The 72,089-nt window shown below is 36.7% G+C and overlaps 2 protein-coding genes across 6 annotated transcripts; one reads left to right on the forward strand and one right to left on the reverse strand.

Annotated features, from left to right (window-relative positions):
- Positions 1 to 24,736: 24,736 nt before the first annotated feature.
- LOC112790824 (uncharacterized) lies at positions 24,737 to 31,267 on the forward strand. 5 transcript variants are annotated; one of them, XR_011880065.1, is made up of 9 exons: positions 24,737 to 25,333; positions 25,429 to 25,598; positions 25,701 to 25,803; positions 25,980 to 26,096; positions 26,183 to 26,353; positions 26,502 to 26,625; positions 26,708 to 26,830; positions 27,117 to 27,473; positions 30,612 to 31,267. XR_011880065.1 is itself a non-coding variant. In XM_072233239.1 (8 exons), exons 1-8 carry the CDS (start codon positions 25,055 to 25,057, stop codon positions 27,155 to 27,157), a joined length of 1,110 nt encoding a protein of 369 aa, XP_072089340.1. In that variant the 5' UTR covers positions 24,737 to 25,054; the 3' UTR covers positions 27,158 to 27,747. The 5 variants fall into 5 exon arrangements, 1 of the variants encoding a protein (XP_072089340.1); XR_011880067.1 differs by having other exon boundaries at positions 27,135 to 27,473; XR_011880064.1 differs by lacking the exon at positions 30,612 to 31,267 and adding an exon at positions 29,107 to 29,427.
- Positions 26,398 to 27,440, reverse strand: LOC112790825 (uncharacterized). Its single transcript, XM_025833405.3, has 3 exons — positions 27,274 to 27,440; positions 27,046 to 27,205; positions 26,398 to 26,955 (listed from the first exon to the last, which is right to left on the reverse strand). The coding sequence occupies exons 1-3, from the start codon at positions 27,438 to 27,440 to the stop codon at positions 26,899 to 26,901; spliced, it is 384 nt and encodes a 127-aa protein (XP_025689190.1). The 3' UTR covers positions 26,398 to 26,898.
- Positions 31,268 to 72,089: the final 40,822 nt, after the last annotated feature.

Consider the following 72,089-nt stretch of genomic DNA (forward strand, 5'->3'; position numbering starts at 1 on the left):
TTGGACATGTGACCATAATGAACCTAGAATGATGCTTCCAACCACTAACCATCTCCTTTTTACTCTTAAAGCCACTAATTTTTCTAAGTTGACCATCCGTCTCAAGCAAACCATATTCAAGGGGAATAACAAAGCTTAAGTATAAGGAATTTACCCACTTGAATGAGAAAATGGATGGTGGTGGCTTGGGGAGAGGTATCTCCAATGTGCTTGCAAGCTCTACTCCCTTGTTTGCTTCTTTGTCAATCTCCACCTCTTCATAAACTTCTTCATTCTCAATCCTTTGTTCATCAACTTCATCTAACTCTTCTCCATCACTCAAGTCATAAATGGGAGGTTGAGAGAAATCTACCTCCACATCACTTTTAAATTCACTGGGAGAAGGTTCTTCAAATTCAAAGGATTCTTTACCAAGAAGATTGGATGCATGATCTTCATCACCAAGGGAACTCAATTCTTGCTTCACTCCTTCCAAGTCTTCATTCAAAAGTTGCCTTGGAGGTTGTGCACTCTCCTCCTCAACATCAAATTCACTCTTCTCGGAAGGATTTTTTATGATTTTAGCTTCCCAAGGAGGTTCCGCATCTCCTAAGTCTTCAACCACTTCTTCCTTTTCTTCAATAATCATAGGCTTCTCCAATTGTTCTAATACAAAGTGGCATTCCTCATTTTCCACCGGAGTTTCCAATCTCTCCTTCATGTTATGCTCTTTAATTGATTCTCCACATGTGACCATGGGAGTGCTTTGAGTGCTCAAGCATTGGGAGGTTAAAATGCTTACTACCTTGGTCAAGGTAGCCATAAATTCTAGTGTCTCCCTTTGCATTTCTCCTTGCCCTTGAAGTATAAGGCTAAGGATTTCATCCATTAAGGATTGGGGTGGATAAGAGGGTTCATTGTCTTGGAGAAAGGGTTCATTATAAGAAGGTGGTTCTTCTTGGTAAGGTGGTGGTGTGTATTGAGGTGGTTCTTGGGAGTAGTAATCTTAGAATTGTGGTTCCATGTATGGCTCATATGGTTCAAAAGGAGGTTGGCATGGTGGGTAAGGATCATGGTCATATGGAGGTGTTTGTTGAAAATAGGCTTGTGAGTGTGGTTGAGGTTCATGTTGAGGATATGACTCATAGGCATATGGTGGTGGTTCTTGAAAATCACAAGGAGATTCACCATAGCCATTGGATTGATATGCATCAAAAAATGGCTCTTCTTCATAGTGCATTGGTGGGGGTTGTTGCCATGAAGATTGATCATATGCACATTGCTCCTCCCACCTTTGATTGTCCCATCCTTGATACATATCCTCATTGAAGCTCTCATCACCTACAACATAATTGTAATCACACTCGTAGCCAAAATGAGAATTCATGGTAGCAAGAGAAAATAAGAAACAAAAACTAATAAGAAATAATGAAACAAAATACTAAGACTAGCAAAAACTAACAAGCAATCTAAAAAGCAAGCTATTCACAATATTCACATATATACAATAACCAATAACATAACACCATTGCAACTCCCCGGCAACGGCGCCATTTTGATGATTGGATTTTTGATGGTATAGAATTTCACAAATGAATTCTCGTTGCAAGTATAGTTTCCAAACCAATCAAAAATCCTTTCATACAAAAGATTGTTTGTCACAAGTAACAAACCCCTAATTTTATAAACCGAAGTATTCAAACCTCGGGTCGTTCTCCCTAGGAATTACAATAAAGTGTCTTGTTATTGGTTGTGATGTGTTTTGGGGTTTTGGATAAGAAGCATGAAAAGTAAATGGCAATGAAAATAAACTAACAACTATAAAAGGCTCTTGGCAAGGTATGAAAATTAGAAGTCCTATCCTAGTTATCCTTCTCAATTGTGATGAGAATTGTTCATTGCTACCACTTAGTTGACCCTTACTAAATAAAGGAAAGTCAAGTGGATGAATTGACTTGAGCCACAAGTCCTAGCCAACTCCCAAGGAAGGACTAGCTTTAGTGCACTCCAAACCAATTAGCAATCTCTCCAATTACCAATCAACAAAGGAATTAGATAACTCAAGTGTCACTAATTACTCTACCTAGGCCAAGAGGAACAAATTCTATACTATATCTAGAAGAGGCATTTCAACAAACACATAAAAGGCAATAAAAGTAAACAACATAAATTGCAAGAATTAAAGAGAGATCTAACTACAAAGGCAAGAGATCAACAATAGAAAAGCAAATAAGAACAATTATTATGAATTACCTCTTATTGAATTGAAAGAAAATGGAAGGAACAATAGTAGATCTACAACAAAATATAAGAACAACATAAAGGAAATTGCAATAAAAGAATGGAAGAAGAATGAATGTAACTACAATGAATTGAAAGGTAGAAGTAGAAGAAGATGAATTAAAATCTAGATCTAAGAACTAAACCTAATCCTAATCCTAATCCTAGAGAGAAGTGAGAGCTTCTCTCTCTAGAAACTACTTCTAGAACTAAACTATGACTAATGGTCAAAAAGTATGAAAAGTATATTGATTCCCCTTCAATACTTGATTTAAATAGCATCAGAAATGTCTTGGATTGGGCCCACAAGGCTCCTAAAACCGCTGGGGACGATTTCATTAAAATGGGCCACGGACAGAATCGGTGCACGCGCAAAGTGCGCGTGCGCGCCCCTGAACGCGAAGCAACATATGGCAAAATTTATATCATTTCGAAGCCCCGGATGTTAGCTTTCCAACCCAACTGAAACCGCATCATTTGGACCTCTGTAGCTCAGGTTATGGTCAATTAAGTGCGAAGAGGTCAGGGTTGGCAGCTTTCCGGTTCTTTCATTTCTTCATGAGTTCTCCAACTTTTCATGCTTTCTTTCTTCATTCCCTTGATCCAATCTTTGCCTCCTAAACCTTAAATCACTTGACAAATATATCAAGGCATCTAATGGAATCAAGGTGAATTAAATTTATTTATTTTAAGATCTAAAAAGCATGTTTTCACTCTTAAGCACAATTAAAGGAGAATATACAAAACCATGCTATTTCATTGAGTAAATGTGGGTAAAAGGTGATAAAATCCCCTAAAATCAATACAAGATAAACCCTACAAATGGGGTTTATCAGAGGGGCTATGATGGGTGTAGAGACAAGCTTTGCTTTTAGAGTTTCAAAGGCATGCAAGCAATCATTGTCAAAAACAAAAGGAGTGTTAGCAACCAAAAGGTTGCTCATAGGTTTAGCAATCTTAGAAAAATCCCTTATAAACCTTCTGTAAAACCATGCATGTCCTAAGAAACTCCTTATTACCTTAACATTATTAGGTGGTGGTAATTTTTCAATCACCTCCACTTTAACTTTATCAACCTCTATTCCTTTGTTTGAAATCTAGTGACCAAGAACAATACCTTCAGTTACCATAAAGTGGCATTTTCCTAGTTTAAAACAAGGTTTGTTTCTTGACACTATTTCAAAACTAAGGCTAGATGCTTAAGGCACAAATTAAAAGAATTACCAAAAACAGAAAAGTCATCCATAAATACCTCAATGAACTTTTCAACCATATCTGAGAAAATAGAGAGCATACACCTCTAAAAAGTTATTGGGGCATTACAGAGTCCAAACGGTATCTTCCGATAAGCAAATACTCCAAAAGGACATGTGACTATTGTCTTTTCCTAATCTTGAGGGTCTACAACGATCTGATTATAGCTAGAGTATCCGTCTAGAAAATAGTAGAAGGCATGGCTGGCTAACCTCTCAAGCATATGATCAATGAAAGGTAGGAGGGAAGTGATCCTTCCTTGTAGCAGTATTGAGCCTCCTATAGTTAATACACATGCGGCACCCTGTAACAGTTCTTGTGGGAATAAGCTCATTTTTTCATTCTGTATCATTGTCATCCCTTCTTTCTTGGGAACTACATGTACAAGACTTACCCATGGACTATCAAAGATAAGGTAAATGATCCCGGTTTCCTAGAGCTTTATCACTTCTTTCTGGACCACCTCTTTCATGGTTAGATTCAGTTGCCTCTGTGGTTGCACAATTGGTTTATCGTCATCCTCAATTAAGATCTTGTGCATACACTTGGTTGGACTAATCCCTTTTAAATTACTAATGGTCCATCCAAGAGCCGTTTTATGACTCTTGAGTACTTGAAGTAACGCCTCCTCTTCCTCCTATCTCAGAGAGGAACTTATGATCACCGGATAGGTGTCTTTGTCTCCCAAGAATGCACACTCCAAGGACGGAGGTAAGGGCTTCAACTCAAGCTTCGGGGGCCCTTCCTCAGTGTGAGGCGTGTGAGACTTCTCCCTCTGAGGTGGTGACTCATCAATCTCAAGCAAATTATCTTCAAAGGGGGGTTCCAGGACATCTTCAAGCTTTTCAGCTTCAAATATCTCTTCAATTAGAGGTTCAATTATAATAATTCTCATAAACCCCTCAAAATCAATAGGGTGTCACAAGACTTCTAACACATTGAGAATAATTTCCTCTTCATTGACCCTTAGAGTCAATTCACCCTTTTGAACATTATTAAGGGCTCTTCATGTGGCTAAAAGGGTCTCCCAAGAATAATATAGGCATTTTTGTCCTCTTCCATTTCCAATATCACAAAATCAACAGGAAAGGTAAAGGGTCCTACTTTCACAAGAAGATTCTCAACAACTCTAAGAGGATACTTATCAGAACGGTCGGCAGGTTGAAGAGTAATATGGGTAGGTTTTACCTCATCAATTTGGAGCATTTTCATAAATGAAATAGGCATGAGGTTGATGCTAGCTCCGCGATCACACAGGGCTTTCTGAATAGTGGTGTCTCCATTGGTACAGGGAATTAGAATGCTCCCAGGATCTTGCAGCTTTTCTGGGAGATTTTTCTGGATGATTGCACTGCATTCCTTAGTCAATACCACTGTCTCAATCTCTTTCCAATCCCTCTTGTTACTCAACAACTCCTTGATAAACTTGGCATAAAGAGGTATTTGCTCAAGGGCCTCTGCAAAGGAAATGTTGATCTCAAACTTCCTAAAGACTTCCAAAAATTTGGAGAATTGCTTATTCTTGGATGCCTTCTGAAGTCTCTGGGGGTATGGCATTTTGGCCTTGTACTCTGGAGCCTTGGGTAGAGCAGAATGTGTATCAAGAGTGATTAAAAAAGGGTTATCTGGATCCTTAGGGGGTGTTCTTTAAGTTTCCATAAGCGTTTAGCCCCTTCCCTAGCTCCACTACTAGGCATTCACCGCCCTTCCTGGCACACTCTGTCTTTGCAATTTTCTTCTCCGATGTCTCTTTTTCAACCTGCTTCTCACCACTCTTGGTTCCTGACCCCGCGATCTTACCACTTCTCAATTGAACGGCCTGGCATTCTTCTCTGGAGTTGGAAACCGTGTCACGATGATGGTTGTCAGAAGGTCTCTTAGGTGTTCGAATGCTCAACTAATCCATTTGTATCTCCAAATTCCTAAGTGAGGCTCTGGTTTCCTGTATAAAACTTTGTTGGCTTTTGGAGAGTTTTGCAACAACAGATGCCAAATCAAAGACGCTTTGAGGTTGAGAGGGTTGCAAAGGAAGATTGTTGAATTGATTCTTCTTGAAACTACCCTGAAAATTGTTGGTATAATTTGGTTGTTGTCTCTAAGGTTACTCTTTCCACCCAAGGTTTGAGTGGTTCCTCCATCTTTGATTAAAAGTATGAGAATACGTGGCATCATTGGGGTTTCTGAAGGAATTTCCCATGTAATTGACTTGCTCAGGCGTATACTGGCCATGGTTGCATGTCTCACCTAGAGGGGAGCTGCCGCTTATATCATAAGGAGCATCTAGAGGAGCACTATAAATATTGGCAATTGGACACTGCATGCCACTCAATTGCTGAGTGATGAGACTTATTTGTTGAGATAAGAGCTTATTTTGAGCAAGAAGTGCATCTACAACATCCACCTCCATGACTCCTTTCTTCACTTAAGTCCTCTTAGAAGAGTATAAGTACTAGTTATTGGCAACCATCTCAATCAGCTCGTTAGCCTCTTTAGGCATTTTTTTCATGTGCAAAGAACCACCTGCAAAATTGTCTAGAGATATTTTGACCATGTCAGAGAGTCCTTCATAGAAAATATGCACCCTGATCCAATTTGAGAACATGTCAGGAAAATACTTCCTGAACATTAACTTGTACCTCTCCCAGGTTTCATAGAGGGGCTCACTATCTCCCTGCATAAAGGTTTGAACATCTGTCCTCAGCTTAGTCAGCCTCTGAGAAGGGAAGAACTTGTTCAAAAACTTGTTGACCACCTTGTCCCAAGTGTCTAGGCTCTCCTTGGGCTGAGCATCAAGCCACTACTTTGCTTTATCCCTCACTACAAATGGAATGAGCATTAGCTTATAAACTTCAAGATTCACTCCATTAGTTCTCACAGTCTCACAGATCTGCAGGAAGTTGGCGATGAACAGATTTGGATCCTCCTGCGGGAGTCCACGAAACTGACAATTTTGTTGCACCAAAGTAATCAGTTGTGGCTTTAGCTCAAAATTGTTTGCTCCAATTAGAGGTACAACAATGCTGTTCCCATAGAAATCAGGAGTGGGGGTAGTGTATAAACCCAGGGTTCTTCTAGGTTGCTCATTTCCATTTGGATCCATGGTGAGCTCTTTCTTGTTTTTGCACACACAAACAAAAAATAAAGAAAAGTGGGAATCTCTATGTCAGAGTGCAGAGAATTCCCAGTGAGGTATCCTATGTAAAATGAAATAAAATAAAATAAGGTAGTCAACTAAACTAAAAATTTCGAAAACTAATAAGAAAGAAACAAACCAAAGAATTCGAAAAATTAAACAAGAAAAAAATACTAATACTTTCGAAATTTTCAAAAAAAAAAAAGAAAAGAAGAAAAATCACTAATGGGACACTAAACTTAATTTCAAAAACTAAGAAAATTTTTTTAACTAAAATAAAACTCAAATTTTTCGAAATTAAAAGGTAAAACAAAAATAAAAAGAAATAAAAAACTAAAAACGCCTAATCTAAGCAATCAAACAATGGTTAGCTGTCAATCACAGTCAATCCCCGTCAACGGCGCCAAAAGCTTGATGCAAGATTTTGAATACCCACAAACTAACCAGCAAGTGCACCGGGTCATATCAAATAATACCTCAGGTGAGTGAGGGTCGATCCCACGAGAATTGATGGACTAAGAAATAATGGTCGAATGATTGGTTTAGTTCGACAGGCAGAAAAGTTGGTTTGGTGATTTGAAATCGCATTAAACAGTAATTCAAGAGTAAAGAAAGCAATAAGAGAACTGGTGAGAAATCAATAAGAGAAAGCAGTTAAGGTATCAGAGATGTTTACTTTTTTGGATTACGTTTTCTTACCAACTATTTTAATCATGCAAGATTCATTTCATGGCAAACTATAATTGACTAAACCCTAATGTCTTAGTGATTTAGTCTCTTCTAATCTTCATCAACCGCCAATATCTTGGTCACTTTATTCCGATTAGAGGGTTAAGTTCATATCTAGTTTATGGTCACAAAAACCCTAATTATCTAAAGCTAAAAGGATTATATGTCACGTATCTCGATTAGTTCAAGTAACTAGCAATTTAGGAGGAATTTACTTTCAAGCTGTTGTTCATGTGAGAGACCTCTTCCAAGGATCACAAGAACGCATATAGAATAAGGGTCATACTTTCGTTCCACCCAGATTCATAAAATGAAGAATGAAAGTAATCCTTGAAACTGAATCAGTACATTAATTAATATAAAAAAGCAATAGTCTTAATTTATAGAAATAAACAGAGCTTCTAACCTTAACTAAAGAGGTTTAGTGGCTCATGACTTACAAAAAGAACAAGGGTTCTGAAAAGTGAAATGTGCGGAAGTGAGAAGCTTCCCCTGAAGGGTGAATCTTTTACCTTTTATACTAACCTAATTTGATTTGAAACTAAAATAAAATATTAAATCCTAAAGTTAAAAGTTATTGTTTGTAAATAAAAATTACAAAAATAAAAGATAGGATAACTAATAAAAGCTAAATCCACTTAAAGATGCTTCCTTGATGGGCTTCTAATTTGGATTGCCTGGCGCTAAATGCCCAACGCCCAAAGAGGCAAAAATGTTCCTGGGCTTGCTGTGTTGCCGGCGTTAAATGCCAGTTGGGCGGTTAGCGCCCAAGGGGGATAGCTCCAAATTTTTTTCTTTTTGCACAAAACTCTGTCCAATTGCTCCGAATTTTATCTAAAATAAATAAAAATACTAAAACACTCAAAGTAGCATCCAAAGTGGATTTTAACACAAAAATGTAATAAAAATTAACGAATTCTAACTTAAAATGACTAGAAAATAAGGGAAAAATAGGGTCAAAATGCTCACGCATCAACATCGTAACCACATAATTAAAAATTTTGTCCCCAAAAATCCATTCAGTTACCTAAAAATAGGTGCAGGTAGTCTTTTCTCATTTCTGATTCAAGTTCCTAGGTGTGTTCCTCAATTCCAGCTCGACTCCAAGCAACCTTTACTAATGAAACTTCTTTTCCGCGTAGTCGTTTAACACTGTATCGTCAATTCTAATAGGAGTTACTTAAAGCGTCAGATCCTCTCTCAATGGGCATAGTTATTGAGCACTTAAATGAGCTGAGGGATGAAATCAGGTAGCGGACTGAAGTGGATTGGCAGAGCCGTAGGGCCATGGCAATCCTGTTCCCATGACCATGTGAACTAGAACCACCAAGAGGCTTTCCTTCAAAGTTAACCAACTTAAATAATTTCACTGTAACTTACGTTTTATTTACAGTTTAGGGTAGATATCCCCTATGTGCCCTTTGTTTTGAACACCTTGGGCTTTTTATACCCCCTTTTGTCAAAGCTAGGGTCAGTAATCACTTTGAAGTGGTATCGAATCGTCCTTGAATAAGACTCCACTTTGATGTTGAGGCTACCTGACCATGCTTTTTTAAACACTATGTACTAACATTGAACCTAAGTATTTTGTGTTACATGCAAGGAAATACTATGTACTAACATTGAACCTAATGTTAACATACGTGTACAATTTAGTAGTGCTTCCCTTTTATTCTATAAGTGTGACAACTAATTCTGATGTCAAATGTGTAACCCCAAATACATCTCCTTCTGAATTTAAACAAGTAATTCACGCATGCAAGGAGACTTTATAGCCCTAGATGCTATGTTTATACTAACGTGGGGGAACAGAATTATTTGGTTTCAGTAATATTAATGGTAACACAAAGTTACTCCACCTTCTAACACAAAGAAAGGGGTCACAAATTTCTAGGCTAAACCCCTACAATTGACACACACACCAATTGTTGCATCATAGTTTCACCTCGTCTAAGAAGACCCTCGGTGTGTTTTATCTAAGCTATACCTTCCCTAAACCCCCAACAATGTCATACTTTTGAAACCAAACTACCAAGCACGAAACAAAACAAATATAAAGAATATGTAAACCTTACTTTCAACTGAATCTCTAACCACACATGAGAAAAACACAAACCAAAGACTTCCGCACAAGCAACGCTAACTCCATTTCTCAACGGCTTGTCCTAGCCTAGTATGCACGCCATTTGGGGTATATTGGACAATAAAATTGTTATACAACATATCGTTACGTAATTTATATTGTTGGAAAAAGTATTGGATTTTCAAATAGCGTTACATCGTTATAGAACATCATGAAATAATTGAACGGCATCACACAGGCCACAACGTCCAACATTGCATCACCATTTAACTCATTTTTCATCTACATCAAGTTTTTCAATATTCTACAACAACTCATACTATTCTACAGTAACTCGTCTTAGACCCTAAACCCACACACATCAGACATATACAACACAAGTTGACCCCCCACCACAAGTTAACATAGTACTTGCATTACCCATACAGTTACCGTTACCATTCAACTGAATTAAAAGGGTCTTTATAGATCATAACTTATGAATATCTCCAGTCGAATGTCATTACCACATCTGGATTACCTAAAAACCTAAATAATTATCCCTAACGATGAATTACCTCTGCGAAGATTAGTTCAAGCAACTCCCTCTACATAAAAGTAGTCATCACCTTCCTCTCCTCCCACCATGCTTTTGTAAGCCGCTGCTGCCTAACAACTATCGATGTTCTCCCCCAGTTGTGATTCATGACATTTTCAGGCATTGTGTCCAGCCTTTCCACAGAGTCAACACCTCTGAACACGGCATAACTCATCCCTAGCCATGACAATTCTTCGTCCGTATCCTTTATACGTTGCTTGCAACAGGTCTCGAACAGAAGTCCTACTGACTTCCTCAGCATTGCCTAGCCTTAGGCGATGTTCCCCCGTAGGGATAGGTGCTCTTTGGCCAATCTTGTTTCACGTCGAAGTAGTCTTCAAAGAACCAGCAAGACAAGTTCACCAATTCCCTGCAATCCTCCAACATTGCCGCATGCATGCTCATGTATGCTGCGTCTGGAATCTCCCCAACACATATTTTGTCGCTGGTCACACTCGACTACTTTGCCTTCTTTATCCACCGATCAAAGATGAGACTTCTGGGGATAGTAGTCATGCTCAAATACACCAGCACCCCAACCATGTGTACATAAGGCATCCCGAACGACTCCATGTGCTGACAAGAATAGCTGAATTCTTCATTTTTCTCAACCCATGCCACAGTTCATGATCTTTGCTTGCAATACATCGCAACCTCGAACAAACCACAAGCGTTCATCCTCTTGGTGGACACAACTTTGACATTGTTGGCTAGCATTAGCACCTCCCAAAATAATTTGAAAACCTCTTTTGTATAATCCGTCGCTGCGAACTGCTCACTGGCTTAGAGTTTTGCTTTTACTACGGGATCGCCATATGCAGACTTATAATCTGCCATCAATTCTCTTCTTCTCATGAACTCAAAATAGTGTTGGAAGTGCTGACGATTGGATTTTTGACGGTTTAGAATTTCTCAAATAAAATCTCGTCGAAGTATAGTTTCTAAACCAAGCAATAATCCTTTCGTACAAAAAGTTGTTTGTCACTAAAACAAACCCCTAAAATTTATAAACCGAAGTATTCAAACCTCGGGTCGTTCTCCCTAGGAATTACAATAAAGTGTCTTGTTATTGGTTTGAGTTGTTTTGGTGTTTTGGATAAGAGACATGAAAGTAAATGGCAATGAAAATAAACTAACAACTATAAAAGGCTCTTGGTAAGGTATGAGAACTAGAAGTTCTATCCTAGTTATCCTTCTCAATTGTGATGAGAATTGTTCATTGCTACCACTTAGTTAACCCTTACTAATAAAGGAAAGTCAAGTGGATGAATTGACTTGAGCCACAAGTCCTAGCCAACTCCCAAGGAAAGACTAGCTTTAGTGCACTCCAAACCAATTAGCAATCTCTCCAATTATCAATCAACAAAGGAATTAGATAACTCAAGTGTCACTAATTACTCTACCTAGGCCAAGAGGGACAAAATCTACACTAAAACTAAAAGAGACATTTCAACAAACACATAAAGTGCAATGGAAGTAAACATTATTAAATGCAAGAATTAAAGAGAGATCTAACTACAAAAGCAAGAGATCAACAATAGAAAAGCAAAGAAGAACAATTATTATGAATTACCTCTTATTGAATTGAAAGAAAATGGAAGGAACAATAGTAGATCTACAACAAAGTATAAGAACAACATAAAGGAAATTACAATAAAAGAATGGAAGAAGAATGAATCTAACAACAAGGAATTGAGAAGATAGAAGTAGAAGAAAGCAAAGATTAAAACCTAGATCTAAGAACTAATCCTAATCCTAATCCTAATTCTAGAGAGAAGTGAGAGCTTCTCTCTCTAGAAACTACTTCTAACTAATCCTAATGAGTGTGTAATGATTGGAATGTGAGACTCCCCCCTTTGGTCTTCAATCCTTGGCTTTAAATAGCATTTTTGGCGCCAAAGTTGGTTGCAATTGGGCCCCACAACCCTTCAGAATTCGTTGGTTGCGAATTCATTAAAAAATCATAAACCAGCATCGACGCGTACGCGCACAGCACGCGTACGCGTCCATGGGGTAATTCGCAGGTGCGCGCGCGCGTCCATGGGCGAGTCCAACTTCTTTGACTTTTCATGATTTCTCCACTTTGCATGCTTTCCCTCTTCACTCCTTTGATCCATTCCTAGCCTTTTCAATCTGAAATCACTAACAAACATATCAAGGCATCTAGTGGAATCAAAGGGAAATTAAAACCATCAAATTAAGGGTTGAAAAGCATGTTTTCACATCTAAGCACAAATAAGGAGACAATCACAAAACCATGCTATTTCATTGAATAAATGTGGGTAAAAGGTCATACAATCTCTTAAAATCAATACAAGATAAACCGTCAAAACGGGGTTTGTCAACCTCCCCACACTTAAACCAAGCATGTCCTCATGCTTAAACTAAGGATGAAGTAAAGGTATGGCATTTATTTAATGGAACTAACTAAATGCAATCTACCTATATGCAACTATCTACATGAATGCAATTGCTTGGTCAAAATAAATCAATTCCCAAGAAGCATATATAAGCACAAGGGCAAAAGGTATTAACAACCATGCCAAACCACAATTGAATTGAGCTATTAAATATTTTTACAAACTTGCATGAAAGGAGATGATCATTGGTGGAAACATGTAATTGAGCATCAAACCCTCACCGGATGTATTTGCACTCTATTCACTCAAGTGTTTAGGGTTGATTCACTCAATTCTCTCCTGATCATGCTTTCTAAGATTTGTTTTTCTTCTAACAATCGACATATATTTCATGCATGCATACAAGTTTCATGAGGTCTTTTCTTTAGGTTGTAATGGGGCTAGGGTTAAGGTAGGATGCATATTTGGTCAAGTGAGCTTGAAATTTGAATCTTTGATAAGCTTAAACTTCCCACCTAACCTATGACATCCTATACAATTTCAAAGCTAACCTAACTACCCATTTCTCACTTTTTCACATACTCATGCAATTTCTTTTCATTTCACAACACTTATGCATTGATCTTTATTGAGCTTCACTTTGTTTTGGGGCATTTTGTCCCCTATTTATTTCTTTCTCTTTTCTATATATTTTTTTCTTTTTCTATTTTTTTTTCTTTTCCTTTTCTTTTTCTTTTGTTTTTCTCATTTTTTTTTCTTTCTATATACAAGAGCATCAATGCATAAGGTCTATACATTTGATCAATACATGAGCATGTACCCAATTCCCAATATTTTCAATAAAAATACAAAACTACCCTTTTATTCACCCAATGTCCCAAGATTCCCACACTTGAATGATACTCACACACACTAGCCTAAGCTAATCAAAGATCCAAATAAGGACTTTTATTGTTTTCCGTGTTAGGCTTGTAATGTGCTAAAATAAGAACAAATGGGTTAATCGTAGGCTCAAATTGGCTAACAATGGAAGATCAAAGGTAAGGCTATTTGGATAAGTGAGCTAAATGAAATGATGGCCTCAATCATATAAATGCATGAACACACAAAATAATGGACATAAAGAATCAAACAAATCAAAGATTACATTCATAGAAAGAGAATAATGCACACAAGAATGGAAAATAAGTGGTTATAAGATGTAACCATACCATTAGGCTCAAATCTCACTTGCTTGTGTTCTTAGCTCAAAACATGATCCACAATATATATAATTCAAGAAAGTTTTATGAAAAGTTTTCACTCAAATCAATTGATGTGCCCTATAGATAGAAATCTTGAAAATTTTCATTATTTTGACTAAGCTTATTGTGTATATATATGTAAAAATTAAGAAAATGCAACAAAAATCCTAAAATCCTAGAATGAAATGCAAAAGTGTTGGGATTAGAATTTTGTCACCCAAAATCGCCGACCGGTCGGACGACCTCCCCACACTTAAAAGTTTGCACCGTCCTCGGTGCACTCAAAGATGAGCAAGGGGGTACGGCGACTCTCCGGATTGCTACGTGTTCTTTCTTCCGCTTCCATGTGTGCTTGTGGTGCATTCATCATAAAAAAACAAAAATATAACACCATAAGATGAGAAGATATAAAAGCAAGGAAGCATACTTTGTTGGAATGAGGTAAATCACTAGAAATGAGTGAGTGAATTAGTGTGACATGAATGACGAATAAGTGTGTGAATTCTAAATTGCGCGGTTTAGAACACACATTAGCATAAAAGGGCGATGTCACAAAAGAAGCATGCACTTTACTCATTCTAGTATGCTTGAGATGCTTTAAATGAACTTGTAAGGTAAAACAAGCATTAAAGAAGCATGAAAGCATTCAAGCCAAACACATATGGATGCATATGATCATGAAACACAATGCATTAAGGTAAATGCTCAACATCATCCATCAAGAAGTTGCCTAATCACAAAATAAGGCTCAAATCACATGGTGGCCAAATCATGTAATTCAAGAAGAGTTACAAGCTCGAAGGCAATTCTCATCACTTGGTATTTTTCAAAAGATAAGCATGAAAAACTCAAAACCAAGTAGCAAAATATAACCTCAATCATAAAATCCAACAAAGATTATCTAAAAACATTAATGCTAAATTAGCATTTAGGCAATAAGGGGGAAGCAATGCATAGTAAACAAAGTCAATAAGCCAACACTTATGATGAAAAGAGAGAAAATAAAATGAAAACTAAACTAAAACTAACTAACAAACTAACTAACTAACTAATTAACTAACTAAAATAAATGGTTATCCATGGTGTTTGGAAGTGTTGGATGAGGGGTAGGAGGAGGGATGAAGAAAGGAAAAGGAAAGAAATAGAAAGAGGAGAAGAAATGAAATGTGGTGAAGGAAGGGACTCCGCACGTACGCGCACATGGCGCGCCCGCGTCGATGGCTTATTTCGAGAGTGGCGCGTACGCGTCTTGTGCGCGTATGCGCAAGTGGGGTTGTGCCAAAGGCACAACGCGCGCATAGTGCGGGCCTAACTCTCGGGTTAATGCATGGAAGGTGGAACTTCTCAACCCACGCGTACGCGTGCATGGCGCGCTCGCATGGATGGTCGAAAATGCTCAATGTACGCGTACGCATGCAGTGCGCGTACGCGTGGATGGTGCTCTGTTTTTCAAAAAATTTTTGGTATGTTTTTACACCAATCCAAGCATTCCAAACCTCCAAACAGCTACCAAAACACCATAAAACCTTATTTAACATACTAAACTATCAGATGCTACCAAAACATGAAATTAAACTAATTCTACCCATATATACAAAAGAGAAAATGAAAAGATTTTACCATGGTGGGGTGTCTCCCACCTAGCACTTTTGTTTATTGTCCTTAAGTTGGACTTATGGGGAGCTCCTCTCAAGGTGGCTTGTGCTTGTACTCATCTTGGAACTTCCACCAATGCTTGGACTTCCAATAAGCTCCATCATTCAAGATTAATATCTCCAAGCTTTGATGGAGTTCTTCACAAACCATGGGCTCCCAATGTTGATCCTCATGTGTTCCCGGATCCCATATTTTGTCTTCACACCCATCTCCAAGTTGATTATCATTAATCCATGTGGGTGGTGAGCAAGGTGAATTCTCAACAAAGTGACCAAACATCCTTCTAGACCCATGTACTCTAGTTATACACCAACCTTTGCTATCAAGCTTGGGACATGTGACCATAATGAACCTAGGATGATGCTTCCAACCACTAACCATCTCCTTTTTACTCTTAAAGCCACAAATATATCTAAGTTGACCATCCGTTTCAAGCAAACCATATTCAAGGGGAATAATAAAGCTTGAGTATAAGGAATTTACCCACTTGAATGAGAGAGTGGATGGTGGTGGCTTGGGGAGAGGTATTTCTAATGTGCTAGTAAACTCCACTCCCTTGTTTTCTTCCTTGATTGCCTCCACCTTTTCAAAAACTTTTTCACTTTCAATCCTTTGTTCATCAACTTCATCTAACTCTTCTCCATCACTCAAGTCATAAATGGGAGGTTGAGAGAAATCTACCTCCACATCACTTTCAAATTCATTGGGAGAAGGTTCTTCAAATTCAAAGGATTCTTCACCAAGAAGATTGGATGCATGATCTTCATCACCAAGGGAACTCAATTCTTGCTTCATTCTCTCCAAGTCTTCATATAGAATATGCCTTGGAGGTTGTGCACATTCCTCCTCAACATCAAATTTACTCTTCTTGGAGGGATTTTCTTTGATTTTAGCTTCCCATGGAGGTTCCGCATCTCCTAAGTCTTCAACCACTTCTTCCTTTTCTTCAATAATCATAGGCTTCTCCAATTGTTCTAACACAAAGTAGCCTTCCTCCTTCTCCACCGGAGTCTCCAATCTCTCCTTCATGCTATGCTCTTCCTTGGATCCTTCACATGTAGCTATAGGAGTTCCTTGAATATTCAAGCATTGGGAGGCTAAATGATTTACTACCTTGGTCATGGTAGCTACAAATTGTTGCACATCCCTTTTCATTTCATCTTGCCCTTGAAGAAGAACATCAAGGGTTTCATCCATTAGAGATTGGGGTGGATAAGAGGGTTCATTGTCTTGGAAAAAGGGTTCATTATAGGAAGGTGGTTCTTCTTGGTAAGGTGGTGGTGTGTATTGAGGTGGTTCTTGGGAGTAATCTTGGAATTGTGGTTCCATGTATGGCTCATATGGTTTAAAAGGAGGTTGGTATGGTGGGTAAGGATCATGGTCATATGGAGGTGTTTGTTGAAAATAGGCTTGTGAGTGTGGTTGAGGGTCATGTTGAGGATATGGATCATAGGCATATGGTGGTGGTTCTTGAAAATCACAAGGAGATCCACCATAGCCATTTGATTGGTATGCATCATAGAATGGCTCTTCTTCATAGTGCATTGGTGGGGGTTGTTGCCATGAGGATTGATCATATGCATATGGCTCCTCCCACCTTTGGTTGTCCCATCCTTGGTATATATCTCTATTATAGTCCTCATCACCTACAACATAATTATAATCACACTCATAGCCAAAATGAGAATTCATGGTAGCAAGAGGAAATAAAAATCAAAAGCTAATAGAAAACAAGAGAAACAACTCTACAACTAGCAAATAAAGCAAAAATCAAGCTATTCACAATATTCACATATATACAATAACCAATAACATAACACCATTGCAATTCCCCGGCAACGGCGCCATTTTGACGATTGGATTTTTGACGGTTTAGAATTTCTCAAATAAAATCTCGTCGAAGTATAGTTTCTAAACCAAGCAATAATCCTTTCGTACAAAAAGTTGTTTGTCACTAAAACAAACCCCTAAAATTTATAAACCGAAGTATTCAAACCTCGGGTCGTTCTCCCTAGGAATTACAATAAAGTGTCTTGTTATTGGTTTGAGTTGTTTTGGGGTTTTGGATAAGAGACATGAAAGTAAATGGCAATGAAAATAAACTAACAACTATAAAAGGCTCTTGGTAAGGTATGAGAACTAGAAGTTCTATCCTAGTTATCCTTCTCAATTGTGATGAGAATTGTTCATTGCTACCACTTAGTTAACCCTTACTAATAAAGGAAAGTCAAGTGGATGAATTGACTTGAGCCACAAGTCCTAGCCAACTCCCAAGGAAAGACTAGCTTTAGTGCACTCCAAACCAATTAGCAATCTCTCCAATTATCAATCAACAAAGGAATTAGATAACTCAAGTGTCACTAATTACTCTACCTAGGCCAAGAGGGACAAAATCTACACTAAAACTAAAAGAGACATTTCAACAAACACATAAAGTGCAATGGAAGTAAACATTATTAAATGCAAGAATTAAAGAGAGATCTAACTACAAAAGCAAGAGATCAACAATAGAAAAGCAAAGAAGAACAATTATTATGAATTACCTCTTATTGAATTGAAAGAAAATGGAAGGAACAATAGTAGATCTACAACAAAGTATAAGAACAACATAAAGGAAATTACAATAAAAGAATGGAAGAAGAATGAATCTAACAACAAGGAATTGAGAAGATAGAAGTAGAAGAAAGCAAAGATTAAAACCTAGATCTAAGAACTAATCCTAATCCTAATCCTAATTCTAGAGAGAAGTGAGAGCTTCTCTCTCTAGAAACTACTTCTAACTAATCCTAATGAGTGTGTAATGATTGGAATGTGAGACTCCCCCCTTTGGTCTTCAATCCTTGGCTTTAAATAGCATTTTTGGCGCCAAAGTTGGTTGCAATTGGGCCCCACAACCCTTCAGAATTCGTTGGTTGCGAGTTCATTAAAAAATCATAAACCAGCATCGACGCGTACGCGCACAGCACGCGTACGCGTCCATGGGGTAATTCGCAGGTGCGCGCAAGCGCCAGGTGCGCGCGCGCGTCCATGGGCGAGTCCAACTTCTTTGACTTTTCATGATTTCTCCACTTTGCATGCTTTCCCTCTTCACTCCTTTGATCCATTCCTAGCCTTTTCAATCTGAAATCACTAACAAACATATCAAGGCATCTAGTGGAATCAAAGGAAAATTAAAACCATCAAATTAAGGGTTGAAAAGCATGTTTTCACATCTAAGCACAAATAAGGAGACAATCACAAAACCATGCTATTTCATTGAATAAATGTGGGTAAAAGGTCATACAATCTCTTAAAATCAATACAAGATAAACCGTCAAAACGGGGTTTGTCAAGTGCTCCACAAAATCTTGTAGATTGCACCCGTTATGTATAAATTCCCTTATCAGCATATTCAACGGCTCAGATCTCAATGTTATCTTCAACCCTGCAAAGAATTTTCCTGGATGTGCGCATTAGACCATGAATGCTTCCTTACACACATGTCAGCTATCCATGGATGGTTCTCTAACCAAACTCTACCACGCTATCCGTCCACATTCTCTCAAATTTGTCAACCTCTAGATCGCCCATCAAGGATAAACAAAATTTTCAAAGAAACCCAGGCCGTCCAACCTTAGCAGTGGCATTCCTTAACAAATGCCAGCTACACAACCTATGATGTGCACAACGAAAAACTATACTAACTGCACTCTTCATTGCAAGATCCCCGTCTCTCATGACGGATTTCGGCTGTTTTTCTTTCATTGCCTCAAGAAATAACCGCAACAACCATAAATAGCTTTCTTCACTCTCGTTGCTCAAAATTGTGCAACCAAACACCACCGTCCTCATATGATGGTCCACACTTGAGAATATTACCAACGGGCATTTGTATTTGTTTTGACTGTACGTTGCGTCAAATCTCAAGACATCCTCGAACACACTGTAATCATAACGACTTGTACCATCGCACCAGAAGAGATTTTAAAGCCTCTTGTCACCATCCAACGAGTACTTCCAAAATATCCCACAATTATTACTCCTTAAACCTGACAAGAACTTCAACCTGGCATCAGCATTTGTTGTGCCCGCCCGCCTTTGCTTCTCTATTGCGTTATAGATATCCTTTATCTCAAACTCAACAGTCTTGAATCCCCCAGACTGATTGACAAAAGTGCGGAATATTGTCGGCATTCGCAAGCTAGCTTTTCTCATTGAATTGATTTGGTGCAAATTACCTTCCTTGACTGATCTGTGTGATCGCATCAGACCCATAAATCTCGCATCCAACATGGTATGATTGTGGTCATCACAAAATTGTTCAACATACCATCGCCCTCTAGTATCATCAATGTACACCTTTATTCGAGCTTCACGCCTGCACCATGTGATAGGTCGAGGATCCATCTACCTCTCTCCCCGGACTCCGCTGTATGTGTTTCCCCTCTCGCTCTCTTTTCCTTGAGCACATGAATATCTACAAAATGATTTTGCCCTCCGACCCCGTACTTTGTTTTACGACCCACCTTCGATCTCCTCACCAAGAATCCTTTTTTGCAATCGTATTCGTTGTAGTACTCATAAGCGGCCTGTAAATTTTTGAACTCCGTCATCAGGATGTTCTTCGCTGCCAGGGTTGAAAATTCAATTGCGTCAAATGACCCACTCCCATCAATAATTATCACTGATTCTTCTACTTCTATGTCCGCATCTGCTTGTGACAAATCCACCGCTTTTGTTTACTCCCTAGGAACGGTATCGCCGCTCATCCCATCCTCCACAACCTAAAACACACAACATAGACCATGGGTGACACCAAACAATGGGCCACATCATCATAAATCGCACAATTAAAAATTATAAACTTCAAAACTGAACAACACACACACCTACGACGCATGGACTCGGTTAAAATTAGATGAAACCTTATAGCTTCGTTCTGCAAACTCATTCTCCTGAGACAGTTCACATATCCCACTAAGTGAAACTTGGCATTATCAATTATAAATACTAATACACAGCTATATCACACACCTCAGAAAATAATCTCGTACGGATCTAGGTATAGTTCATTCATATGTAACAACCAATAGCAATTTCAACACACATTTTAATAATTTCCAATTCCAATTCATCTGTGTATCTCTCTAAACGGAAACTTCCAACATCAAAAACTTATAACTGTTGTCAACAACATAAGAAAAACTATACACATCGTACCATCTGGACAAGGATTAGCAATGGATCCAAACCTACTCTTCCATTATTTCATCACTACATTCATCATATAAAGGTTTCACAGCTGAACAAATTTCATTACTGGGAACAAAATTTTATGCTAATTTTTTTTCCATTTTAATTTTAATCTTCACAACTTAAAAACAATAACTACCCATATTAAATGCACAACAAAATCAAACATTTAAATTCTGATTAGTCGTACCTGCATCAGACACCACAAATATTGCAACATCAAATTTGTCGTCAATTCAGAGACACAATGAAGGCACAATCCCCCAATTGAAACCAATTTCGGGAGCATGCCTCCACCAACCTCCGGCGACATTATCAAACCGTAAATAACTCAATGTGATCGACACAACGTACCTGCATCGCTGGTTGTCCCGTGTGGTTCATTGCTTCCCTTTTGGTGAACCTCGCCGTTCAATCACTCAATCTCCTCTGCTTTGAAGCGTAGTCTCTTTCTAAGTGGTCCAAACGAAGCTTCCCAATAACCCTAATCCAACTTAACTCTACCTATTAATGGACTTTGGTGCTTTTTTGTCATAACAAATTCTCACCTCATAAGTAATTTTCTCTATTTTTTTGAAAATTTCTCCCAATTGTTACTTTTTTTATTTGTGAACCAGTCCATGTATTTTTTATTATTTTCGTTTACAACTTGGTTCTTCAAGATCTTGAAAATACATTTTTCATCGAAAAAAGCTCCTCGTCTCCGCTTACTTTTATTTAAAACTAAGTGTTGTATTTTTCTTTTTTTGGCCATATTACAAGTTCATGGTTTTTTATTCAGAAAATATGTTCAAGTTTTTATACTATTAAAAAATGCTATATAAATGTTCTCATGGAAGGCCATTTATAATGTACATATGTAGAGATAAAGATATTCTCATTGATTGAGTGGTATGTTGACACCTAGCATTATGTTAGCTGGGAGGAAGCAGCTTCACATAGGTTGACAGAGCTTGTTGCGGTATGTGTCAGGGCTGGCTTGGGATGGAACCGAATCTTAGTTGACGTGATTAATCACCAAATCTATAAGTGTAATTTTACTTGTTGGACTCTGTTTTTTGTGGGTGTGCCTTACTGGGCTGCTTAATGAATTTATGATACACAAATATGGGTGTGGCAATGGATTTGACTATATCTGTTGTCTAAGTATTAACTGAATTGAAAAATTTGTTATAAATAAAAGCACATTTAGTCCAAACTCGTAGGGAAGAAAAGGGTGCATAGTAATCTTCTGTTAATATTAAAAAAATGCATTAGATATTGGATTTTTTTTCAAACATTCGTCCTAAGTATTTAAAATAAAATTAAATGATGCCTTAATTTTGGAATTTTGAAATTCTAGCAGAAAATCTTAAATAGTATCAAAAAATTATTCCAAAAGATAATGAGACTTTTGACAAAAAAAAATTAGCATTTTATTTTTATTTCTATGAAACTAATTAACTTTTTTGTTAATATTTTTTATCTTGATTAACGAAACATATACACATCAAACTACTGATTTTTTTGTTAAGTGTCAATTAGAATTAATAGATTTTTTTATTAGGAACCTTGTTGTCTTTTGGAGTAATTATTAGAAGTCGTTAAAATTTTTTCTATTTTTGTTATTTTTTCATATATATTGACAAAATTACTGCATAAAAATTAAAAAATATTAGTGATTTTTAAATTTTTTATTTATAAAAATTGAATGGAGAATATAATATTTTAATCTTTTTACTGTTGCTTAAAAAAATTCTTATGATATGATAGTATTAGAATTATATTAAATTTTAGGCGTATTCAATTTAAATTAACTATCATAATTTACATAAATTTATTATTATTAGAAGAAGTGCATATTTTATTTTATAATAGATAATGTAAACCCCGCTAAAATTAGTAAATAATTAGTCAATAAATTGAATTTTAATTAGGAAAATTAGAAATATAAATATAATATTAAAATAGGATAGAGATCTTCAAAACGAGAATTTTGATACTAATTTCAAAAAATTTGGTCCAAAATTAGACCAAACGAACTAGTTGAACCGGGCCTAAACCGGACCCAACACTTAAATGAGTTTCAGCTCATCACTTCCCTTCCATTCCTCATTTCGTTCCAGCAGCCATGGGAGGAGGAAGGTGAAGAACAAAAACCTAACTTCCACTTTCATCCACCATAACTTCTTCATTTGAGTTCCGATCGTTGCATCGTTTGCGGTTACACGTCCAACGCGTCAAGCTCTAACACTTTCTTTGATAAGTTACTCTAACACTCCAACCTCTCCTTTCCTCTAATTTTCGAAAAATTATGTAGTGGTGTTGAATTTCTTGACTTTTGATGTATTAGGGTTTAATTAGCTTGAGGAAAATGTTCACTCTTACTTATACAATTAATATTTTCGGGTCGGGTCCGGGCCATAGGTCGGATCACCCGAACTCGGCCCGACCTGAACTATGGTCCGGTGGCTCGGTCATCATACACAATTAATATTTTGTGTTATTAGTGATGGATGATGGCTATTCTTATGTAAAATTTAAGTATTGTAAACTTTAATATTTTGTATTATTAGTCATTATAAGACTATAAGTTAATGTTTTATGTTTAAAATGCATAAGACTTTAGACTAATACATAATATTGTGTTACTTGTATTAATTTAGATATTTGGTATTATTAGACAATATTAGTATTGATTGTGGTTATGCTTTAATTTTACGGAAGGGTTGGTTCTTGTTATATTTTTCTAAGTGAATTTTACCATGTCAAATAATGGTTGGAGTCTTGGAAATTTGGATATTTTCACATGCTAACTTACAAGAAAGTAATGTTAATGGCTCAGTTTTCACCCGGTATAATCGTGGCTAGAAAGTGTGTAGGTTTCATCGGGTTTAGGCCCGGGTTCGGCTCTAACAAATAAGCCCGGTATATATTTTGGGTCGGGTCTGAGTCACATCAAACTCGGTTTCACCCGACCCATAAACACTCCTACAACCAATGTTCTGATAATCGGACTGAATCAGTCGATTGAAGTGGTTGGATAAAAAACTAATGACTAACACGGTTCGATCTATATATAAAATTATAAATTTTAAATACTAGAGTTGAACTACAAAACCGGTTAAGAATCGATCAACTGATTCGAACCGATATTTTTTTTATTTTCGAAAACATGCTAAAACAACAGCAGTTTGAAGAGGAAAATTCTGCAATCACCAAAACCGATTCCAAATTTGAATCCCCTTCTCTCATTCTCTGTCTCTCTTCTTTGGTCAGCTACCACACTCATTCTCGCCATCACTTTGATTTCTCTTTTCCAATTATCGCAAGTTCGTCATTCACTTCTTCTTCCTCAACGTTATTTTTTTGTATTTAACTCTTGTATTTATACGATTTTTGAAGAATTTTTATGTATTTATTTATAATTTCATACACTATATCATTATAGTTAGAGCGCTTCAACAACGGATTTGGCCTTCAAAACCTTAGACCCAACTAATAAGATGAGATTATAAAAAAAAATTAGTTATATTCTTTTGTTTTTCTTCCTTAAAAATCGTTATATTTTGTAATCGTTGTTGCTATTTATAAACTGTTACAAGTCGTATCGGTTTAAATATTGCAACACCTTTCACATATAATTTACTATAATTCATAGCCAATTACATTGAAAACTCTAAATCGTACCAATTGTAAGCAAATATAAAATGTTTGTATATTTGTATAATTTAAAGAGCTATTTTATTTAATAATATAATTTATCATTATAAATAAATTGATATATGGATAGATTAAAAAAAATTCAATTCGATTTGGTGCGTCGATTTAGTGATATTAGAAATATAAAGTAGTTTTGTGTCTTCTTAAAAGAGATAATAATAATAATAATAATAATAATAATAATAATAATAATAATAATAATAATAATAATAATAATAATAATAATAATGGTCAGTACTTCGTAAATTTGTAATTCCTTTTTACATTTGACACAATTTTTACAAGAAATATCGTTAACGGAGATATTTGAAAAAATAATCTAAATTAAGCAATGCATTAATAATAATCGTAATCGTGACAACCTTTTTTATTGTTTCGGCTTAAATCAAAGCTACAAATCTTAGTTTTAACAAGACTTAGGAAGATCATAACTACATGTCGGCCTTGTAGGCCCATTAAAGAATCAAATAGACCAACACAGGACTAATAACTATTCCAGTCGAATCTGATCCAACAACTTAAACCCCGTTTGCAATTCGCACACCTGACTTTGGCTAAGCTGAGCCATCTTTGAGCAAGCTACTAAAGACTGACACGCTGCCCCCATCCTGCAAAAGCATGTTCACACGCGTCTATCAAACATTGAAGGATATAGAATATCTGTATATCTATATAGATATGCATTTATACACTAGAGCGACTCTTCGTGGAAATAACTGACAAGAAGTAAAGAAGTAGGTGAAGTGATAGAAAAGTGCAGAAGAGGATAAGGTAACGCAGACACTGCAGAGGAGAGGAAGCTACACGAAAACGCGAAGCTCCGATATGGATGGAGATGGGAAAAAGATAGAGATGTTTCAAGTTGGTCCATGCCAAGATGCATATCAATTCGGATTTTTAATTGGCAAAAGATTCTCTAAACTCATAAAGACTAGGCTTGCTACTGACTTCATTCTTCATAATCAGCTTCTACCTTTTGCCAATAATACCCTTCAATCCCAATCACTCCTCCAAACCCTTTTCGATAATAATAAAAAAAAATTTCCAAGATATTGGGATGAGCTCTTGGGTACTGCAGCGGGCAGCGCGGTGCCTCTTCTTCATGTAACTCTGAAATTTTCATGCGGGAGTCAAATGCTGCTACTTTATTAACAGTAATATCAAATATCAAATTTATGGTATCTATTTTGGTTGTGCAGATTTTACTTATCAACTTCAGGAAGGAAATTCTTGCGTTCATTCCAAAAGAAGGAGCAAAGAGTTACAGTGCAGATACCTTGGATGACTGCTCTGATGTTCTTGTTGTGGGTGAATCTATGGCCATTGCGGCGCACAATGAGGATGCAAATGTTGCGCTTGTTGGCCACACGTCAGCTTAAATGCTTAATGTTTCAGTTATTTATTGCCCTAGCTTCAGCATTCGAATAGAGTTGTTTTCAATTTTCATTGTGGACTTCAATCAAATATGCAGCTATTTAATCAAAAGAATCTTGCCGGATGGAATGTTCTTCGTTGGTTACACTTATGCTGGAGAGCTTCCAAGCTGTGCCTTTGGCTTCAATAGCCATGGACTGGTAAACTAACATTCCTCATTCCAAGTTAATTTATACATATACATTCCTGGACTTAAGAAATTATCCTTTGATAACATCTTAAATGAAGATTCTCGAGAATTCTAGTGCCTTATCAAGAGGTGTAATTCAAGCCAAGAATGTTATTTAAGTACAAAACTGTTTTGTGATCCTCTTAGGCCTTCACTCTGGATTCTGTACCGCCGGCTGAAGATGAGATCATGGCTGGTGGCATAGGTCGCAACTTCATCTCTCGAGACATTCTTGAATCTACATGCATAGAGGATGCCATCAGTGTTAAGCTTTTGTAGCCTTTCTTGTTTTTTCATCTTTATGAGCTCATGATGAGTCTAATGTCTTCCTGTGACGTTGGTTTCTTCAGCGGATCCGGTCATCAGAAATTTCTGTGGGGCATTGCTACAACTTAATTGAAACAAGTACACGCAGAATACTCAATGTAGAAACTGCCTCTAGGAAGCGGGATTCAATTTTTGAGGTGGGGGAACCACCTTTCTTCCATGCAAACATGTATCTCCACCTACAAATTAATCAGGTAACTGACACACAAAATTATCCAAATCACAAAACACAGATAAATTACTAGTAGTTTGCAATTTCGTATATCAAGATATCATACATAATTCAATCACTAGAACATTTCTTAATTTAGTGAGTAAATACATTCTTGGGTTTAATTCAAGGTACATGATGAGAACTCAATCAGCAGGCAGAAAAGGGCAGCTGCCCTGCCCAAAAAGACAAAAGAGGATTTTTTGTCACTACTAGGAGATGCAGATGACAGAAAATACCCCATCTACATGACAGGTAGTTTCTGACGGAAATCTGAATCCTTTCTCTTTCAATCTTATTTTTAACTATAAAATTTTCCCTGCTATTATCTTCTCAGGTCCACTGCTTCACACGCTTTGCACTGCTGTTTTTGATTTGGACGAACACACACTATCAATTATTGAAGGGAATCCTAAAAAAGGAGATGTTTCTCATGTCTTCTCTATCAAACGTTGCCATGGTGATCACCCTAATGCAATTTAACTATAATATGGATTGCAATACATGAAGCTGTTAGTGGAAATTCTGTTATACCGGCTCATAGAGGCCTAGCATATGACCATCAAGACAGCGCATAGCTGCAACCTGATCACAAGCAAATGACAACAAACCTTGTTTCATTATTCAAACATTGAAAACTTTGAACATTTAAATGTTAAATGAATCATTCATTACCTTTCCGTGGATCTCATATTTGATAGGGTCATCTAGTTCAGCTCCTAAAGCCATTAATTTTGTGACTGTAGTATTGATGTCTGTTACAGTAAATGATAGAAGCGAAGAGTAGCCCTTATGGATCTGCACGACTTGGTCACTTGTGGCCAAGTGGTAGAGGCTGTTGAAATGGTTAGAAGGTGACAAATGATCAAACAGAAGGAGGGCATGAGAGAAATAGGAAAGTACTTGGGGTTGGGCGAGTGCAAGAGGGCGAGGAGGAGAAGACCAGATTGAAGTTCGGCCCAGCGGAGAGTGCACACGTTGGTGCTGAACCCCAACCCTTCGGAGTAGAACCGCGCAGCCTTCGGCACGTCCTTATGCAGTTGCAATATCCACCTAAACGACGCCGCCATCAACCTCTGATGGATTCTGTTCCTCTGTTACAGGTACACTTCAAATTATCACCACTTGACACAATGGGAAAATGGATCTTCTCACCATTTAACTTCAAATTATCACCACTTGACACAATGGGGAAATGGATCTTCTCACCATTTAACATTTTCTCTCGTGTTCTTTCTTAGTCCACTTCTTAAGTGTATAGTGTGAAATTACATGAGTTAAACTCAAAATGCTCCTCAAATTTTATTCCAACGCAATTTAGCCTTCAAACTTTTAATTGACTCAAATTGTATCCTAAAATTTTGACTCATACCTCAAGTTAGTCCTTCTGTCGGTTTTTATTACCGAAAAGCTGACCTGACAATTTTAAATGATACCTGACGCTATCTAAACGACGCCGTTAACGGTTGGTGCGAAAAATATTCAGAAACGATGTCGAAGGGAGGGGGTTAAACAAAAGCCCAAACATTAACCACTTCAAAAGTAAAATCCCAATTGACCATTCTTCTTCCTCTTCCTCCTCTCGTATATGTCTAGTAAAAAAAGAACCATTGTTGTCGTTGTAACTGAAGTTTGAAAGCTTTTTCATTGGTTTTGCCCCTATAGTGGAGACGAAGTATCTGAGAATCACAATTTTTTATAAAAATAGGTTAGTAACAAAATCGTTGCTCTTAACATACAATGCTCTGTTTTTTACAAAATGTTGGTTGAGATTTATTTTTCGATTTTTTTGCACTACTTCATCGGTAAATCTTTGGGGGACATTGGTTGATTATGGTTGTTGCCTTGTTGGTGATGGTAGAATTCTTGCATGCTAGGTTTATTTTTCTTTGTATGTTTGTGGTTGTGGTCAATTGAATCTTTTAATTTTTTGTCCATTTGAACCGTCATTGATTCTTAATAACCATTTTAAAATGACAATCTTATTCCTTCATATCCCATTTTAATTCTTTGTCCATGAATTTTTGGGTGAAAGTACAAACAATTTATTACTAGAGCAATCATTGTTAAAGCAACGGTATTACTCTTCTATCAATTTAAAATGACAATTTTATTTGTTGATAGTTCTCTAATATAATTACTATATATATCTGGTGAAATCAGTAGTGAGAGTTTTTATTATTGTAGAAACGTAGTCTTGATAGATCTCATAAGATATCTTTTACCGAACTCCCAAAAAAAATTTCACTTTCAAATATCTAATTATGTTTACTTTATAAATTTTTCTCCTTTATTTAGATTTATTTAATTAATAATTACGAAAACAAAATATTTTTTTGCTGAATTTCAAAAGAGAGTTCATAATTATTATTATTAAAGCATGGCAGTTAAAAGTAGCAAGTGTTAGTTCCAGCATTGTTAAGTTATATTTGATGAATGCCCTGTATTAATATTCAGATATTAGAAATAAATATAAAATTAATTATTTTGAATAGAGAAGAGTAGGTGAAAGCTTTGATAAGATTAACAAGAAGAAGGAAGGGAGGAATCATATTCATACATGATGAGAGTTTGACATTAGGCAATATAAATTACATATTTGATATATAATTTATGTTGGTTTGAGAAAGGATTGCTTGGCCCCAGTTGAATTGTCTGTAATCTAAATTACTGTTTTCAATATATTGAAGTTAGTGTAGTTTTTAACCATTATGTCTTTTTGAATTTTATTTGTAGATAGATGAAGATATAACGATTGTGTATCATCATGGAGGTAGTTTTGTCGCCAAACCAAATGGCAGTTTAGTTTATGACAATGATTACACCAATGAGTTGACTGGGCTGGATGAAGATTTACTAGATGTATTTTCACTGAGAAATTACTATAAAGTCCTAGGTTTTGATAACATGGTTGAGTGTTGGTGGGTTATTCTTGGTAGACCGATGAAGAGTGAATTGCGAGCACTTAGTCATGATAAAGAGCTGGTAGAGATGTGTTTCTATACAAACAACAATGAGGGAAGAGTGCACATATACTATGAGCATGGAGTTTTCCAACCCATAGAGTTTTCTATTCTAACTTTTGCATGATCTTTTTTAAAATAATTTTGCTTTAGTAGTTTATTTTCAAAATTTTCAATAATTTTTTTGGTTATAAGATATCCATTGTATCTTTATCAAACTTGAAAAATTTTTTTTTAAGAAATAGTGAGATGCATTAAGTATTGATTATATCATGAGTTATTCTAATTATTTAGACGTGGTTTTCTTGCATTTATTTTCTGAATATATGAATTAACAGTGCATGATTGATATTGAAGTTGAGTGCATTGACTCTTGAAAGAACAGTGAGTTTAGAGAAGTATTATTGACTCTCTGAAAAATAAAAAAATATTGATTCTTGAAGTAAGAAAAAGCAACAGAAAAAGAAAAAGAAAATAAAAATAAAAAAAGAAAACAATGATCTTAGAAAGAAAAAAAAAATCAAAAGAGTAAGGATCCAAGGCTTTGAGCATCATTGGTTAGGAGGGTTAAAAATCAGCCTAAAAAGCTCAAATGAGTTGCTATCCGTAACTATATGCTTGTGGTGTGAATGTGTCAAGTAAAAAAAAAGTTGAGACTAGCAGTTAAAGTCGTGATCCAAAAGCAAAAGAGTATGCTTAAGAACTCTGGGCACCACTGACGGGGAATTTAAGCAAAGCTAAATTCAAATCCAAAGGGTTCCCCCAGTTACGTGCCTGAGACGTTTATGTATCCGGTGGTAATCCGGGAAAACAAAACGCTTAGAGTCACGGCTAGGCTAAAAAAGGTGCAAAGCACTAAAAGAAGCTGTGTTCAAGAATCAAGAAGAGCTAAACTAAGAGAATCAATAATATCATCCGAATTCTAAGTCCTAAGGATGTCAATATTTCTGAACTTCAAAAGAAAGTAAGATACCAAAACTATTCAGAAGTAGAGAGCTATTAGCTCCGCTCCTCATTTGGAACTGAGCTTCATTGAAAAACTTTAAAACTTATTGTATCTCTCTCTTCTTTTTAGTCCTACTTGTTTTTGGTAGCTTGAGGACAAATAACGGTTCAAGTTTGTATTCTGATGAGCAGATATTTTATACGCTTTTTGATGTTATTTTCTTAGTGTTTTTAGTATATTTTGTTAAGTTTTATTATGTTTTAGTAGGTTTTAATGCAAAATTCACTTTTTGGATGCTACTTTGAGCTTTTGTGTTTTTCCTATAATTTTAGGTGAATTTTGGGTGAATTTGACAAGTTTTAGCAAAATCTGATTCAGAGGCAAAGAACAGAGTGTAGATGTTGTCAAATCCTAACCTCCATGCATTCAAACGAGCATCTAGAGCTACAGAGGTCCAATTGACGCACTCTCAACGGCGTTGGAAAGCTAACTTTCAGGGATTTCTAGCAATATATAATGGTCCATACTTTTCTTTGGATTGAACGGCCTAAAACGGGCGTTGAACGCCCAACTTACCCCCTTTCTGGCGTTTAACACCCCAAAGGGAGCAACCTCCCAAGTTGAACACCCAAACTGGCATTCAACGCTAGCCAGGGAGCAGGAATTAAAGTTGAATGCCCTTAACTCAAGTTAGACGCCGGACAACAATCCAAACACTCACCAAGTGGATTTTAGCACTTCTTAGCTTATTTTATTTTTTCTATTTTGTAATTTTTATTTAAAAACAATATCTTTTAGGTTTAGTCTTAGAGTTTTTATAAATAAGAGACTTCCTTCCCCCTAAGGACTATGCCTCCCAGGAGGGGAGAAGCACAGACACATTACTTTCTCTGTTTTTTCTGTACAGTATGAGCAACTAAACCTCCTACATTAAGGTTATGAGCTTTGCTAATTTCTATGGATTAATACAATTACTTTTCTACTTCAATCTGTGTTTGATTCTATTCTATGATGCATTGTCGTTCTTCATCCTAATGAATCTCAATTCTACATGAGTTCTTACGAGTCCTAACCCAAATAGTATTGAACTACAGCTTAAGGATGCATCACGGGTTCCGATAGAATTATTTGGGCTAATTGGGGTATGTGACATAAAACCTTGTTAGCAGGGGTAATTGAGGTTCCTATGGCTCTAAGGCTAGAACCATAAGAATATCAGTCTTTGAACCGGAAGATCCGACCTTGTATGTGGCGTTTTGAATAGGATCAACAAAGAGATTGAATTACGCGCGCTTCACCCTCTCCTAGATTGATCTAGTCCGTTCGGATGTTTGGTTTGGACCTGAAGAGATTAATGACCACAACCAATGGCTTAATCACTTACAGCCTTGCCATTGAAGGAATCATTCATCATTGAAGTTGTGAGTATGACGTGTTAATCAAGAAGAAGAAGCATCTCCGAAGCCTTAACTGACTGCTAACTACTGTTTCTATGTTCTATTATTACTGATTGTTTATGCACCTACAACAAACAACAACTACCTTTCTATTCATCTAACTAAGATCTATAGGATAACCACAGCTTGCTCAATCCGGCAATTCTCGTGGGATTCGACCCTCACTCACTTGAGGTATTACTTGGACGACCCGGTGCACTTACCAGTTTAGTTGTGAAAAATTCAAATTTTACGGACCAAGTTTTTGGCACCGTTGTCGGGGATTGTTTGTGATTGACAAACTAACGGTTGTTTTGCTCCTTAGATCAGGTACTTTTTACTGTTTTTCCTTTGTTTGTGTTTCTTGTTAAAAGTTTTTAAATTTTCTTCGTGTCTTTTGGAAAATTTCTTTTTCAAAAACTTATCTTTAGTTATATTTTTCTTTTGTTTGAGTCTTATGCCAAGTCTTAATTTTGGTGTCCCTTTGGTTTTCATTTTTTTTTTCTTGATTTTCAAAAATTGTTCTTGTTTTTCTTCCTTTGTGTTTGAAATTTTTTGTGTTATTTTTTTTTGTTTGATCTTCAAATCTTTAAGTCTGGTGTCTTTTAGTGTTAGTCTTCTAAAATTTTCGAAAATTATGTTATTTGATTTCAAAAATTTTTAAGTTTGGTGTCTATTTCGAGGGTTACCTGAAATGGTAGGTCGATCTCGGACAAGATCTTATGTATTGGTCAGCGCTGTTGAGTCCGACTTGATGATGGTGGCCAGAGCCGCCGTGTCCGACTTGTTAGACTTGGTGGTGGTGCTGATCCTTCATCACCGGAGGGTGGTGGTACCTGCAAGGGACTCCGATGCTTAAGTTAGCAAGGGTATTAAGCAAGTTTTTAGTAGAATCAAAGTATGAGTTATACCTAGGTGCTCCAGTGTATTTATAATAGTGTGGAGTGACCTTTTTGGAGATAAGATAGTTATCTTATCTTATCTTTGAGGAAAACCACCTTATCTTTCTTTAGGCCTTGTCGCCTTTAGATTTGGGCTGTGTCCCTTCGTTTGGGCCTGCTTGGGCCTCTTATGGCGATTTGGCCGAGCTCTTTGAGAAGAGGTCGGTAATAGGCCAACCTTCCAAGAGGTCGGTCGTGGGCCAACCTTCTAAGAGGTCAGTCATGGGCCAACCTTCTAAGAGGTCTGCCAACCCGGTCCTTTATAGCTCGAGCCGATGTATGAACAGTGTCTTTTAGTGTTTTTCTTTTAGATTTTCGAAAATTAGTGTGATTTGATTTCAAAATTTTTACTTTCAAAAGTTTTTAAAATCCTTTATTTTAAATTTTTGAAATTTTAAAATAAAATCTTGAATCTTTATCTTATCTTTATTTGAATTCAAATTTTAAGTTTGGTGTTTCTTGTTAGTGAATTTAAAATTTTCAAATCATAGCTTATTGACGAACGAATTTTTGACGGTTTAGAATTTTACAAATAAAGTCTCGTTAAAAGTATAGCTTCTAAAGCAATAGAGAATCCTTTCGTACAAAAGTTGTGTCGTCTTCTCAAGGAATTGCAGGGAAGTATGATTTATAATTGGTTATGGAAAAAGATATATTTTATTTTGGGTTTTTGGAAATAAGGAACAAGTAATTTAAATGAAAAGAAAAATAAATTAATTATAAAATCTCTTGGCAAGGTATAAGAATTGGAAATCCTATCCTAGTTATCCTTATCAGGTGTGATGAAAATTGGATTTTGCTCCCACTTGCTCAACCTCTAACTATAAAGCTATGTTAAGTAGATAAATCAATTTGAATCCTCAAGTCCTAGTCTTTCCCTTGGAAAGGCTAGAGTTAGTGGAATCCAAATTAATTAGCAAGGAATTCTAATTTTCAGTCAACACCTCAAATTTGATAACTCAAGCGTCACCAATTACTTAACCAAAGCCTAAAAGGGAAAATTCTAAATTAAATTGAAAACATCATAAATAGAATAAAGCAATCATAAATCTGAAATACCTCAAACTACGTTTAAACATAAATTCAAATCTAACATGGAAAGGTTCATAAGCTAAATTGAAAAGATAAATATCAATTAAAGAAATAAAATAAAAGTAGAAAATAAATTAAAGGAAGATTGAACCTGTGATGAAGAAGAAATAATCCTAAATCCTAAAACTAAGAGAAATCCTAATTCCTAAAACCTAGGAGAGAGGAGAGAACCTCTCTCTCTAAAAACTACATCTAAATTATGAAAAGTGAATTATGAGTCGTATGAATTGTTCTTTTATGAATGAATGCATTCTCCCACTTTATAGTCTCTAATATGTGTTTTCTGGGTCGAGAACTGGGTCAAAAACAACCAAGAATTCGCTGGTTATGAAATCAAACACGCTGATTTTTGTCACTGCGATGCGTCCGTGTAGAGCACGCGTTCGCGTTGTCTAGATGTACGACCAGTATAGTAAATTATATATCATTTTGAAGCCCCAGATGTTAGCTTTGCAACGCAACTGAAACCGCATCATTTGGACTTCTGTAGCTCAAGTTATGGTCGTTTTAGTGCGAGAGGGTCAGGCTGATAGCTTTGCAGTTCCTTCAATTTCTTGTATTCCTTCCACTTTTGCATGCTTCCTTTCCGTTCTCCAAGCCATTCCTGCCCTGTAATCTCTGAAATCACTTAACACACATATCAAGGTATCAAATGGCAATAAGAGAGGATTAATAATTAGCAAATCTAAGGCTAAAGAAGTATGTTTTTAATCAAAGCACATAATTAGGAAGGAAAATGTAAAACATGCAATTAGTATGAATAAGTGTGCAAAGACTTGATAAAAACCACTCAATTGAGCACAAGATAGACCCTAAAATAGTGGTTTATCAACCTTCCCACACTTAAAATTAGCATGTCCTCATGCTAAGCTCAAGAGAAGCTATAAGAAAGTGAAGGGAATGGTAGAATGTATGAAATGCAACCTATGAATGCAATTAAATGCAAAATACTTTTTTTTTCTACTTGGTTAAAAGTAAACAAATCCTTCAAGAACAAATATGAACTGGATTTCACTAATTCAAATCACAAAATAAAGTACAAGTAAACTTGCAAAAGAAAATAGCTCATGAAAGCCAGGAACAAAGAATCGAGCATCAAACCCTCACTGGAAGTGTATGCACTCTAATTGATCAGGTGTTTAAGGTTCAATCTCTCAATTCTCTACTAACCTTGCTTTCTAAGGCTTACTCTTCTTCTACCAATCAACAAAAGTTTAATGCACAGATACACATATCAAGAGGTCTTTTAAGGGTTGTAATGGGCTTAGGGTCAAGTAGGATTGTATTTGGTCAAGTGGACTAAAATCTGAATCCTTAATTAACCTAAACTTCCCACCTAATTTAGGACAATCCATGTAATTACAATACAAAATCTAACTTCCCATTAACTATGTTTTTCCACATATTCATGCATCCGAATTTCGAGTACAGTACATATGCATTGCTATCATTTTACTTTGGGGCATTTTGTCCCCTTTTTATTATTATTATTTTTTTCTTTTCTTTTTCTCTTATTTTTTTGTATTTTTCTTTTCTTAATCTATTTTTTTTCTTTCCTTTTTCAATGCATATGATTAAGGTATTGAATGCATGAACATATTCTCAACATTCTTTCACATTTTCAGAAAAATTCTAACATACTCAATTCTCAAACCAAATATTTCCAAACTCAATTTTCCCACACTTAGATCATAAGCACTCTCACTAGTCTAAGTTAAACAACGATTCAAATTAAGGACATTATTATTTTTCGCTTAGAGTTAGTGCTGAGCTAAAGTAAAGAACAAAGGGGTATAATAGGCTCAACATTAGTTTGCAAATGATAGTGAAAGGGTAAGGCCATATGGGTATGTAAGCTCAGTGAAATAAGGCCTCAATCATATAAGTGTATGCATACATTAAACAATGGAAATATAGAATCAAGCAAGACAAATATCACAATTTTAGAGAGAACAACACACACAAAAAAAAATATTGGTTAATAAGATGCAACCAATCAATTAGGCTCAAAATCTCACTGATTTTGTGTGTTCGAGTTCTAAACCACGTTCCAAAATAATATTTCTTCAAACAAGTTTTTCAAAAAGTTTAATTCAAATTAGTGAAATGCTATAAAAAGTTTCTTGAAAAAGAAAATATTACTTCAACCAAGTGGTAAAATATGCACAAAATCAAACAAACATGCAAATGCAACAACTAATTTAACAAAGACAATTTAAACATTGGTGTTGAGACAGGAAGGTAAAAAACCCACGGAGATCGGTATCGACCTCCCGACACTTAAAGATTGCACCGTTCTCGGTACATGCTGAGATGTGCAGGTGGACGGGCTGCTACAACTGATGCTTTTCTCTAGTGGATTATGCAGATGGACTTGTTGTTCACCCCATTGAGAAGCTTTCCCTTTCCCTTCTTTGGTGGCCAACCTGAAAGAAGAGGAAAAGAAGAAAAGTAACCCAGAAATAAAGATAAGAAAATAAATAAAGAATGGGTGGGTTAATGTCAAATAATAAGGGTCTCAATTACATGGTAGCTACAACATGCAAGTGAGAAAATAGTAGAAGCAAATGACATATCAATAGTACAAAAGTTGCAACAATGGGGAAAAGAGTGTGGGTAATGCAAGATAGTATAAGCTCATGTCAATGCAAGAGGGGTACAAGTATAATAAAAGATTAGTATTGATTTAAATAATATTACCCAATCAGAAGAAAACAAGTCATGAAGCACCAAAATAATTCAAGAAAAGATGTAACAGTTAAATAAGAAAATTTAACACCAATGTAAAAAGAATAAATTTAGAAAAGAAAATAAAAATATGCACAAAATTAAAATATAATGAATGAAATTATGCAAATAAATTAAATAAAATATAATGGAAGAAAAGAAGGATGAGAAGTTAAAGAGATGAAGAAGAAGTAAGTAAGAAAGAAAGAAGAAAGAAGAAAGAAGAAAGAAGAAAAGATAGAAGAAATTAGGATTAGAAAAGAAAAGATAAGATAATTGGTGCTGATCTGGATAAGTTGTGCAGCGCAGGCGACGCGGACACGTGAGTGATGTGGTCGCGTGGTGTGCGATAAGGTCAGGTGACGCGGACGCGTGGGTCACGCGATCGCGTGGCCTGATTTGTGCGATTGGCGCAAGTGCAGCATCGCGTTCGCACAACTCTATGTTTCAAACTCATTTTGCCAAAAATCTGGGTGACGCGTTTGTATGGGTGACGCGATCGCGTGAATGGCCATTTTTGAAAAACGATACGGACGCATGAGGCACGCGTTCGCGTGGTAGGGCTTGTGCTTCTAGCATGAGTCCAACCCTACTCCATCATAACTCTCTGCCATGCACCTATTTACGTCAATTTTACAGGGCCACGCATTCGCGTGGGTGACGCGGATGTGTGGGGAGGCTATTTCGCAAACAACGCAAACGCGTCAGCGACGCGGTCGCGTAGGCGTATTTGTGCCTGAGGCACACCTCCATCCACACTTTCGCATGACTTTCTGTTCACTTTTCTTTTCTTTTCTTCCTAATGCACTTGTGACGCGGACGCGTCAGCGACGCTTACGCATCGCATGCGTTTTTTTTATGCAAAATGCAGAATGTAGTATGCAGATGCTGATGCAGATATTATGAATAATTCCAGGTTCAATAAAATAAAATAAAACTCAAAAATAAACAAAACTAAATAAAATTATAATTGAAAAAGGAACGATCATACCATGGTGGGTTGTCTCCCACCTAGCACTTTTAGTTAAAGTCCTTAAGTTGGACATTTGGTGAGCTTCTTGTCAGGGCGGCTTATGCTTGAACTCTTCCAGGAATCCCCACCAGTGTTTGTAATTTCAATAGCCTCTAGGGTCCCAAATTAGAAGCATAAAGCCTTCAGGCAAGTCAAAGCAGGTGACAAGGCCCCAAGAGTGATGACTGTTGGAATGAATTTCGGGGTCCCAAACCTTGCTTTTACACACATCTTCTTGTTGATCATCACTGTTCCAACCGAGTAACAAGCGATTTGAATTCTCACTGAAGCATCCAAACAACTTCCTAGACCCATTCAATCGAGCTCTACACCAATATTTGCAATTCAGCTTGGAGTGTGCAACCGTATTGAACCTTGCAGGGCAACTTCTACCACTAACCATTTTCCTCTTACTTTTAAAGCTACAAAGAGCTCTAAGCTGACCATCCGTCTCAAGTAGCCCATATTCAAGTGAGAAAGTAAAGGTTAAGGATAGGTATTTTATCCACTTGAATGTTGTGTTGGACAGTGATGGCCTTGGGAGAGGTGTTTCTAATGAACTTGCAAGCTCCACTCCTTTGTGTTCTTCTTTGACAACTACCACCTCTTTGCAAGCTTCTTCAATATCAACCTCTTCCTCTTGGTTGCTTTCTTCCAATTCAATCTCTTCTTCATTTCTCACCAAGGGCATGGGAGGTTGTGCCTCTTCTTCTTGAATCTTCATCTCTTGATCAACCTCTTCCAAGTCTTCAACTATGATATGCCTTGGAGATTGTACACCTTCCTCAACATCAACATCAAACACCTTGGAAGGAGGCTCTATGACTTGACCTTCCCATGGAGGTTCAGCATCTCCTAAGTCCGTAACCACTTTTTCTATTTCAATAATTGCTGCTTTATCCAGTTGTTTAAGTATAAAATCGTACTCCTCCTTGATGATTTCTTTTCTATGACAACTCCTTTTAACTACTCCTTCATCTACAAAGGTCACTTCTACCTTCATCTTTAGTGCCTTCTCTAGCTCCTTATGAAGTATGGATTCACGAAGATGATCCCTTCTCTCTTGTTCCATGTCAATAGCATCATTGGGATCATGTTACTCTTGGATTGATATATGTGGGTGCTCTTCCAGGGAGGGTGGTGATGAGATGGAGAGATCATTATGGGATTGAAAAGGAAGTGCATTAGAGCTTGAGGGTTGATTGTTGAAGGTATTCGGTAGTCCAATTTAGGCAACGAGAGCTTGTATAGCAGAGTTTAGATCGGTAAGTGCTTTCTCCATGGAGGTTTGGGGGTGGATAGGAGGGTTCATTTGTTGGGAGAAAGGGTTCATGGTAGGAAGGTGGTTTATCGTGATAATGATAAGGAGATGGTGTATATTGAGGTGGTGGTTCATGAGAGTAGTTGTGTTGGAATGGGGGTGGCTCTATGTATGGTTCATTTGGCTTATAAGGTGGTTGGTATGGTGGATACGGGTTAGGATCATATGGAGGTGAATGGTAGAAAGAGGCTTGTGAGTATGGTGGTCCAAAGCTATGTTAAGGAGGGGGTTCATAGGCATATGGTGGTGGTTGTTGATAATCAAAAGAGCGCTTACCATAGCCATCATCTTGGTATGCCTCTTGGAAGGGCTCTTGGTTATAGTATGTTGGTGGAGGTTATTGCCAAGAGGGTTGATCAAATTCTTGTGGCTTCTCCCATCTTTGGTTGTCCCATCCTTGAAGCATGTTCTCATTGTAATCTCCTCTCCCTGCAACATAATTGTAACCAGACTCAGCCAAAATTGTGAGAGTTCATGATAGCTAAAGGAAATAAAAAACTAATAAAAATTAATGAAAATAAACTCCTAAAACAAGAAATACTGACAACAATTTAAGATAAAAATTTGAAAAAGGTTTAAATTTTGAAAAGGTTTGATTTTTAAAATTTTAAATTTAAATTTGAAATTTGAATTTTGGAATTTAAATATTGAAATTTGAAATTTGATTTTGAAATAAGATAAGATAAGATTTTGAAAAAGATATGATCTTTGAAAAAAGATTTGAATTTTGAAATTTAAAACTAAGATACGATAAGATAAAAATTTTAAAATAAAAATCTGAATTTTTTTTGTAATTTTTGAAAAAAAATCAATTAAAAAATAAATATTTACAATAACTAATAATAAGGCACACGTTTGCAATTTCCTGGCAACGGCGCCATTTTGACGAACGAATTTTTGACGGTTTAGAATTTTACAAATAAAGTCTCGTTGAAAGTATAGCTTCTAAACCAACAAAGAATCCTTTCGTGCAAAAATTTTGTTTGTCAGTTAAGCAAACCCAATAAAATTGATAACCGAAGTATTTAAACCTCAGGTCATCTTTTCAAGGAATTGCAGGGAAGTATGATTTATTATTGGTTATAGAAAAAGATATATTTTATTTTGGGTTTTTGGAAATAAGGAACAAGTAATTTAAATGAAAAGAAAAATAAATTAATTATAAAATCTCTTGGCAAGGTATAAGAATTGGAAATCCTATCCTAGTTATCCTTATCGGGTGTGATGAGAATTGGATTTTGCTCCCACTTGGTCAACCTCTAACTATGATGGTATGTTAAGTAGATAAATCAATTTGAATCCTCAAGTCCTAGTCTTTCCCTTGGAAAGGCTAGAGTTAGTGGAATCCAAATTAATTAGCAAGAAATTCCAATTTTCAGTCAACACATCGAGTTTGATAACTCAAGCGTCACCAATTATTTAACCAAAGCCAAAAAGGGAAAATTCTAAATTAAATTGAAAACATCATAAATAGAATAAAGCAATCATAAATCTGAAATACCTCAAACTACGTTTAAACATAAATTCAAATCTAACATGGAAAGGTTCATAAGCTAAATTGAAAAGATAAATATCAATTAAAGTAATAAAATAAAAGTAGAAAATAAATTAAAGGAAAATTGAACCTGTGATGAAGAAGAAATAATCATAAATCCTAAAACTAAGAGAAATCCTAATTCCTAAAACCTAAGAGAGAGGAGAGAACCTCTCCTCTCTAAAAACTACATCTAAATTATAAAAAGTGAATTATAAGTCGTATGAATTGTTCTTTTATGAAGGGATGCATTTCCCTCACTTTATAGCCTCTAATATGTGTTTTTTGGGCCGAGAACTGGGTCAAAAACAGTACAGAATTCGCTGGTTATGAAATCAAACATGCTGATTTTTGTTATTGCGATGCGTCCGCGTGGAGCATGCATTCGCCTCATCTAGATGTATGACCACTATAGCAAATTATATATAATTTCGAAGCCCCGGACGTTAGCTTTCCAATGTATCTGAAACCGCATCATTTGGACCTCTGTAGCTCAAGTTATGGTCGTTTTAGTGCGAGAGGGTTAGGCTAACAGCTTTGTAGTTCCTTCGATTTTTTGTATTCCTTTCACTTTTGCATGCTTCCTTTCCGTTCTCCAAGCCATTCCTGCCCTGTAATATCTGAAATTACTTAACACACATATCAAGGCATCAAATGGTAATAAGAGAGGATTAATAATTAGCAAATCTAAGGCCAAAGAAGCATGTTTTCAATTAAAGCATAGAATTAGGAAGGAAAATGTAAAACATGCAATCAGTATGAATAAGTGTGGAAAGACTTGATAAAAACCACTCAATTGAGGACAAGATAGACCATAAAATAGTGGTTTATCACTTATCTTTCTTGATTCTTGATCTTTATCTTATCTTTTTGTTTGATTTTCAAATTTTGTTATCTTATCTTTGATTTGATTTCAAAATTTAAAAGTTTAGTATCTTGTTAGTTAGCTTTCTTTTAAATTTTAAAATTTCAAATCTTTAAAATTTTTAAAATATTTTCTTATCTTGTTTGACTTTTTCTTTTCAAATTTAAATTTCAAAATCTTTGATTGACTCTTTCTTTTTAATTTTCAAAAAATTTTCAAAATCCAATCTTTTATTTTCAAATCTTGTTAGTTGATTATTTGTTTTATTTTGTTTTAATTTTAAAGTTATGTCAATTAGGTATTGCAAATAAAATTCAAAGTGTGTCATTGATTGATGTGTAAATTTTATATTCCATTTTGTTCATTAAACTTACCTTGCACATCAATCAATGTCCATTCCTTATCCATTTCACAATTGCTCGTTTATTGCTTGAATGCTTTTATGCTTCTTTATTGCTTGTTTGGTTGTTTTAACATACAAGTTCTTTAAAGTATTTCAAGCACACTAGAATGAGTGAAGTGCATGCTTCTTTTGTGAAATTGTGACATAGCTTTTTATGCTAGTGTGTGTGTTCTGAACCGTGCGCAAACTTAGAACTCACACACTATTCTTTCTTAATGTCGCACTAATTTACTCATTCCATTCTAGTGGTTCTCACCTCATTCCAACAATCTACGCTTCCTTACTTTTGCATTTTCTCATCTTCTTGTGCTATTTTCTATTTTTCATGGGTGAGTTATCATAAGCAAAAACAGAAGTGGGAGAAAGAACACGCAGCAGTCGGTTGATCAACCAGCTGAAGGAGGCAATCCAGAAAGTCGCCGTACCTCCTTGCTCATTTTTGCATTCATCGAGAATGGTGTAAACTTTTAAGTGTGGGGAGGTCGTCCAACTAATCGGCCATTTTTGGGTGATAAATTTCTAATCCCAAGACTTTCGCATTTCATTTTTAGGTCTTTTAGGATTGTTAGTTACATTTTATTAGTTTGCATATATATATATATATATATATATATATATATATATATATATATATATATATATATGTATAATAAGCTTAGTCAAAATAATGAAATTTTTTAACGATTTTATCTATAGGGCACCCCAATTGATTTGAAAAAAAAAATTGAGAACTTGTTTGAATTATTTATTGTAGAACATATTTTTGAAATAAGAACACACAACCTTGTGAGTTTTAAGTCTAATTGTGTGGTTACATCATATAACCACCTATTTTCATTCTTGTGTGTATTATTCTCTTTAGTAATCTTGGATTTGTTTGATTCTTTATGTCCATTATTTTGTGTATGAATGCATTTATATGATTGAGTCCATCGTTTCGAATAGCTCACTTACCCAAATGATCTTACCTTTTATCTACCATTGTTAGCCAATTTTGAGCCTATGCTAAACCCATTTGTTCTTAATTTTAGCACATTACAAGCCTTAAAGCAAAAAATAATAAATATCCCTTGTTTGGATTTTTGATTAGCTTAGCCTAGTGAGAGTTTTATCATTTAATTATGGAAAGTTTGGGAATATTGGTTAGGATAAAAGACTATTTTTTGTATTTTTATTGAAGATTTTGGAAATTGGATACATACTCATGCATTAAATGTTTAAACCATATGCATTGGTACCTTTTGTATATAATTTGTAACACCCTAACTTTTAGCACGTCATGATCATACCAAAAGTAAGGCGTTACTAACCTATTTTCCTTATTTACTAATTAATATTGAGCCTTTAGTTCGATTTCACGTTTCAATTTTTAAGAATATGCCAAAAAATTGTATTTATTTTTTTTATTAATCAAACCCAATCATCAAAGAACACTAAGTAATAACAATCACATAATTATTAATAATAATAAATATTGTACAAAAGAAATCAAAGGGAATTCAGATACAATTCCTATCCTTTTGTATAAAAATAAAATCTTAATAACAAAGGCAAAGGTATTCTACGAAAGTAACTCAACAAATAACTTAACTTGAATAAAACTAATAACCGTCCGCAGCTTCAAACTTAGTCTTCAAACCTGTGCCACTGAAAGGGTGGAAGATTTTGGGGTGAGAACAAATCATGCGTTCTCAGTAGGGGATGGGAATACCATAAGAGTAATGAAATAAAATGCAAATAATTAACTTTTACTCAATAAAACTATATTTTTATCAAACCTTTTGAAAATACTTTTTACTATTACTTTGTATAATTAATTACCTTCTTTAAATTTCCAAACTTAAGACAAATCTCAATCACAACCTCAGTTCTCATTCACCTCAATACACAAACTAATAGCACAGGAAACAGATCAACACACAAATAAATAGCAAAACGACAAACAGTACAATCACAGAGAGACAAGATAAGCAAGCACAATCAAATGCAAATGTGCAAACAATGATGATGCATGTCTAGTCCTATCGCAGGGAATGAGCTTATTTGTCGGTTTCAACCCGCACCCGACGCAATCCGACTCGCAAGTCAGATAAGACATTCCAGTGGCATAACCTCTGTAATTTTCTACTTCTTGCAGGCGCTTATTCTCCAACTGAAGTGTGCCGAACATGACCTCTGCAAGTACTTGCAGGCGCTGATTCTCCAGCTGAAGCATGTGCCACTTTCTCCTGGAAGCAATTCCATACACGGGCGTCCCCGCACAATCATTCACATATAAAGCCCACAGCTTAACATTTTTCCATCGGCACCATAACCATTTACTTTTCGTCACCCTCTCGTGACCTTTTAAACATTTCATAATCACACATGCCATGTTCTTTTCTCATTCTTTCTTTTTCTTAACAAACCGAATTCATATCATAACTTAAAACAAAATCTCTTCTCAAAAGAGTGAATTTAAAAGATTATACTTTTCTTAATAAATCGGATTGAAAATAACTTTTTCGGTAATAATTCAAAATCAAACAATATTCATAAATCAGATTGGCTTTTAAATAACGCCTTAAACAAAGCCTTGGAGTTTTATAAACATTTCGGCAGCATTTCCTCTAAAATTCGCACTATGCCACCCTTTCAGGTTCCAACCAAACCATTTCTAATTCTCAGAAAACATTTTTGATAATTCAAATGAATCAAATTCATTACTAAAAATCTATTTTCAATTCTCACAGATTACTTCTGATAAACCAGCAGGTCAAGTCCAATATCCAAAACATTTATAAATCTGAAAATCCAACTAGTTCCAATGTGAAAAATCTTTTCTCACTCTCAATTTATTACTAATAAAACAAATTTTCAATACAAAATCCATTTCTCAATATGAGTAAATATGTAAATAAAATGTTTTTCACTATAAAATCATGTTTCAAAATAAATTTATAAATCATATTTTCGAAATAAAACCACATTTTCGATTATTTTTACATAAAATTGGACATAATCTTCTCTTAAAAATTTGGACTTCACCACCCATGCAGGCTCCCTCAAATTCATCACTTTCCAAACCAAACTCAAATCCAACTCCATTCAACAATTATCAATACGATAATTTCTTCAATAATTAACTCATCATATTATAATTTAACAAGTAACACTAATTTAATCACCTTTCACAGCCACAACTCAATCAATTCATCATAATCACACAAAATCAGAATTTCAACAACTCCATCAAAATCAAAAAACCAATATCAATCACAAAATCAATATCAATCACAGCTTCAATTCAAGCTCATCATTCAGTCATTCCAAGCAATTATAAATTATTTGTAAATATCCACTAAACTTCCGTGGCATTATATATGGGTTGTGATAAAAAAAAAGAGAATGCACGAGTGTGTGAAAAAGTGAAGAATGGGTAGTTAGGTTTGCATTAGAATAGAATAGGTTGTTGTAGGTTGGGTGGGAAGTTTAAGTTAATCAAAGATTCAAATTTCAAACTCACTTGACCAAATACAATCTTACCTTGACCCTAGCCCCGTTACAACCTATGAAAAAGTCCTCAGGATATTTGTATGCATGCATTGAATAATTGTTGATTGTTAGATGAAAAACAAATTTTAGAAAGCATGATTAGGGGACAATTTAGTGAATCAACCTCATACACTTGAGCGACTAGAGCGGATACACATCCGGTGAGGGTTCGATTGCTCAATTACATGTTTTCACCTATGCTCAACTCTTTTCTTGCAAGTGTGTAAACTATTTTCAATAACTCAATTCAATTGTAGATTTGACTTGGTTGTTAATACCTTTAGCCCTTATGTTCATATATGTATTCTTTGAAGTTGATTTATTTGACCAAGTAGTTGCATTCATTTAGATAGATTGCATGTAGGTAGATTGTATATAGATAGTTTGCATTGAATAAATGTTGATACCATTTGTTTCTTTCTTGAGTTTAGCATGAGGACATGCTTGGTTTAAGTGTGTGGAGGTTTGATAAACCCCAATTTTGTGGTTTATCTTGTGTTGAATTTGGTGGATTTTATCAACTTATCTCACATTTATTCAATGAAATAGCATGGTATTGTAATTCTCCCTAAATTTGTGCTTAAGAGTGAAAACTTGCTTTTTAGGCCTTTAAATTGCTAATTTTGATTCACTTTGATTTCACTCGATGCCTTGATATGTTTGTTGAGTGATTTCAGATTCATAAGGCAAGTATTGGATGGAAGAAGTGAAGAGAAAAGCATGCAAAATGGAGAATTCATGAAGAAATGAGCATTTGGAGAACTCAAGGCCACGTGCACGCGTCATCCACGCGTACGTGTGAGAAGGACATTCATGGCCATGCGCACGCGTCACCACGCATACACGCGAAGAGGAAATTCGCCAGCGACGCACATGCGTCGACCACGCGCACGTGTGACGTTGGTCACGTGGCCTCATTAAAGTGAATACGCTGGGGGCGATTTCTGAGCGTTTCAAGCCCAAGTCCAACTCATTTCTGAGGCTATTTTATGTAGTGTTAAAGAGAGGACAAAGAAGGAGCAATTAGATTAGCTTAGGATCATGCTTTAGGTAGTTTCTAGAGAGAGAAGCTCCCTCTTCTCTCTAGAATTAGGTTAGAATTAGGTTAATTTCTCTTAGATCTAAGGTTAAATTCTTATTTTCATCTTGTTTTCTTTACAATTTTTTGTTCTTACATCTTTGTTCTCTTTTGTTAATTTCCTTTTTATTCCTCTTTTATGTTCATGCACTCTTGTTAGATTTGGATTTTCTTTAATGCAATTTTATGTTTTCATGTCATTAATGTTTAATTGAGTTATTATTATTATTTTCTTGCTTTGGGTAGTGATAGAATTTATTATTCCTTGCAATTTACCATGCTTTTATTTTATGGCTTCCAAGTGTTTGACAAAATACTTGGTTAGGCTTTAGAGTAGTTTTTGAGCATTCTTGACTTGGAAGGAGAAATTAGGCAATCTTGAATCATTAATACCCAATTTAGATTGGTGATCTAGAGTTGTTAGTTAATATTATTTTCATTGACTCTAATCTCTTGCTAATTCAATTAGTAAGTTGATTAAGACTTATGGATTGAGATTAACTAGTCTTATTTGACTTTCTCTCAAAGTGAAGATAACATTATACTTTCTTCCTATGTTGGAGATGACTTAATATGATTAGCTCTTTTTAATCATTGTATGATAATTAATGAATAGGATAGAAAGCCTATATTCTTAATCTTTGCCATGAATGTCTCTCTTTAGTAATTCCTTTCTTTAGTTGTTTGTTTTATTTTCTTGTCATTTAATTTCTTGCACTTTTACCAACCCACCCCTTGGATACCATACCCAATAATATGCATACCTCACTGCAATTCCTTTGAGAAGACGACCCATGACTAATACTCTCTATTATTTTTATTAGGTTGACCTTGTAACAACCAAAGTTAAACTTTGATTTGAGGATCGATTGTCGGTTTGGGCTATGCTCACAACAAAATGATTTTGTTAAATTTTGAATCGGTATAAATCCTCATTTCAAGCCTTCCAAAAAGCATCCATCCAGGTGTATTAAAGGTCTACAACCATTCCTAAAACCTTGCTTGCATGCATCCAAGCATATGTACACCTTGTTAAATACTGGGGGAAACTGTGGAATCGGAATCACCTCTAACAAAGCAGCTGACCTAGGATTACTTCTCAATATCTCAAACAGTTAGTACCTCAGTCTGCTATATTATTCTTTCTCATTCCTTATAATCCTCTCTTTTGCTTCCCTGAAAGTCCTATACACCATCTTTTCATGAATAGGTCCCTCACCACTTTCTTAAAACGATCAAGTATTACAAACCTTGTACCCAATTCAAAGTGTCCGTCTTGGAAATCATAATCATCATTAAACTCAAGCTAGTGATGCTTATCTCCCTCATCTTCAGAGGATATAAGTGAATGAAAGTTTTCAAATTGATACTCATACACATACTCTTCATCAGATGACACTACCTCTGATTGGTATGTCCTCACCTTAGGAATAGCACTACCCTGCACAATAGGCCTAACACCATCCTGTACACTAGACCCAGCATCACCATTCACACCAGGCCCATTACTCTTCCTTGGGCTCTTTCTTGCCACATTCTTCTTCTTTGTCACCTTCTCCTCCTTTTTAGCAACATTAACCCTACCCTTTTACTTCTTACTTGACTCAGCATCAGACTTATTTGATTTAGCAAATTTCCTTGGGCACTCTTTTGTCATATTCTTTCTTGGGCTCAAACCTTTTCATTGATTTTGCCAAGTTTCTCTTCTTACTACCACCTTTCTTTTTTCCAGCACTATCATCATCATCATCATCCTTATCAGTGTCACCTTTATACCATGGAGGTGGAGGTTTATACAATTCATCTAACACCCTACCACACAGAACTTTATGCCTAGGACGTAAATCAAAGGTGGTGAGGTGCTATGACCTTTAACACAAAATACGTAGGTTGACATATATGAAGAATAGTTTAACTAGGAGTTTTGGAAGAAAGACGATCAAACTAAGACTGAAAATGCGTCACACTCGAAAAGTGATTAGATATAAGGCTTATATAGAAACCAAATAGACAAGTATATAAACTGAGTTTCAAAGGATAGATACATAAGTGATGAGCGGATAATTTATATGCTTTTTGGCATTATTTTTAGGTAGTTTTTAGTAGGATTTAGCTACTTTTTAGTATATTTTTATTAGTTTTTAAGTAAAATTCATATTTCTGTATTTTACTATAAGTTTGTGTGTTTTTTTGTGATTTCAGGTATTTTCTGGCTGAAATTTTCTGGTTGAAATTGAGGGACCTGAGCAAAAATCTAATTCAGAGGCTGACAAAGGACTACTGATGCTGTTGGATTTTGACCTCCCTGCACTCGAAATGAAATTTTTAGATCTACATAATTCCAAATGGCGCGCTCTCAATTGCGTTGGAAAGTAGACATCCAGGAATTTCCAGAAATATATAATAGTTCATACTTTTTCTAAGTTTAGACGACGCAAACTGGCGTTTAACGCCAGCTTTCTGCCCTATTCTGGTGTTAAATGCCAGAAACAAGTTGCAAAGCAGAGTTAAACGCTAGAAACAAGTTACAAACTGGTGTTTAACTCCAAGGAAGACCTCTACACGTGAAAGCTTCAATGCTCAGCCCAAGCACACACCAAGTGGGCCCGGAAGTAGATTTTTGCATCATTTACTCATTTTTGTAACTCTAGTAACTAGTTTAGTATAAATAGAACTTTTTACTATTGTATTCAACGTCTTTAACCAAATCTTTGATCAGTTTTTATACTATCTTAGACTTTTATGGAGGCTGGCCTCACGGCCATGCCTGGACCATCATCACTTATGTATTTTCAACGGTGGAGTTTCTACACACCATAGATTAAGGTGTGGAGCTCTGCTGTTCCTCGAGTATTAATGCAAAGTACTATTATTCTTCTATTCAATTCATGCTTATTCTTATTCTAAGATATTCATTCACACACAAGAACATGACGAATGTGCTGATTATGTGACACTCATCACCATTCTCACTCATAAACGCGTGATTGACAACCACTTCCGTTCTACATGAAAACAAGCTTGAAAAGACCTCATGATGTTGCATTGGTATATTAAATGTTGTTGATTGGTTAGGAGAAGAACAAAATTTAGGGAGCACGATTAGAGAATGATAGAGTGATTACCCTATACACTGGAGAGATTAGAGTATACATACATCATCAGTGAGGGTTCAATGCTTAAAATTCTATGTTCCCCGCTTTCATGAGCTACCTTCTTGCATTTTTATCTGTTCTTACTATATGAAAATTGAATTAGTGGAATTTGATTTATAATTGTTTTGAAGAACTTATTTACTCTTGATCAAGTGGACAAGAATCATATAGTTGCATTCACATATATAAGTTGCATTGCATTGCATGAGTTTTTACATGTTCCTACTCATTTATTCTATCTCCTTCAACTAAGCATGAGGACATGCTAATGTTTAAGTGTGGGGAGGTTGATAAACCACTATTTTATGGTTTACAATGTGTTTAATTGTGTGGTTTTATCATGATCTTTACCCACTTATTCATATAATTAGCATGCATTTATATTTCCTTCCTAAAATTATTACATGATTGAAAACTTACCTCCTAGAGACTTTTAATTAGGTATTTTAATTTTCTTTTATTCCATTCGATGCCATGATCTGTGTGTTAAGTGTTTCAGGCTTTATAGGGCATGAATGAGTGGGAGATTGGAAAGGAAGCTTGGAAAATTGGAAGGAATACAAGAAATTGAGGAGATGACTAACGAGAAGTGACGCGGCCACATGACTCACGCGACCACACGAAAGAGAGGAAATCGCAGTGACGCAGCTGCATGGCTCACACAACCGCGTGGATTGGAAAAGCATAAGCGACGCGGAGGCATGGACGACATTCATTCCACACAATTTTTAGTTTTAGATCTAGTTTTTACTCCTCCTCTAGGTTTTCTCTCTACACATTCATAGTTCTTAGGATTTTATTTTCTATTACTTTTTGCATCAGGATATTGAGAAGAGTTATTACCTCATCAAGACTTCGTCATTCTAGTTCATTTTCTTTACTTGGCTTTACTCTTCCATGTCCTTTAATTTACTCAATTCTATTATTGGATTATTTTAGAATTTATTAATACAAGAATTACCTTTATTTTTAATTAATTCCTTTGAGTTTTTATTTATCATGTCTTTCTTTAATTCCTTTTCCTATGTTATGAGTTCTACATTCACAATGAGCGAGTAGTTCCCTAACTTGATGGGGGGTTGATTGAAAGGAACCCTTGAGTTGGGGTGCTTAAAGGAAAAATTGTAATTGGGTTCATTGTTGGAATGCTCTCTAGTCACTGACACTAATCCTTTTCACTGAGCGGATTGGAACTTGTGAATAGAAATAGCATTCCAACTTGTTTGACTCTCCCTTACCTAGTAAGGGATAACTAAACAGAGCAACCTTCAATTATCAATTAATCTTGAGAGTACTTCAACAAGAATAAGGTTTCCAACTAATCTACTCCCAGTCAAGGCTTTTATTTAAAATTAATTAAATTCTTTAAATTAATTTCCTGTTTATCAACTCAACCATTTTTGAAAACACATGATTGATAAAATAGCACATCTCTCTGCAACTCGTTCGGAGACGGCCTGGGATTTATATTCCCAGTATTTTAATTTTAATCTTTGTGACAACCCTTTTAAATTGATAAGCGGATTTTCGGTTGGTTAAGAACAGTACTTGCAACGTATTTCTATTGATAATTTTTTTACTTGCCAATTTTTACCACGTCAATTTTTGGCGCCGTTGCCGAGGAGTTACAACAGTGTGCTAATTTATTGATTGGCATTTATTTAATTGCAATTTTTTTTAATTTTGTCACTATGAGCTGTACGTTTCTTTCGTTAAATGACACGTTCACTTCCTGATCCAAGCTTGCCAGTATTTGACCCTGAGATTGAAAGAACTCTTTCACGTATAAGGCAAGCTCGGCGTCGGCGAGTCCTCTCTGAGGACAAACCTGAAACGTCATTTAAGGAAGAAGCAAGCTCCCTCTCTACTAATTCAGTTGATTTACGTGCAGGTAACATGGCAGCACCCAGGAGAGTCACTATTCAGGAGGAAGGAGCCCCTGATTTTACACTCCAACCATTTCAGGCACACCACCCAGCAGTGGCTGTGGATTTTGAAATAAAGTCTTCGCTACTCAACTTGATGCCCAAGTTTCATGGCTTACCTGCTCAAGAGCCTATCAAGCACCTTAGGGATTTTCAGACTGCCTGTTCTACTGTTAAGCGTGATGGCACTGATGAAATCTCCATTCTGTTAAAAGCCTTCCCATTTTCTCTTGAGGGAAAGGCAAGATAGTGGTACTACACTCAACCCGGAATAACTATTTCCAACTGGGATATGCTTAGAAGAGAATTTCTGGAGAAATTCTTTCCAGCTGAAGTTGCCGATAAACTGAGGAAAGACATGTCCATGATCGTTCAGGATGAATCTGAAACTCTCTATGAATACTTGGAACGCTTCAATAATCCTCTAGAAGCATGTCCACACCATATGATTGACAAGATAGTGTTACTCGGCTACTTTACACAGGGCATGAAATCTCAAGATAGGACCACATTGGAAGGTGCTAGCAATGGGTCTATGAAAAAGTACAAGACTACGGAAGAAGCATGGCAATTGATCAGCGACTTAGCCGAATCTACCAGGAATCACAGGCAGAAGCAAAGTCGGTCAAGAGCTGTTGCAGAGGTATCCACTAGCAAAGAGACTACTGCTATAGCTCGGAGCTTATGTGAAATGACTAACTTGCTGAAGCAGATGTAACTAAATCAACAACAGCCTCAGCAAGTTCAGCCTTCTCCACCACAGCACAGTGAGCAGTTGGTTCCACAAAGAGTATACGAAATCTGTGCAGATTATAGTCATTACACTGATGAGTGTCCGCAACTCCAACCGAAAGACCACACTGTAGCAGCCACTCATAACTTCTATGACCGCCCCAATCAAGGGTACAATCAAGGTGGCAGCTATAACTAAGGATGGCAGGATAACTCTAACCAAGGCTAGAGAGATAATTCTAACCAGGGTTGGAGGGACAATCATAACAGAGGAGGCAGAGATAACAATGAAAATCAGAGGTGGAATAACAATAACAACTTTAGGCAGCAGAATCAGAATCAGGCCTACAGAGCACCTCATCTAAGATAGCCTCAAGCATCTCAGCAGCCCTCTCAGATCACTTATCCCTCTTCATCTCCTAATGATGAGTTACTACCATCTATTGATCGGAGACAACAGACCATGGAAAACAACTTTACTGCTACTCTGAATGGTCTGACTTCTACTTTGCAAGCCCTTGTCTCACAGATTATATCAATGAACAACTCCAACAACCAGTCCTCAAGCTTTGGTGGACTCCCCTCTCAACCATTACCCAATCCAAAGGGTAGCATTAATGCCATTACCCTAAGGTCTGGAACCACATTGCAATAGAGGAATCAGGAAGAGCCAAACCTACCTAAACACGCCTCAGCTGAAGAGGTAGTGGAAATAGAAGATGTTGAGGAAGAAAAGGGTATACAGGACATGGCTGAGGAAGAAGATGCTAGATCACAGGAAGAAGCATCAAAGGGCGCAGACACTGTAGAAAACGCCAGTCCTATTCCATTTTCGCAACTTGCAAGAAAGCCCAGAAAGCAGTTGAAACCTGATCCCAAAATGGTAGAAATATTCAAAAAGGTTGAGGTAACTGTTCCCCTTTTTGATGTTATTCAACAAGTACCTAAATACGCAAAGTTTCTAAAGGATTTATGCATACATAAAGACAAAATTAATTAATTAGAAACTATTCCTTTAGGGAGTTCTATATCTGCTTTAATGGGAAATATACCTGAAAAATGTAGTGACCCAGGCCCATGCATGGTTAACTGTACCATTGGAGGTGTGATATTTTCTGACTACATGTGTGATTTAGGAGCGTGTGTTAGTATAATGCCTTTGTCTATATATGATGTTTTGAGTCTACCTCCTTTAAAAAGGTCGGCAGCTCGTTTTGTGTTAGTAGATAAAAGTATTATTACAGTGGCTGGAGTTGCTGAAGATGTATTAGTGGGTATTAAAGGTCTCACTTTCCCCATTGATTTTTACATGCTGGAGATGCCCCAACATGACTCAAACAAGTCATCATCAATCCTACTCGGAAGACCTTTCTTGAAGACCTCGAAGTTCAAATTAGATGCTTTTTTAGGAACATAGTCTTTTGAAATAGACGGCCGAGTAGTAAGCTTCAATCTGAATGGAGTTATGAAGTACCCTCCAGAAGATCACTTTATCCTCCAGTGTGACATTATAGATGAAATCGTAGCTGAAGTTCACCTGGAGGAGTTTGAAGAGAAGTACATAGGACAAGGTCCAAGTGTGAGGGCATTCTTAGAGGACAATGAAAGTACTCTACCACTGCCACCAGCTCCAGATAATTCAGAGTCTGACCATGAATAGAGGTCAGAATTGAAACCTCTCCCTCCACACCTCAAATATGCTTACCTCGAAGACAAGCAGAAGTTTCCAGTTATCATTGCACGGGATCTCACCTCTCAACAGGAAGAGCAGTTACTTAGTGTGCTGAGAAGGCACAAGAAAGCAATTAGGTGGAGTTTGGCAGACATAGTAGGCATCAACCCTCAAGTTTGTGAGCACAGAATCTTTTTAGAAGAAGGAGCAAGACCCATTCGTCAACCCCAGAGAAAACTAAACCCCACTATCTTAGAGGTTGTCAAGAAGGAAGTGACCAGACTATTAGAGGTAGATATTATCTACCCCATTTTAGACAGTGAATGGGTAAGCCCAGTACAAGTGATGCCCAAGAAGTCTGGAATCACTACAGTGAAGAATGAGCATGGAGAGCTCATAGCTACAAGAGTACAGAACACCTGGAGGGTATGCATTGATTACAGGCGTCTCAACCAAGCCACTCGTAAGGATCACTACCCACTTCCATTCATTGATCAAATGCTGGATCGCTTGTCAGGTAAATCATATTATTGCCTTTTAGATGGTTATACAGGATATTTCTAGATTCATATAGCTCCAGAGGATCAGGAAAAGACAACTTTTACCTGTCCTTTTGGGACTTATGCTTACAAGAGAATGTCATTTGGCCTGTGCAATGCACCAGCTACTTTCCAAAGGTGCATGATGAGTCTTTTCTCTGATCTTATTGAGTACTGTATGGAAGTTTTTATGGACAATTTCAGCGTTTATGGTGATTCTTTTAGCCTTTGCTTGGATAGTCTATCTAGAGTATTAGATAGATGTGTCAGTACAAACCTTGTATTGAATTTTGAAAAATGTCATTTTATGGTTAAACAAGGAATCGTACTAGGACATGTTGTATCTAATATTGGAATTTCTGTAGATCCAGCAAAGGTGGATGTTATTTCTAGTTTGCCTTACCCCTCTTCTGTGAGGGAAGTCCGTTCGTTCCTTGGACATGCAGGTTTTTACCGAAGATTCATTAAGGACTTTAGTAAGGTAGCACTTCCCCTATCCAGACTACTGCAGAAGAATATTGAGTTCGAGTTCAGTGAGGATTGCAAACAAGCGTTTGATAAGCTGAAAACCGCTCTGACTCAAGCTCCAATTGTGAGAGGACCGGACTGGAGCCAGCCATTCGAAATCATGTGCGATGCTTCCAACCATGCAATAGGAGCAGCACTGGCTCAGCGTGAAGGTAAGGATCCTTTTGTTATTGCTTATGCGTCTAAAACTTTAGACGCCGCTCAGTCCAATTACACTACTACTGAGAAAGAGCTTCTTGCTATTGTTTTTGCTCTGGATAAATTCTGAGCCTATTTACTTGGTACGAAGGTAGTAGTGTACTCAGACCATGCAGCTCTAAAGTATTTATTAGCTAAAAAGGAATCCAAACTAAGGCTTATACGTTGGATACTGCTACTACAAGAATTTGATTTCGAAATAAAGGATAGGAGTGGTAACCAGAATCTAGTGGCAGACCACTTGAGTCGCCTTGAGCACATTAAAGATGACTCCACTCCTATAGCTGATAATTTTCCATTTGATAACCTACAAGCAGTATCTAAAGTAATCCCTTGGTATGCACCTGTAGCTAATTATCTAGTTAGCCGCACTTTTCCTCCAAACTTTACTAAGCATCAAAGAGACAAGCTGAAAAGTGAGTCTAAATATTATATATGGGATGACCCATATTTATGGAGATGTGGCGCTAACCAGGTAATTAGAACGTGTGTGCCTCAATCAGAATTCCAGTCCATTTTAGAGGCATGTCACTCATCTGAGAGTGGAAGACATTTTGGCCCTCAAAGAACAGCTAGAAAAATCTTAGACTGTGGATTCTGGTGGCCTTCTCTTCTTAAAGACGCTGCTGAATTTTGTAAATCTTGTTTTCCATGCCAAAAAATTGGTAATATATCCAAGAAGGATGAAATGCCTCAACAAATTATGCTTTTCTGTGAAATTTTTGATGTTTGGAGCGTTGACTTCATGGGTCCATTTCCAAATTCTAATGGCCACCTATATATACTGTTAGCTATAGATTATGTTTCTAAATGGGTAGAAGGAATTTCTACCCGTACTGATGATGCTAACACTGTTGTTTCCTTTGTGAGAAACCATATTATTTGTCACTTTGGATCACCACGAGCAATCGTGAGCGATCAAAGCACCCATTTCTGTAACAGGAGACTAACAGGATTACTGAAGAAGCATGGGATCATTCATAAAGTTGTGACAGCCTACCATCCTTAGACTAATGGGCAAGCTGAGGTGTCAAACAGAGAGATAAAGCGTATCTTGCAAAAGATAGTCAAACCTCATAGAAGAGACGGAAGCACCAGGCTACAAGATGCACTCTGGGCATACAGAACAGCGTACAAGACACCCATTGGGATGAGCCCTTTCCGCTTAGTTTATGGAAAAGCTTGTCATCTTCCAGTTGAAGTAGATCACAAAGCTTTTTGGGCAGTAAAGGAGTGCAACATGGGAATTGAGAAAGCCGGAGCTGAATGGAAGTTGCAACTGCAAGAACTGGAAAGCCTTCGCCTAGAAGCTTATGAGAACTCAAGACTATACAAGGAGAAGATGAAGGCTGTACATGATCAGCACATCAAGAGAAAAGAATTCCAACCTGGAGATTTAGTCCTCCTTTACAAATCTCGACTGAGACTCATGCCAGGCAAGTTGAGATCTAGATGGGAAGGTCCATACAAAGTAGAGAAGGCCGAACCGTACGGAGTTTATCACCTAAGCCATCCTTCCAGCTCCGAACTTATCAAGGTCAATGGACATCATTTAAAGCTGTACCATGGCGAGAAGATGAAGAAAAACAAGGAGCTCGAGATCTTCCTCTTGGAAGATCCCCACATAGCCGAAGACTGAGCTAGTGGAGCGTCCAACTTACGGACGTTAAAGCAAAGTGCTAGGTGGGAGACAACCCACCATGGTATGATCATTCTTTTCTTTTTTTATTTTTATTTTCATATTCAATAACTCTTCTCTTTATTAGTACATTTTGTGCATCTGCATTTACATACCTTTATTTAAAAAAAAAATTTACGCAACGCGACCGCATCATTGACGCGTCCCCGTCGTAGGTGGATCAGAAAGATTAAGAAACGAACATAGAGTCACGCAGGAGCATGGCTGGAGGCATGCCAGTGGCACAAATAGTCCCACGCGACCACGTCATTGACGCTTCCGCGTCGAATGGGAACATTGGCCTCCCACGCGGCCGCGTGCCCTGGAATTCGACGTAAAAAGGTTGCACGACCGAAAGTTGTGCTAGAGTGGTGCTGGATTGGCGCTGAACGCCCAATTCTTCCCACGCGGACGCATGGCTTACGCGTTCGCGTCATAGCCTTCTAATAACCTACCACGCGATCGCGTGACCCAAGACTTGGCAACAATAAAATTTCGAACAGAGAGTTGTGCAAGTGCGAGGCTGCCCTCGCGCCAGTAGCATCAAACGGGTCACACGACCGCGTCAATCAGTCTAAGCGCAATCCGCGCGACCGCGTGCCCTACGCGGCCGCGTCGCTTGCACTGCACAGCGTCCATAATTTACCTATTATCTTATCTTTCTTTTCTCCAAATCCTATTTTCTCTTCTTCCTTCTTCCTTCTTTCTCACTTTCTACTCTCTCTCTTTCACCCCCATTAACAAGGTTTTCTTTTCTTTTTCTCCCCTTACTTTTCTATTATTCTTCTTATTTTTATATGTTATCTTCTTTTCTTCTCTTTTTATTTTACTTTCACTATCCATATTTTCTTCTCCTTTCTTTTCTTTTTTCTTTTAATTGGTGTTGAAAATTTATTTGGGTCATTATTTTACTTGTGGATTGTTAAGAAATAGTTTTACAATTATATATTTTTTAGGATTGCTTGCATGTTCAATCTAATACTTTCCATACCTTAGTTACCATGCATGCTATGTGTTTGTGAAAAAGCCCATATGGCATCATGCACTTTTCTACGTTATTCTATTCTACTATTCAATGCCTACTTTTCACAAATTCCCTTTACTATTGTATTAATTGAATTTAATTGTCAATATAAACGTGATGGTTTGTTACAAAGTGATGCTTGATCTATGCTACTCATGCCCTTGCCAGCATGCCAATAAATATCTTACATCTACTTATCCTATCATACACTTGTTTTTTTTCCCTTGATGAACTTTTCACATGTTGTCATGACCATGTGTTCACTTCATTCATCTTTACCGTGCACTGATTATCACTCATTCAATCCTCTTCCTTGCTCTATCTCTTTCAATTTAATTTAGTTTCTCTTCCCTTTTTCAGAATGGCCACCAAGAAAGGCAAAGAGAAAGCTACCCCCAAACCCACAGCAAGGAAAGGAACAAAAAGAGTATTAGTGGCAGAGCCTTCTTCAACTGCAGTCAAGCCCTCAACAAAAAGAATTAAAAGGATCATAAAGGTTGATGAAAAGGAGAGAGCTTTCCCAGCACAGGATACTACACAATTTCCAAATCGCTACTGTGAGCAGATGTTTCCTATTCTGGCAGCTCGAAATTACAACAATGAACACCTTCTTATCCTTCCGCCTCGTATTGCCGACTTTGTTGAGCCACAAATTGAACGAAGACAATGGGGTTTCCTACAGAGACAGCCAAGGCAGGTCAATCTTTCTTGGGTAGTTGAGTTCTACTCCAACTTCCACCTGCCAACCCTGCAGTCTGTCTTTATACGTCAGAAGCAAGTCCCCATTATAGAAGAGGCCATTCAGCGAGCCTTAGATCTTCCCCCTGCTCCAGAAGGATTGGACACTTTTCAGAAAGCCGCCATCAAGCGCCAGGCGTACAACTTTGACTGGGACGCTGTTCTCAGAGTTATCGCTCAACCTGGCAGCAAATGGATCTTTGGATACCATCGTTTCCGTCCTAAGGGAATCTCGGCTTCCGCACTTACCTTAGAGGCTCACGTATGGCACAGATTATGTCCCATTACGTCTTCCCGAGCACTCATGAGTCCTCCTTCACCGCAGACATGGCCGTTCTACTATGGTGCATCCTCACATACCAGCCTCTAAATTTACCGACACATATCCAGAATGCTATGGGACACATGCAAATCGCGGGCAACCTACCTTTTCCCACCTTGGTCTCTGATCTTGTCTCAGCAGCCGGAGTCCCCTACAGAGCTGGAGACACCAAAGCCATACTTCCACGGGATGATCAGTACGTCCCTAACGGGAGATATCTCAGGCCACCACTTGCCACTATCAGCCAGTCTATAGAGGATGCTGCAGTTCCTCCACCATCTACTAGTCAACTGCTGCATCAAATACTGAAGCAGTTAGACCAACAGGAAAAGAAAGCAAAGCTCCGAGAGCGCCGCAACCACCACCATTTCAAATACCTCAAGGAGCTACTCACAGGCAACCACAGACCTGACGAGGACCCAGGCACTCCGGACTCCACTTCCTTCACCAGCACAGGGAGCCATGACGGTCCCGACTATGGAGATACTGCCACCAGCCCACCATTGTTCCTGACAGATGGCACCGAGGACGGTGCAAATCCTTAAGTGTGGAGAGGTCGATTAGTACCTGACTTCCGGAGGTAACTTTTCTTCCCTAAACACCAATAAATTAGGATATTTAGTTAGTTTTTCTTTTGTAGAATAGGATAAATTGCATAGTAATAGATTAGTTGCATGCATGTTCTACTTGATTGAAAAAAAACAATAAGTTTCTTCTAAGACTTTATTTTTTGGAACAAAAATTTCACTAATTTTAATTAAAACTTTTATGTTAAATTTGCTTGAAGTTGTATTTGGAACATAATTTTTGAGCTAAAGAACACACAACCTGTGAGATTTGAGCCTTTATGCATGGTTACATTATTTAACCATAATTGTTTTATTCTTGTGTGTTTACTTCTCTATGATTGTAATCTATATTTTGTTCCATCCTATATGTCCAATGTTAAATATATTTATATGCTGCATGTGATTAAGGCCATTAATTGTTTAGCTCACTTAGCCAAATTAAGCCTACCCTTTCAATTACCTTTGTTAGCCACTTTGAGCCTTTAAATCCCATTTGTTCTGTAATTCACCACATTACTAGCCTTAAGCGGAAAAATAATTATATATCCCAATTTGAATCTTTGGTTAGTTTAAGATAGAATTGTGAGTGCTAATTAAGTTTGGGAAATTGTGGGGACAAAGGATAACAAGGGAGTGTGTCATGATAATATAATGAGAATTTGGACACCTACTCATATGAAACTATAAGAATAAAAAATCTATGTGCATTGATTAGTTATGTTTATTTTTATGTTTATGTTAAAAAAAATTATTCAATAAATAAATAAGGGGACAAAAATTACCCCAATGTTGAGTTAAGAATCCAAAGATCAATGCATGTATGATAAAATTAAAATAAAAAATTGATACATGAGTATGGAATGTGAAAGAGAATTCTAGGTAGCTAGGTACGAACTCCAAAGTTATATAAAATATATATAGGTTATGTTAAAGTTTGAGTTAATTAAAGATTCAATTTATAAGCTCACTTAACCATATATATATATATATATATATATATATATATATATATATATATATATATATATATATATATATATATATCCTTACCCTTACCTTGGCCCCGTTACAACCTTGAAAAGACCTCATGATGTTGCATTGGTATATTAAATGTTGTTGATTGGTTAGGAGAAGAACAAAATTTAGGGAGCACGATTAGAGAATGATAGAGTGATTACCCTATACACTGGAGAGATTAGAGTATACATACATCATCAGTGAGGGTTCAATGCTTAAAATTCTATGTTCCCCGCTTTCATGAGCTACCTTCTTGCATTTTTATCTGTTCTTACTATATGAAAATTGAATTAGTGGAATTTGATTTATAATTGTTTTGAAGAACTTATTTACTCTTGATCAAGTGGACAAGAATCATATAGTTGCATTCACATATATAAGTTGCATTGCATTGCATGAGTTTTTACATGTTCCTACTCATTTATTCTATCTCCTTCAACTAAGCATGAGGACATGCTAATGTTTAAGTGTGGGGAGGTTGATAAACCACTATTTTATGGTTTACAATGTGTTTAATTGTGTGGTTTTATCATGATCTTTACCCACTTATTCATATAATTAGCATGCATTTATATTTCCTTCCTAAAATTATTACATGATTGAAAACTTACTTCCTAGAGACTTTTAATTAGGTATTTTAATTCTCCTTTATTCCATTCGATGCCGTGATCTGTGTGTTAAGTGTTTCAGGCTTTATAGGGGATGAATGAGTGGGAGATTGGAAAGGAAGCTTGCAAAAATGGAAGGAATACAAGAAATTGAGGAGATGACCAGCGAGAAGTGACGCGGCCGCATGACTCACGCGACCACGCGAAAGAGAGGAAATCGCAGTGACGCGGCCGCATGGCTCACGCAACCGCGCGGATTGGAAAAGCATAAGCGACGCGAGGGCATGAATGACGCGCCCGCGTGGAAAAGCAAAACGCCGAATGACGCGTCCGCATGAATGACGCGACCGTGTGACGTGCGCGATCTGCAGAATCTCAGAAGTCACTGGCAGTGTTTCTGGGCCAGATTTCAACCCAGTTTTCGGCCCAGAAACACAGACTAGAGCCAGGGAACATGCAGAAACAAGAGACAACATTCATTCTACACAATTTTTAGTTTTAGATCTAGTTTTTACTCCTCCTCTAGGTTTTCTCTCTACACATTCATAGTTCTTAGGATTTTATTTTCTATTGCTTTTTGCATCAGGATATTGAGAAGAGTTATTACCTCATCAAGACTTCGTCATTCTAGTTCGTTTCCTTTACTTGGCTTTACTCTTCTATGTTCTTTAATTTACTCAATTCTATTATTGGATTATTTTAGAATTTATTAATACAAGAATTACCTTTATTTTTAATTGATTCCTTTGAGTTTTTATTTATCATGTCTTTCTTTAATTCCTTTTCCTATGTTATGAGTTCTACATTCACACTGAACGAGTAGTTCCCTAACTTGATGGGGAGTTGATTGAAAGGAACCCTTGAGTTGGGGTGCTTAAAGGAAAAATTGTAATTGGGTTCATTGTTGGAATGCTCTTTAGTCACTGACACTAATCCTTTTCAATGAGCGGATTGGAACTTGTGAATAGAAACAGCATTCCAACTTGTTTGACTCTCCCTTACCTAGTAAGGGATAACTAAACAGAGCAACCTTCAATTATCAATTAATCTTGAGAGTACTTCAACAAGAATAGGGTTTCCAACTAATCTACTCCCAGTCAAGGCTTTTATTTAAAATTAATTAAATTCTCTAAATTAATTTCCTGTTTATCAATTCAACCATTTTTGAAAACACCTGATTGATAAAATAGCACATCTCTCTGCAACTCGTTGGGAGACGACCTGGGATTTATATTCCCAGTATTTTAATTTTAATCTTTGTGACAACCCTTTTAAATTGATAAGCGGATTTTTGGCTGGTTAAGGACTGTACTTGCAACGTATTTCTATTGATTATTTCTTAACTTGCCAATTTTTGCCACGTCATTGACTTAGTCAAAAATTTTTAAAATTAGTTGTTTCTTGTTAGTCAAGTCAAGATTTCAATTTCAAAAATCCTATCTTTTCAAAATCTTTTTCAAAAATCAAATCTTTTTCATTTTCTTATTTTCGAAAATTTAAAAAAAATTGATTTTCAAAATCTTTTTCTAAATTTCATTTCAAATTTTCAAAAAACTTTACTAACAATTAATGTGATTGATTCAAAAATTTGAAGTTTGTTACTTTCTTGTAAAGAAAGGTTCAATCTTTAAATTCTAGAATCATATCTTTTAGTTTCTTGTTAGTCAAGTAATCAATTTTAATTTTAAAAATCAAATCTTTCTAAATTTCTTTTTCAAAATAAATTTTAATCATATCTTTTTAATCACATCTTTTTAATCATATCTTTTCAAACATATCTTTTTCAAATCATATCTTTTTTCAAAATTTGATTTCAAAAATCTTTTCTAACTTCTTATCTTTTCAAAATTGATTTTCAAATCTTTTTCAACTAACTAATTGACTTTTTGTTTGTTTTAAAATTCTTATCTTTTTTCAAGACCACCAAACTAATTTTCTCTCTCTAATTTTCGAAAATCACCTTCTTCTTTTTCAAAATTCTTTTAATTAACTAATTGTTTCAAATTTTAATTTTAATTTTATTTCTTCTCTTAATTTTCAAAAATCACTAACCATTTTTTAAAAACAATATTCAAATTCTCTCTCTCTCTCTCTCTCTCTCTCTCTTTCTCTCTCTTTCTCTCTCTCTCTCTCATCTCCTTCTATTTATTTATTTATTTATCTACTAACACTTCTCTTCAACTCATAATTCGAACCCTCTTCTCTTCTCTCTCTGTGTTCGAATTTTTTTTCTTCTATTCTTTTCTTCTTCTACTCACATAAAGGAACCTCTATACTGTGACATAAAGGAGCCTCTTCTTTTCTGTTCTCTTCTTTCTCATATGAGCAGGAGCAAGGACAAGGACATTTTTGTTGAAGCAGATCCTGAACCTGAAAGGACTCTGAAGAAGAAGCTAAGAGAAGTTAAAGCACAATAATCCAGAGAAAACCTTACAGAGAATCTCGAAAAAGAAAGAGACATGGCCGAACCCAACAACAATGCAAGGAAGATGCTTGGTGACTTTACTGCACCAAATTCCAACATCCATGGAAGAAGCATCTCAATCCCTGCCATTGGAGCAAACAATTTTGAGCTAAAGCCTCAATTAATTTCTCTGATGCAACAGAATTGCAAGTTTCATGGACTTCCATCAGAAGATCTTTTTCAGTTCTTAACCGAATTCTTGCAGATCTGTGATACTGTTATGACCAATAGAGTTGATCCCGAGGTCTACAGGCTTATGCTTTTCCCTTTTGCTGTAAGAGACAGAGCTAGAATATAGTTGGACTCTCAACCTAAAGATAGCCTGAACTCTTGGGATAAGCTGGTCACGACTTTCTTAGTCAAGTTCTTTCCTCCTCAAAAGCTGAGCAAGCTTAGAGTGGATGTTCAAACCTTCAGACAAAAAGATGGTGAATCCCTCTATGAAGCTTGGAAAAGATACAAGCAACTGACCAAAAAGTGTCCTTCTGACATGCTCTCAGATTGGACCATCCTAGATATATTCTACGATGGTCTGTCTGAATTGTCTAAGATGTCATTGGACCATTCTACAGGTGGATCTATTCACCTGAAGAAAATGCCTGCAGAAGCTCAGAAACTCATTGACATGGTTGCAAATAACCAGTTCATGTACACTTCTGAAAGGAATCCTGTGAGTAATGGGACGCCTCAGAGGAAGGGAGTTCTTGAAATTGATACTCTGAATGCCACATTAGCTCAGAACAAAATGTTGACTCAGCAAGTCAATATGATTTCTCAGAGTCTGAATGGATTGCAAAATGCATCCAACAGTACTAAAGAAGCATCTTCTGAAGAAGAAGCTTATGATACTGAGAACCCTGCTATGGCAGAGGTGAATTACATGGGTGAAGCCTATGAAAACACCTATAATCCCTCATGGAGAAATTATCCAAATGTCTCAGGGAAAGATTAACAAAAGCCCCAACAAGGCTTTAACAATGGTGGAAGAAACAGGTTTAGCAATAGCAAGCCTTTTCCATTATCCTCTTAGTAACAGACAGAGAATTCTGAGCAGAATTCCTCTAGCTTAGCAAACATAGTCTCTGATCTATCTAAGGCCACTCTAAGTTTCATGAATGAAACAAGGTCCTCTATTAGGAATTTGGAGGAACAAGTGGGCCAGCTAAGTAAAAAAGAGTCACTGAAACTCCTCCTAGTACTCTCCCGAGCAATACGGAAGAGAACCCAAAAAGAGAGTGCAAGGCCATAACCTTACTTGGTGTGTCCGATTGCACAAAGGAGGAGGAGGACGTGAATCCCAGTGAGAAAGACCTCATGGGACGTCCTCTGGACAAAAAGGAGTTTCCAATTGAGGAACCTAAGGAATCTGAGGCTCACCTAGAGACCATAGAGATTCCATTGAACCTCTTTTTACCATTCATGAGCTCTGATGACTATTCATCTTCTGAAGAAGGTGAAGACATTGTTGAAGGGCAAGTTGCCCAGTATTTAGGAGCAATCATGAAGCTGAATGCCAAGCTATTTGGTAATGAGACTTGGGAGGATGAGCCTCCATTGCTCATTAATGAACTGAATACCTGGGTTCAGCACACTTTACCTCAAAAGAAACAGGATCCTGGTAAATTCTTAATTCCCTTTACCATAGACACCATGACCTTTGAGAAAGCTCTGTGTGACCTGGGATCAGGCATAAACTTAATGCCACTCTCTGTAATGGAGAAACTGGGAATCTTTGAGGTACAAGTTGCCGAATTCTCATTAGAGATGGCAGACAAATCCATGAAAAAGGCTTATGGACAGGTAGAGGATGTGCTAGTAAAGGTAAAGGCCTTTACATCCCTGCTGATTTCATAATCCTAAACACTGGGAAGGATGAGGATGAATCCATCATCCTTGGAAGACCCTTCCTAGCCACAACAAAAGTTGTGATTAATGTGGACAGAGGAGAGTTGGTCCTTCAACTGAATAAGGACTACCATGTGTTTAAAACTCAAAGATCTCCCTCTATAACTATGGAGAGGAAGCAAGAAAAGCTTCTCTCACTGCAGAGTCAACCAAAGCCCCCACAGTCAAACTCTAAGTTTGGTGTTGGGAGGCCACAACCAAACTCTAATTTTGGTGTTGAACCCCCATATTCAAACTCTAAGTTTGGTGTTAGGAGGTCCCAACAATGCTCTGAACATCTGTGAGGCTCCATGAGAGCTCACTGTTCAGCTATTAACATTAAAGAAATGCTTATTGGGAGGCAACCCAAATTTATTTATCTATGTATTTTCCTTTTTTTTAGGTTGATGATCATGTGGAGTCACAAAAAAATTGCAAAAATTCAAGAAAAATAAAAAATAGCATTAAAAATAGCACACCCTGGAGGAGGAACTTATTGGCGTTTAAACGCCAGTAAGGGTAGCAGAATGGGCGTTTAACGCCCAATCTGGCACCATTCTGGGCGTTAAACGCTAGAAACAAGCACCAGACTGGCATTGAATGCCAGAAAGACGCAACAATCTGGCGTTAAACACCAGAAACAAGTTGCAGCCTGGCGTTTAATGCCAGGAAAGGAATAAAATCTGACGTTTAACGCCAGAAACAAGTAGCAGTCTAGCGTTAAACACCAAGATTGCACTGTAAGGGTGTTTTGCATGCCTAAAAGGAGCAGGGATGAATTCCTTGACCCCTCAGGATCTGTGGACCCCACAGGATTCCCACCTACCCTACCTCTCTCTATCTCTCACTCACCAATCAAATTATACCCTCTTCCCTATATTCTTCTCACTAATCACCTTCATACCTCTTCCCCAAAAAACCCAACCCTCACCTCACCCCTATATAAACCCCTCACTACTCCTTCATATTCACACAACACAAACACCTTTCCCCCCTCTTGGCCGAACCACCATCTCCCTCCATCTCCTCCATTTTCTTCTTTTCCTCCTTTTTTCTTTCTTCTTTTGCTCGAGGACGAGCAAACTTTTTAAGTTTGGTGTGGTAAAAGCATTGCTTTTTGTTTTTCCATAACCATTTATGGCACCTAAGGCCGGAGAAACCTCTAGAAAGAGGAAAGGAAAGGCAAAGCTTCAACCTCCGAGTCATGGGAGATGGAGAGATTCATCTCAAATGTCCATCAAGACCACTTCTATGAAGTTGTGGCCAAGAAGAAGGTGATCCCTGAGGTCCCTTTCATGCTCAAGAAAAAATGAGTGTCCAGAGATCCGACATGAGATCCGAAGAAGAGATTGGGAAGTTCTTACCAACCCCATTCAACAAGTCAGAATCTTAAAGGTTCAAGAGTTCTATTCCAATGCATAGATCACTAGGAACCATGATCAAAGTATGAACCCGAATCCAAAGAATTGGCTTACAATGGTTCGAGGGAAATACTTAGATTTCAGTCCAGAAAATGTAAGGTTGGCGTTCCACTTTCCAGTTATGCAAGAAAACGCACGCCCCTACACTAGAAGGGTCAACTTTGATCAAAGGTTAGACCAAGTCCTTATGGACATATGTGTGGAAGGAGCTCAATGGAAAAGAGACTCAAGAGGCAATCCGGTTCAATTGAGAAGACTGGACCTTAAGCCTATGGCTAGAGGATGGTTGGAGTTTGACGTCAGGATTTTTGCTAGTAAAGAATTTTACAAAAATAGTCGCGTTGTAGATATAGATTCTAAACCAACAGAAATTCTTTCGTGCAAACGTTTTGGTTGTCACAAGTAATAAACCCCTTTGAAATTGGTAACCGAGTATTCAAACCTCGGGTTGTCTTCTCAAGGAATTGTAGGGAGGTATGTTCTTATTATTGGCTATGAAAAAGGTAAAATTGGGGGTTTTAGAATTAAGAAAGAAGTATGACAAGTAATTTAAATGATAATTAAAATAAATAAATATTGTAAAGCAAACTTTTGGCAAGGTATGAGAAATTGGAAGTCCAGACTTAGTTATTCTTATCAATAATAATGAAAGTTGAATCTTAATTCCACTTAGTTAACCTTTGCTAAAGCAAAGGAAAGTCAAAGGACTAATTAGTTGACCATCGAATCCTATTTATTTCCTAAGAAAAGGTTGGGATTATTGAAGTTCAGTTCAATTAGCAAAGATAACAGTTATCAATTATGTTGAGCAAAGATAACTCCTGAGTTACTGATTTCTTAACCAAGACCAAAAAGGGAAAAGTAAATTAATTCTACTGGAATGAAAATGTCTTCAGATTGGGAATAATCAATGGCATAAATAAAAGAAGGCAATATTAAACTGAAATACTTCAAATAACATTAAATAAGAAAATCATCATGAATGTGGCATAAGCCAAATAGGCAACATAACTAATACAAGCAAGCATTAAAGTATCTGAGAGTAAGAGATAAATATAAAGTAAAAGAACATTGAACCTGGGATCGAGAGTCACTCCTAAAACTAAGAGAAGTCCTAAATCCTAATTTCTAAAAATCCTACCTAAATCCTAAGAGAGAGGAGAGAACCTCTCTCTCTAAAAACTACTTCTAAAACATGAAAAGTGAATTATGAAAAGCATGATTATGAATGGATGCATTCCCCCACTTTATAGCCTCTAATCTGTGTGTTCTGGGCTGAAAACTGGGTCAAAAATAGCCCAAAAATCACTCCTAGCACTTTCTGGTCCGTACAAGTCGCGGAAGAGTGACGCAGAGGCGTCGTCCACGCGTTAGCGTGGGTTGTGTTCCTGCCAGGTCACACGGCCGCGTGATCCACGCATTCGCGTCGCCTGGCGTCGGGGCAGCTATGGCAAATTATATATCGTTGAAAAGCCCCGGATGTTAGCTTTCCAATGCAACTAAAACCATCTCATTTGGATCTCTGTAGCTTAAGTTATGGTCGTTTGAATGCGAAGAGGTCAGGCTGGACAGCTTAGCAGTTTCTTCAACTTCTTGTATTCCTTCCACTTTTGCATGCTTCCTTTCCATCCTCTGAGCCATTCATGTCCTGTAATCCCTGAAATCACTTAACACACATATCACGGCATCTAATGGTAATAAAAGAGGATTAAAGATAGGGAACTTAAGGCCAAAGAAGCATGTTTTCAATCAAAGCACATAAATAGGAAGGCAAATGTAAAACCATGCAAATAGTATGAATAAGTGGGTGAAGAGTTGATAAAATTCACTCAATTAAGCACAAGATAAACCATAAAATAGTGGTTTATCAACCTCCCCACACTTAAACATTAGCATGTCCTCATGCTAAGCTCAAGAGAACTATAAAAGTGAAGAGGAATGGTAAAATGTATGAAATGCAACCTATGAATGCAACTAAATGCAAAATGTTTCTACCTACTTGGTTAAAAGTGAATTAGTTCTTCAAGACAAATATGAATCAAATTCCACTAATTCAAATTATACAATAAAAAGCAAGTAAACTTGTAAGAAGATAGCTAATGAAAGCAGGGAACATAGAATCAAGCATTGAACCCTCACTGGTAGTGTATATCACTCTAATCTCTCAAGTGTCTAGGGTCAATCACTCTATTCTTCTCTAATCATGCTTTCTAAACTTCGTTCTTCATCTAACCAATCAACAAATATTTAATATACTAATGCAAACATCATGAGGTCTTTTCAAGGTTGTAATGGGGCCAATGCAAGGGTGAGGATATATGTATGGCTAAGTGATCTATAAATTGAATCTTTGAGTAACCTGAGCTATCACCTAACATACATACATTCTATATAACTTCTAAAATCATGCCTAGCTACCCATAATTCCCACTTTTGTATAATTCCCATACTCATGTACCAAATTTTTTTTTATTTCTTTACTTTTATCATATGTGCATTGATCTTTATTAAAGCTTAACATTGAGGTAATTTTATCCCCTTATTCACTTACTTATTTATTGAATTTTTTTTTTGTCTAAAACATAACTTATCAATGCACATGGATTTTTCATTATATATATATATATATATATATATATATATATATATATATATATATATATATATATATTATTTTGGTTTTTCATAAGTAGGTTCCCAAATTCCCAATATTCAAATAAATTAGAAACATGATGCATTCCCTTATTAACCCATGTTCCCACAGTTTCCCCACACTTAGTTGATACATAATCTCTATCTTAAGCTAACCAAAGATTCAATTTGGGATTTTTACTTTTGTTTTTCTGCTTAAGGCTAGTGATGTGGTTATAGAACAGAAGGGGGTTAAAAGGCTCAATCATATGCAAACATGTAAATACACTAAATATTGGACATATAGAATGGAACAAAGCAGATATTGCAATTATAGAGAAGGAAATACACAAGAATAAAAATTTATGGTTAAGTAATGTAACCATATAAATAAGCTCAAAATCTCACAGGTTGTGTGTTCTTTGGCTCAAAAACCATGTTCCAAATACAACTTCAAACAAATGTAACAAAAAAATTTATTCAAATTAGTGAAATGCTATAAAAGTTTCTTGCAAAAGAAATTATTACTTTAACCAAGTGGTAAAATATGCAAAAATCAAACAAATATGCAAATGCAACAATGAACTATCAAATAAAATAAAACATTGGTGTTGAAATAGGAAATAACTAACCCATGGAGATCGGTATCGACCTCCCCACACTTAAATATTGCACCGTCCTCGGTGCATGCTAAGATGTGCAGGTGGACGGGTTGTTCCAACTGATGCTTTTCTCCAAAGATTGTGCAGATGGACTTGTCTTTTCTCCCCAACTAAACGTCTTCCGCTTCCCTTCCGGGTGGCCATCCTAAAAGAAAATAGGGAAGAAAAGTAACCCAGAAATAAAGATAAGAAAATAAATGAAGTATTGTTGGGTTAATACCAAATGATAAGGGTCTCATTTACATGGAAGCTTCAACATGTACGTGAGAAAACAATAGAAGCCATGGCATGCCAGTGGGACAAAATGTACAACAATGGGGAAGAGAGTGGGTAATGAAAGACAATGTAAGTTCATGCCAAATTAAAAGTAATACAAAGAAAAATAGATTGGCATTGATAATATTACCTAACTAGAATAACAAAAGTCACTAAGCACCCAAAATAGTTCAAAAGAAGATGCACAGTTAAATAAGAAAATCAAACACCAAAGGAAAAATAATGAATTTAGAAAAGAAAATAAAAATTATGCACAAAATGAAGATGCAATGAATGAAATATGTAAATAAATTAAGTAAAATAAAATAAGAGATAAGAAGAATGAGAAGCGAAAGAAGGGAAGAAGAAGTAAGTAAGAAAGGATGGAGGAAAAATTAGGATTGGGGAAGAAAAGATAAGATATTTGGCAAATTAGGATAAGTTGTGCGGCGCAAGCGACGCGATCGCATGGGGCACGCAGTCGCGCGACTTGCGCTGATACTGATTGACGCGGTCGCGTCGGTCACGCGGTCGCGTGACATAATTCATGCTACTGCCCTCGCGCTTGCACAACTCTCTGTTCAAATTATTATTAGTGCCAAATTTTAAGTGACGCGGTCGCATGGGGCATGCGATCGCGTGAGTGGGCTTTAGAAGAATGTGACGCAGTCGCGTGGGTCACACGGCCGTGTGGGTAGAATTGTGCGTTCAGCACCAATCTAGCACCACTCTAGCACAATAATTGGTTGTGCACCCTTTTACGTCGAAATCCAGGGCACGTGGCCGCGTGGGGCACGCGGTCGCGTCAGCGACGCGGTCGCGTGGGACGATTTGTGCCATTGGCATGCCTCCAGCCACACTCTCGCGTGACTCTCTGTTCATTTTATTATTCTCTCTCACACATACGACGCGGACGCGTCGCTGATGCGGTCGCGCCGCGTGGCATTTTTTTTATTTGCATGAAAAATGCAAAATGCAATGCTAATATGAATGTTATGCAAAACTCCAGGTTCAATATAATAAGATAAAAGAAGACTTAGAAACAAATAAAACTAGATAAAAATGAAAAAGAAACGATCATACCATGGTGGGTTGTCTCCCACCTAGCACTTTTAGTTAAAGTCCTTAAGTTGGACATTTGGTGAGCTCCCTGTTATGGTGGTTTATGCTTGTACTAATCTAGGAATCCCCACCAATGTTTGTACTTCCAGTAGCCTCCGGGGTCCCAAACTAAGCATGTAAAGCCCTTAAGAAGCTTCAAACATATTCTTAGGCTCCCGGGGTGACAAATGTCAGAACAGATTCCAGGATCTCAAACCTTACTTTTACACCCATTTTTGTCTCAATCTACGTTTTTCCAGTCGGGTGAAAGGTGATCTGAATTCTCACTACAGCGACCAAACAGCTTCCTAGACCCATTCAGTTGAGTTTTACACCAACTTTTGCGTTCAAACTTAAAGCTTCCAACCATAATGAACCTTGCAGGACAATTCTTACCACTGGCCATCTTCCGCTTACTCTTAATGTCACAAAGAGCCATAAGTTGACCATCCGTCTCCAGTAGCCCATATTCAAGTGGAATTAGAAAGCTAAGGGATATGAATTTTACCCACTTGAATGTTGTGAAGGATGATGGCAACTTAGGGGGAGGTGTTTCTAATGAACGTGCAAGCTCCACTTCCTTGTGCTCTTCTTCGACATCTTCCACCTCTTTGCAATCTTCTTCAATATCAACCTCTTCCTCTTGGTAGATTTCTTCCGATTCAATTTCTTCTTCATTTTGCACCAAGGGCATGGGAGGTTGTGCTTCTTCTTCTTTAATCTCCATGTCAAGTCTAATGGGAG

Source organism: Arachis hypogaea, chromosome 3, assembly GCF_003086295.3.
Source record: "Arachis hypogaea cultivar Tifrunner chromosome 3, arahy.Tifrunner.gnm2.J5K5, whole genome shotgun sequence".
In the NCBI taxonomy this organism is placed as follows: Eukaryota; Viridiplantae; Streptophyta; class Magnoliopsida; order Fabales; family Fabaceae; genus Arachis; species Arachis hypogaea.

What these genes read in the sequence shown, in the direction of transcription:
- LOC112790824 (XM_072233239.1), top strand. Translation starts at nt 25,055, where the DNA reads ATGGATGGAGATGGGAAAAAGATAGAGATGTTTCAAGTTGGTCCATGC. An exon ending in GCGCGGTGCCTCTTCTTCAT is followed by an intron (nt 25,334 to 25,428) that starts GTAACTCTGAAA and finishes TTGGTTGTGCAG; the next exon opens with ATTTTACTTATCAACTTCAG. An exon ending in TCCACCTACAAATTAATCAG is followed by an intron (nt 26,354 to 26,501) that starts GTAACTGACACA and finishes GTTTAATTCAAG; the next exon opens with GTACATGATGAGAACTCAAT.
- LOC112790825 (XM_025833405.3), bottom strand. Translation starts at nt 27,440, where the DNA reads ATGGCGGCGTCGTTTAGGTGGATATTGCAACTGCATAAGGACGTGCCG. An exon ending in TTGCACTCGCCCAACCCCAA is followed by an intron (nt 27,206 to 27,273) that starts GTACTTTCCTAT and finishes CCATTTCAACAG; the next exon opens with CCTCTACCACTTGGCCACAA. An exon ending in AATATGAGATCCACGGAAAG is followed by an intron (nt 26,956 to 27,045) that starts GTAATGAATGAT and finishes GCTTGTGATCAG; the next exon opens with GTTGCAGCTATGCGCTGTCT.